We start from the raw sequence: 72,089 nt of genomic DNA, 5'->3' as shown, positions 1-72,089 counted from the left end.
AACAAAATCTATTTATAATTTAAACTTAAGCATTAAGTTGTTTTGAAAAAAACATGATGGTGATCATAGTGGCAAATTTTCCATCTCCTTCATTCAAAAACAACCAAATCCCCGCCATGTATGAATCTTTCAACAATACTCCATTTTACTTAGCTACTGTAATGTTTCTTAAGCCTTAAATCATTGAAAATATAATGCTAACACAACAACCTCAATTACAAACAATCAACACTAATCATTTAACCAATATACAACATGACCCTAGAACAATACATTAACTGAAAGCAGAATTTAAATTTCAAAACAAATTAAACAACACGGCAGAAAATAACGATGAACCAAACCGTAAACAACACAACCCAAACAACTTAGTTACGAATCTCTAACACCCCCGGAGACCCAATAGCATCCAGAAAATGAAAACAACACCAAAGGAAAGATGAAATTATTCAGCAGAACATGTAGAAGCTAGAACAATTTTCATGTAACAAACGAAACGGTAAAACAGCGGCGATTGAAACGAGGTCGATTACGTACCGTCTTGCGAAAACGAGATAGGGAATCGAAGATATGTGAGTCTAGAATCTCCGGGATCAAATGAAATTAATTTCGATCTAGAAACGAAAGAGAACGATAAAAAATATGGAGTTGCTGTTAATAAGCCAAATCTGAATTCAATGAATTAAGGAAACTTACCGAGGCAGCGACTTTGAAGGACGATAACAGCTTCAATTCTTAGGGAAAACAAATGCTAAAGACGGCTAGGGTTTATTTGGAGTGTGGAGATTGAATTAGGACTTGAGTTTGGTTTAAATACAGTTTCGAAAGAAGAGAAAACTTGGTCCAAAATGCGATCCTCGGAAGGGTATGGCTGGTCTCGAACGAGACCGGTAAAAAGAACCGGTGTCTCGTTCGAGAAATGGAATTCTCGAACGAGACACAGTATAAACGTTGGTGTCTTATTCGAGAATTCCATTTCTCGAACGAGAACCAAAGAATGAGTCAGGTCTCTTTCGAGACCTGATTCGATGCTGGTGGTTGGTTGAACCACAAAAACAAAGTGAGCAGACCCGAACCTAATAATTGAACCGCGATATATAAAATGACCTGAAAAATTACCGGGAAACTCATCGGAAAATTTAAAGAAAATTTATGGGGTATTACATTCTCCCTAACTTAATAAAAATTCGTCCTCGAATTTAAAATAAAACCATCGACGTACCATATAACATAAAGTTATACGTCTAGCGGAATAAAATGAACAAATCCGATAAGAAAACGCATCCACAAGATACCCAACGTAAACCAGGACAACAAAAACAATGAAACTAAAAACGACCTATGTCATTAAAGAACGGTTGTCAACCAAGAAACCAACCCAACTGTAGTCAAAGGTCTTCCATGTTCAAAGATATACGCACACGCGTAAGCAAAAACTCAACAGGTTGTCCCTCAAAGCAACTCAATACCTCCAATGGAAAAACCGAACACGTTCAAAGGTCACCAAATTATAGACACAACTCCCACCAGGCACAAACGATAACGCAACTCTAGGTGAAATCAACTAAGATAAAACAACTCTATTATACAACGCTCGGCTGATATATTTAGGATAATTAAGAACGAATCGCGAATCTCAAAATTGACACTATTTCGCAATATAAGCGATCACAACACGCATATGCACCAAATTCTGTTTCTAGCAATAGATGCCCCAACTAATAATAACATAATATTTCAACTGAGAGTAACAATTTCTCTATACCGGAGTGGCTTCCAAACCAGCTAGAAACTCATCTATTATAAAATCCTAAATATCAAAAATTTTAGATCAAGCACTAAGATCGACTATAGTTCTTACAATTCCAAACTCTTTTGCCTCAAACGAACAATAACACTGCAAACATAGCCGATAAAATCTAACGGTCTAAAATAATTTTTTATTTCCACTTATAACATCTCGACATCAAAATAACTGATAACAAAACCCAATAAACTTCAAATAATATTTTGATTCCACAACGGCACTATAATAATCATTCAATCCTGATGATTAATACCAACTCGTTAATACCATTAACTTGTGAATCATAAAACACAAGACACATACCGTTTTTCCCAAGAAAACGTGAACTTAACTCATAATAATAGAATCTCCAGATTAGCAATAAAGAATCTCAATTACAATGATTCCTTCAATCATTTAGAAACATAATGTCCCAACTAAGCTAAACACCAATTGCATCTCACTTAATTTCACAACCTAATTTTTGTCGCTCACACCAAGGGTTTAACCACTGACCTAAACATTACAATAATATCAATAATTAACAAAATCGATCAACCAATCATGATTGTCGAAACCTATTAACCCTGATTTCCGATTCTCAAATCAACTAACTCTTATATCCCAATCAAACTCAAATTCTCAAAATTATTTAATCAATTGACTATAACCTCATATACAACTAGAGATCACCATGACCAGTTTACTGCGACCGGATTGTTAGTTATGCTCAAAACCAACCTCCGTGGGTTTAAAATATTTTAATACAAAATATTTTATATACAAAATTTTCTACTTCAAAAGACTACGTCTTACACCTCCTTTTGCATTCAAAATCGAAATACCTTTACCGTTAAAAATTCATCGGTTTATACCCTTTGAAAATTTTCAAAATTTCCACAATTTGAATTCGATATTTTCCCTTACTTTTTAATACGTTTGCAAATTTATGAAACAATTCGACTGGAAAAATTTATGTTCTCTTTAAACCAAACTCGCTAATATCAATTTATACATTTTCTCGTAAAAGTAAAATCGTGGAAAAATTCTCCATATTCAAAATACATATAAACGTTTCAATACATTAAAATTTAAATCATTTCTAATTTAAATTATTTTATTTATTTATTTATTTTGTCAAAAATACAATTGAAGAAATCGCTCCAGTGAAAAATTTATTATCCCTTTAATTCAATTTTGACAAAATATCTATCTTTACTCAGCAAAGTAAAATTTGCAATATGAAATATCTTGTTTATAAAAAATACATTTATATCGATACACCAAAATACTTGGACATTTTCAAAACTGAGAAGATGAATTCTCGTTAAAAACGAAAATATAGTGTAACCAAACACATGGAGCATAACCAACATCCTTAATCCACAAAATCCTTAAATCTTAATTCGAAAATTATCCCGAAAGCTTTCTATTCTAAAAATTCTATACTGCTTTTAGCACAACTATATCTCGAGTGCAACCTTAAAATCATTCTTACTTAAAGCCACAAGATTCTGATACTAAAGACCAATCATTCACAACGTAAACGTCCAATATCCATCCCCATCATCATAGAGTATTTGTCTAGCTACCTTTCGGTAGCAGTTTCAAAATCCTTTGAAATCCGACAACTTTATAAATACATTTATCATAATGTGACTCGCGAGTTCGTTTCAAAATATATTTCTCAACACTTTATCGAACAAAATCCGTTTTACATAATTGTGCTCCAGGGTGATGACATCTTTCATCCCCTAAGAGTTGCATCCAATCCTAACCATTCTAATGCACGAGATGCATGTACTATTATGCATTTATCAATTTTTAATTTATCTTTTATTTAGTGAACATACCTAATTCTCAATGCCATCCTATTCGTGACATTCAAAATGCATGTTCATGATATGTCTGGGCACAATTACGTTTTAAAAATATTTCAAATATTTTAATAATTCAATCTTTAAAATCAACTTCTCAATAAAATATTTGCTAGACGTAACACTCTGTGAGATGTGCACTCGATAACCTCAAAATATTTCTCAAATTCTTTACTTGAAAACCTAGCAACATTTGATGCTATATAACAACTCATCCTAATAACTTCATTACAATTTTATCATATAAGATATCCAACTAACCTCGATTCAAACTGAGCCTATTCCCAAAGAATTAACACATCAATACGCTCTTATAAAATTTACTGCCAGCTCCTGCATCGCATCTTCAGACTTGATGAAAACACCGGTGTATTAATATACCGGTCTATCTTCTCGATTCAGAGTTTCCAATATCCTTTCTAGGATAATCATAAATCATCAAACAATTTAAGGGAATATTTTCCTCAATTTCCTCGATATCGAAATCCAAAGATTTCGATCCAAAATAACAAAATAGCAAACCCAGCTTATCCCCAGTATACTATATCAAAACGGGGTCTGGACAAAGTTCGATTCACACCCAAACCAAACATTAGGTATTTACCATAACTATATGAAATAAATCATCTCACGGGCTTCTTCGCACGAAGAGACAAAACAATACAATTAACTTAGTTCCAACAGACAAGCAAGTTATAAAACAAATTTATTACCAACAGATTACAAATTCTATGAACCGTAATTCACTCAAGCATGCCATTGAATACAATTAACCCTAACCATACTTAAAAGACAAAACAGGACATGCCACAACATTTTAAAAATCTTATTACATAATTACCATGTAATTATATAACAATTTAATAGTACAGTTCAAAATTCGTTTTTGAAATTTAAAGTCAAATACGAAAACTTCCAAGTTTTATTGAGGCCTTGGTTAAAACAAAATCATTGTCTGTAAAAGTCTCTTCTTATTTACCAATTTCTTTAAACCCAAGTATCTCAACCCATAAAATCATCGAGCTAGTCGATTCATTACAACTGCCAAGCTCAACTTCTAAATTTGGGTGACCCAAATCAAACCCAAAACAGCCGTTTATAAAACGTATTCAAAATATTTGTAAATTCGGAAAAATATTTTAATAACATTTTCATCCTTCCAAATTTGGGAGCTCAACATAAACCAACCGCTAAACGGTAATATAAAAATCAAGTGACAAATCTTTGATTTCAAACATCTATTCCGTAAATTTCAAATAATTTAAATGCTGTCATACTACAACATGATAAAATAACTTCAACGTTAAATTCTTAAAACTATGGCTCATCTCATAAAATATCATTTTGAAATCATTGCTTGTAAACACCAGCCCAGACATGATATTTCAAAATACAAGAATTTCTTTTTATTGGTAACTCAACCGAAATTCAAACTTTTTAAGAATTTTAAAACCAAACTTCTCTTATGATTCCGTGTCGAAACACAAATCGGATAAAACGATATTCTCTATGAAAATCTTTAAATCAACTTGTGATCAAATAATGTATGACCACCAAAACACGTTTTAAAATTTAACTCAAAATCATCTTTAAAAGAAAACAAGGCGAACGCCCAACATCAGATCACATTTAAAATCCACAGTCGAGGACAAAACCAAGATGTACTTTAGTAATAAGGAAAAAGCAGTTCAACACATCATATAAAATAATCGTAACCATACCATATATTCTAAATTGTATCAGGCATAGTCGCCAAATTTATCACACAACACCATACCCAAGTATGAGTTTAGAAATATTTACCGACCCATGATTTCCCGAGAAATCAAAAGCAATTATAATCACCCAAGTGAAATAATCTTAACATGATAAAACACAGCAATTAACATTCAAGTGAAATAAATTGTCAATCAAAGCATCAATACCAAATAAGGACAGACAGACATCACCTATAGGATGTAGGCTGAAGGTTTGAAAACAAATGATGACATTCTAAAAGACAAGACACGAATCCTAATTCCGCAGTAGTTCCTATGACACGACATCAACTTATCATGCCAAAACACATAACACATAACATGCATAAGGCCTTGGTTTGAAACCAAAGCTCTGATACCAAGTTTGTCACGACCCATTTTCATGAATAGTGACTGGCGCTAGGGTATGGGTAATGTAGTACCAAAACTCGTAGCTAGCCTTTCAGTTAACATACAATTATAATAAACCTGTAAGAAAACTAATGCTCGGGGGCAACCGAGACTTCAGCCTAATTCTAACTGTTATAATATTCAACATTTAATATTATAAATACTCGTTCAACTACGAGTTTCCAATATGGCATAAAAAGTACACAGAGTAAGCAGTATAAACATGCCAAAGCATTATATCCAGTCGGACCAATCCGACAAACAACTATAATAAAAATAAAGATGTCTAGTCAACTACTGCGGTCTAAGAATAAAACAATTTGATAGTTTTACTAAAATAAATGAAACCTCCGAGGAAAGTAAATACGGAGATCACCAGACTCTCTTAGATCATAACCCTGGGAAAAATTGGGAAAACAACGGGGTCAGATATACTGAGATGAGTTTATACCACTATTTACATTTATCAAGTGGAAGACCTTAAAAACCGTTTAAAACATTTAATAACGATATTACGAATAATAGTTGGAACCCTAATCCACAATTCTAAATAATAAACATAACCCAAGAGGCGTGGTCCCGAGAGCTGAGCTACACCGAGTTACCATTGACCACACGTTTACCATATCCAGAGTCCCGAGAGCTGTGCTACACCGAGTTACTCTATTTGGTCCCGAGAGCTATGCTCACACCGAGTTACCACATTTCCATAAATACCTTAGCCAGATCATTACCGGTGCGCACGCAGTCCTAATGATGCCCATTAGGTAGCATGTTCCAACTAAAAGCCATAATATAAAAATAGTTAGCAATACACGTACAATATATATATATTTAATATTAAAATAACAATTTGCTTAATAAAGCGGTAAATAGTAAGTACAAACTCATTGCTTGCTAATCCACGTGATAACCGGCAAGCAACTAATCCTGGTTTGCCTCTAAAGCACGAACAGTAGACGGGTCTAGACAAATAAATAATTATTAAAAACAGACCCTAACTCTAGAGAGTACCCGACACCACATAGGACTAGCACTAACAACACATCGGGATAAAACAATCCAGAACAACACTAAAAATACCCAATAGGTGATAAAGCCCAATTAATGCAAGTTTATTGAGTTCTCACTTAAAAATCCAATTTACAAATATTATTTAATAATCTTTAAATAATAATTAATTTCCAAATAGTGGGTTAGCCGAGTTACCAATAACTACCAAGCTAACCTCACTTGTCGGGTGACCCAAGTCTAACCCGACTTAAACGTTTATCAATTATAAACCCGAGTTTATATTTATGAAATAATTCGATAAAATAATAATCCATTTTAAAAGCAGAACTCAATAACTTCAGTTTCAAGTAACCCAAGTTACAACCCAAAAACCTAGCCATTTTAAGTTTATAAAAGTTTTAGGGACTAAATTGTACTTTAGCCTATTAGGGACTATTCTGTACTTTAGCCAATTTAATATTCGGAATCAAATTAATTACTTTTATTTATAATTAAAACAAAATATGAAGTTACTAACCAAAAACTTAATTAAATAAGTTATAAAATGATCAAGGGCTAAATTGGAATTTAGCCACTTTGGTAATCGAAAAAATATATAATTACCCGAGTAATTATATTAATTTAAATTGTAACACTTATTGTTTACAATTACAAATTTATAATCTATCAAAATTCGAAAGTTATTATTAAAACAAAATCCATTTATAATTTAAACTTAAGCATTGAGTTGTTTTGAGAAAAACATGATGGTGATCATAGTGGCAAATTTGCCATCTCCTTCATTCAAAAACAACCAAATCCCCGCCATGTATGAATCTTTCAACCATACTCCATTTTACTTAGCTACTGTAATGTTTCTTAAGCCTTAAATCATTGAAAATATAATGCTAACACAACAACCTCAATTACAAACAATCAACACTAATCATTTAACCAATGTACAACATGGCCCTAGAACAATAAATTAACTGAAAGCAGAATTTAAATTTCAAAACGAATTAAACAACACGGCAGAAAATAACGATGAACCAAACCGTAAACAACACAACCCAAACAACTTAGTTATGAATCTCTAACACTCCGGAGACCCAATAGCATCCAGAAAATAAAAACAACGCCAAAGGAAAGATGAAGTATTCGGCAGAACATGTAGAAGTTAGAACAGTTTTCATGTAACAAACGAAACGGTAAAACAGCGGCGATTGAAACGAGGTCGATTACGTACCGTCTTGCAAAAACGAGATAGGGAATCGAAGATATGTGAGTCTAGAATCTCCGGAATCAAACGAAATTAATTTCCATCTAGAAACGAAAGAGAACGATCAAAAATACGGAGTTGCCATTGATAAGACAAATCTGAATTTAATGAATTAAGGAAACTTACCGAGGCAGCGACTTTGAAGGACGATAACAGCTTCAATTCTCAGGGAAAACAAATGCTAAAGACGGCTAGGGTTTATTTGGAGTGTGGAGATTGAATTAGGGTTGGAGTTTGGTTTGAATATGGGTTCGAAAGAAGAGCAAACTTGGTCCAAAATGCCCTCCTCGGAAGGGTATGGCTGGTCTCGAACGAGACCAGCAAAAAGAACTGGTGTTTTGTTCGAGAAATGGAATTCTCGAACGAGACACAGCATAAACGCTGGTGTCACGTTCGAGAATTCCATTTCTCGAACGAGAACCAAAGAATGAGTAATGTCTCTTTCGAGACCTGATTCGATGCTAGTGGTTCAACCTTTTGGTTGAACCATAAAAACAAAGGGAGCAGACCCGAACCTAAAAATTGAACCGCGATATATAAAATGACCCGAAAAATTAACGGGAAACTCATCGGAAAATTTAAAGAAAATTTATGGGGTATTACAAAAAAGGTGAAACGTTTTGTTTTGTTTCGTAACGTTTGTAAATGTTTGGCTTATATCGCCAAAAAGGTGAAACGTTTGGATTTGTTTCGTAACGTTTTAAACGTTTAGATTTATTTCGTAACGTTTTTAAAGGTTTGGCTTAAATTGCTAATAATGTGAAACGTTTGGATTTGTTTCATAACGTTTGTAAACGTTTGACTTAAATCGCTAAAAAGGTGAAACTTTTGGATTTGTTTCGTAACTTGTGTAAATGTTTTGCTTAAATCGCGAAAAAGGTGAAACGCTTGGATTTGTTTCGTAACGTTTACAAACGTTTGGATTTGTTTCGTAACATTTTAACGTTTGGCTTAAATCGTTAAAAATGTAAATCATTTGGTTTTGTTTCATAACATTTGCAAACGTTTTGCTTAAATCTCTAAAAAGGTGAAATGTTTTATTTTGTTTTGTAACATTTGTAAATGTTTGGTTTAAATTTCTTAATAGATGAAATGCTTGGTTTTATTTCGTAATGTTTGTAAACGTTTGGATTGGTATTGTAACATTTTATATATTTGGCTTAAATAGCTAAAAGGTGAAACGTCTGGATTTGTTGCGTAGCGTTTGTAAACGTTTGGGTTCAATCGCTAAAAAGGGGAAATGTTTAGATTTGTTTTGTAATATTTGTAAACGTTTGGGTTAAATCGCTAAAAAGGTGAACGTTTGGATTTGTTTTGTAATGTTTTTACACATTTAACTTAAATCGCTAAAAAGGTGAAACATTTGGATTTGTTTCATAACGTTTTAAACGTTTGGATTGGTTTTGTAACGTATTAAACTTTTGGCTTAAATCGCTAAATATGTGAAACGTTTGGAATTGCTTCGTACTGTCTTTAAAAGTTTGGCTTAAATCGCAAAAAAAGTGAAATATTTGGTTTTGTTTCGTAACGTTTGTAAACGTTTGGCTTTGTTTCGTATCTTTTGTGAACATTTGGCTTAAATAGCTAAAAATGTGAAACGTTTGGATTAGTTTCGTAACGTTTGTAAATATTTGGCTTAAATAGCTAAAAATATGAAACAGTTGGATTTGTTTTGTAACATTTGTAAACGTTTTGCTTCAATCGCTAAAAAGGTGAAACGTTTGGATTTGTTTCGTAACGTTTCAAAAGTTTGGATTGGTTTCGTAAAGTTTCAAACGTTTGACTTAAATCGTTAAAAAGGTGAAATGTTTAGTTTTGTTTCGTAACTTTTGTAAACGTTTGGCTTAAATCTCTAAAAAGGTTAAACGTTTGGATTTGTTTCGTGATGTTTTAATCATTTGGATTTGTTTTTAGCATTTGTAAACGTTTGGCTTAATTGGCTAAAAATATGGAACGTTTGGATTTGTTTCGTAACATTTGTAAACGTTTGCCTTAAATCGCTAAAAAGGTGAAACGTTTGGTTTTGTTTCGTAACGTTTTGCTTAAATAGCTAAAAAGGCGAAACGTTTGGAATTGTTTCGTGACGTTTTAATCATTTGGATTTGTTTCGTAACGTTTGTAAACGTTTGGCATAAGTGGCTAAAAATGTGAAATGTTTGGATTTCTTTCGTATCTTTTTATACGTTTGGATTGGTTTCGTAATGTTTTAAACAATTGGCTTAAATCGCTGAAATGGTGAAACGTTTGGCTTTGTTTCGTAATGTTTTTTAACGTTTGGCTTTGTTTCGTAACGTTTGTAAATGTTTGGATTCAATCGCTAAATAGGTGAAACTTTTCAATTCGTTTGAAGTTTTGCTTAAATCGCTAAAAAGGTGAAACGTTTGGATTTGTTTCGTAACATTTTAAACGTTTGGATTTGTTTCATAACGTTTGTAAATGTTCAGCTTAAATCGCTGAAAATGTGAAACGTTTGGATTTGTTTAGTAACGTTTGTAAACGTTTGGCTTAAGTAACTAAAAAGGTGAAACGTTTAGTTTAGTTTCGCAACGTTTTTAAACGTTTGGCTTAAATCGCTAAAAAGGTGAAACGTTTGGATTTGTTTAGTAACGTTTTGAACGTTTGGAATTATTTCATAACGTTTCTAAAACGTTTGGCTTAAATCGCTAAAAATGTGAAACTTTTTGGATTTGCTTCGTAACGTTTTTAAACCTTTGGCTTAAATCGCTAAAAAGGTGAAACGTTTGGATTTGTTTCGTCATGTTTGTAAATATTTTGCGTAAATCGCTAAAAAGGTGAAACATTTGGATTTGTTTTGTAACGTTTCCAAACGCTTGGATTTGTTTCGAAACGTTTACAAACTTTTGGATTTGTTTCGTATCATTTTTAAATGTTTTCCTTAAATCGCTAAGAAGGTGAAACGTTTGGTTTTGTTTTGTAACATTTGTAAACGTTTGGTTTAAATTGCTAAATTAATGAAATGTTTGGTTTTGTTTCGTAACGTTTGTAAACGTTTGAATTGGTATTGTAACGTTTTAAATGTTTGGCTTAAATAGCTAAAAGGTGAAACGTCTGGATTTGTTGATTAGCGTTTGTAAATGTTTGGCTTCAATCGCTAAAAAGGGGAAACGTTTAGATTTGTTTTGTAATATTTGTAAACGTTTGGCTTAAATCGCTAAAAAGGTTCAAGTTTGGATTTGTTTTGTAATGTTTTTAAACATTTTACTTAAATCGCTAATATGGTGAAACATTTGGATTTGTTTCATAATGTTTTAAACGTTTGGATTGGTTTTGTAACGTATTAAACTTTTGGCTTAAATCGCTAAAAATATGAAACGTTTGGATTTGCTTCGTACTGTCTCTAAAAGTTTCGCTTAAATCGCTAAAAAAAGTGAAACATTTGGTTTTGTTTCGTTACGTTTGTAAACGTTTGGCTTTGTTTCGTATCTTTTGTGAACGTTTGTCTTAAATAGCTAAAAATGTGAAACGTTTGGATTAGTTTCGTAACGTTTGTAAATATTTGGCTTAAATCGCTAAAAATATGAAACGTTTGGATTTGTTTTGTAACATTTGTAAACGTTTTGCTTCAATCGCTAAAAAGGTGAAACATTTGGATTTGTTTCGCAACGTTTCAAAAGTTTGGATTGGTTTCGTAAAGTTTCACACGTTTGGCTTAAATCGTTAAAAAGGTGAAATGTTTAGTTTTGTTTCGTAACTTTTGTAAACGTTTGGCTTAAATCGTTAAAAAGGTTAAACGTTTGGATTTTTTTGTGATGTTTTAATCATTTGGATTTGTTTCGTAACGTTTGTAAACGTTTGGCTTAACTCGCTAAAAATATGGAACATTTGGATTTGTTTCGTAACATTTGTAAACGTTTAGCTTAAATCTCTAAAAAGGTGAAACATTTGGTTTTGTTTCGTAATGTTTGGCTTAAATCGCTAAAAAGGCGTAACGTTTGGAATTGTTTCGTAACGTTTTAATCGTTTGGATTTGTTTCATAACGTTTGTAAATGTTTGTCATAAATCGGTGAAAAGGTGAAACGTTTGGCTTTGTTTCGTAACGTTTGTTAACGTTTGGCTTTGTTTCGTAATGTTTGTAAACATTTGGATTCAATCGCTAAATAGGTGAAACGTTTCGATTCGTTTTAAGTTTTGCATAAATCGGTAAAAAGGTGAAACGTTTGGATTTGTTTCGGAACATTTTAAACGTATAGATTTGCTTCGTAACGTTTGTAAACATTCGGCTTAAATCGCTGAAAATGTGAAACGTTTCGATTTGTTTAACAACATTTGTAAACGTTTGGCTTAAGTAACTAAAAAGGTGAAATGTTTGGTTTTGTTTCGCAACGTTTTTAGACGTTTGGCTTAAATCGCTAAAAAGGTGAAATGTTTGGATTTGTTTAGTAACGTTTTAAACGTTTGGATTTATTTCGTAACGTTTCTGAACGTTTGGCTTAAATCGCTAAAAATGTGAAACTTTTTGGATTTGCTTCGCAACGTTTCTAAACCTTTGGCTTAAATCGCTAAAAAGGTGAAACGTTTGGATTTGTTTCGTAATGTTTGTAAATATTTTGCGTAAATCGCTAAAAAGGTGAAACATTTGGATTTGTTTCGTATTGTTTCCAAACGTTTGGATTTGTTTCGAAACGTTTACAAACGTTTGGATTTGTTTCGTAACATTTTTTAACGTTTGCCTTAAATCGCCAAGAAGGTGAAACGTTTGGTTTTTTTTCGTATCATTTGTAAACGTTTGGTTTAAATCGCTAAAAAGGTGAAATGTTTTATTTTATTTTGTAACATTTGTAAACGTTTGTCTTAAATTGTTAAATAGGTGAAACATTTGGTTTTGTTTCGTTACGTTTGTAAACGTTTGGATTGGTATTGTAGCGTTTTAAATGTTTGGCTTATATCGCTAAAAAGAGGAAACGTTTGGAGTTGTTTCGTAGCGTTTGTAAATGTTTGGCTTCAATCGCTAAAAAGGAGAAACATTTAGATTTTTTTTGTAACATTTGCATACGTTTAGCTTAAATCGCTAAAAAGGTGAACGTTTGGATTTGTTTTGTAATGTTTGTAAATCTTTGACTTAAATCACTAAAAAGGTGAAACATTTGAATTTGTTTAGTAACTTTTTAAACGTTTGGATAGGTTTTGTAACGTTTTAAAATTTTAGCTTAAATTGCTAAAAATGGGAATCGTTTGGATTTGCTTCATACATTATTAAAAAGGTGAAACGTTTGGGTTTGTTTCCTAACGTTCGTAAACGTTTGCTTTTGTTTCGTATCGTTTGTAAACGTTTGACTTAAATAGCTAAAAATGTGAAACGTTTGGATTTGCTTCGTAACGTTTGTAAAGGTTTGGCTTAAATCGCTAAAAATATGAAACGTTTGGATTTGTTTTGTAATATTTGTAAACGTTTTGCTTAAATCGCTAAAAAGGTGAAACCTTTGGATTTGTTTTGTAACATTTCAAAAGTTTGGATTGGTTTCGTAACGTTTCAAACGTTTGGCTTAAATCGCTAAAAAGGTGAAATGTTTAGTTTTGTTTCGTAAGGTGGGGAAACGTTTGGCTTAAATTGCTAAAAAGGGGAAACGTTTGGATTTGTTTCGTGACGTTTTAAACATTTGGATTTGTTTCGTGACGTTTTAAACGTTTGGCTTAACTCGCTAAAAATATGAAACATTTGAATTAGTTTCGTAAGGTTTGTAAACGTTTGGCTTAAATCCCTAAAAAGGGAAACGTTTTGATTTGTTTCGTAACGTTTTAAACTTTACGCTTAAATCGCTAAAAATGGGAAACATTTGGATTTATTTCGTAATGTTTGTAAACGTTTGGCTTAAATCTCCAAAAATGTGAAACGTTTGGATCTGTTTCGTAACGTTTTTAAACGTTTGGCTTCAATAACTTAAAAGGTGAAACGTTTGGCTTTGTTTCGTCACTTTTGTAAAGGTTTGGCTTATATCGCTAAAAAGGAGAAACATTTGGATTTGTTTCGTAACGTTTGTAAACGTTTGGCTTAAATAGCTAAAAATGTGAAACGTTTAGATTTGTTTCGTAACATTTTAAATGTTTTGCTTAAATTGCTGAAAAGGTAAAACGTCTGGATTTGTTTCGTAACGTTTGTAAACGTTTGGTTTAAATTGCTAAAAAGGTGAAACGTTTGAATTTGTTTCGTAATGTTTGTAAACATTTGGCTTAAATCAATAAAAAGGTGAAACGTTCCGATTTGTTTTCAAAGTTTGTAAACGTTTGGCTTAAATTGCTAAAAAGGTGAAACCTTTTGATTTCTTTCGTAATATTTCTAAATGTTTGCCTTAAATCGCTAAAAAGGTGCAACGCTAGGTTTTTTTTCTCGTAATGTTTGTAAACGTTTGGCTTAAATTGCTGAAAAGGTGAAACTTTGGTTTTCTTTCGTAACGTTTGTAAATGTTTAGTTTTGTTTCGTATCGTTTGTAAATGTTTGGCTTAAATCGCTAAAAAGGTGTAACGTTTGTATTTGTTTCGTAACATTTGTAAACGTTTGGCTTAAATAGTTAAAAATGTGAAACGTTTGGATTTGTTTTCGTAAATCGCTAAAAAGTTAAAACGTTTAGATTTGTTTCGTAATGTTTGTAAACGTTTTGCTTTAATCGTTAAAAAGGGTAAACGTTTGGATTTGTTTCCTAACATTTTAAACGTTTGTATTAGTTTCGTAACATTTTTTAAATTGCTAAAAAAGGTAAAACGGTAAAATTTGTTTCGTAACTTTTTTAAATGTTTGAGTTAAATGACTAAAAAGGTGAAACATTTGGATTTCTTTGGTAACGTTTGTAAACGTTTGGTTTAAATTTCTAAAAAGGTGAAGCGTGAAACGTTTGGATTGGTTTCGTAACGTTTTAAACGTTTGGATTAGTTTTGTAACGTTTTAAACTTTTGGTTCAAACCGCATCAAATGTGAAACATTAGGATTTGTTTCGTAATGTTTCTAAACGTTTGGCTTATATCGCTAAAAAGGTGAAACGTTTGGTTTTGTTTCGTAATGTTTGTAAACGTTTGTCTTAAATTGCTAAAAAGGTGAAACGTTTGGTTTTGTTTCGTAACGTTTGTAAACGTTTGGTTTTGTTTCGTATCGTTTGTAAACGTTTCGCTTAATTCACTAAAAAGTTGAAATGTTTGTATTTGTTTCGTAACGTTTGTAAACGTTTGGCTTAAGTCCGTAAAAATGTAAAACATTTGGATTTGTTTTGTATCGTTTGTAAACGTTTGGCTTCAATCGTTAAAAATGTGAATTATTTGGATTTGTTTTGTAACGTTAGGATTGGTTTCATAACGTTTTAAACGTTTGACTTAAATCGCTAAAAAGATGAATTGTTTGGTTTTGTTTCGTAACGTTTGTAAACGTTTGGCTTAAATCGCTATAAAGGGAAAAAGTTTGGATTTTTTTATAACGTTTTTAAACGTTTGGCTTAAATAACTTAAAAGGTGAAACATTTGGCTTTGTTTCGTAACGTTCGTAAACGTTTGGCATAAATCGCTAAAAGGTTAAATGTTTGGATTTGTTTTGTAACGTTTTAAACGTTTGGATTTGTTTCGTAACGTTTTAAACGTTTGGATTTATTTCGTAACGTTTGTTAACGTTTGGCTTAAATACCTAAAAAGGGGAAACTTTTGCTTTTGTTTCGTAACATTTTAAACTTTTGGATTGGTTTTGTAACGTTTTAAATGCTTGGCTTAAATAGCTATAGAGGTGAGACGCTTGGATTTGTTTTGTAAAGTTTGTAAACGTTTGGATTGGTTTTGTCACGTTTTAAAATATTGGTTAAATCGATAAAAAAGGAAACGTTTGGATTTGTTTCGTAATGTTTTAAACTTTTCGCTTAAATCGCTATAAAGGTGAAACATTTGGATTTGTTTCGTAACATTTGTAAACGTTTGGGTTAATTTGCTTAAAAGATGAAACATTTGGTTCTGTTTCGTAACGTTTTTAAACGTTTGGCTTCAATCACTTAAAAGGTTAAACGTTTGGCTTTGTTTCGTAACGTTTGTAAACGTTTGGCTTATATCGATAAAAAGGTGAAATATTTGGATTTGTTTCGTAACGTTTGTAAACATTTGGCTTAAATCACTAAAAATGTGAAACGTTTGGATTTGTATCGCAATGTTTTAAATGTTTTGCTTAAATCGTTGAAAAGGTGAAATGTTTGGATTTGTTTCGTAACGTTTGTAAACGTTTGGTTTAAATTTCTAAAAAGGTGAAACGTTTGGATTTGTATCGTAACGTTTGTAAATGTTTGGTTTAAATCGCTAAAAAGGTGAAACGTTTCGATTTGTTTTGAAACGTTTGTAAACGTTTGACTTAAATCGCCAAAAAGGTGAAACGTTTGGATTTGATTCGTAATGTTTCTAAATGTTTGCCTTATATCGCTAAAAAGGTGAAACGCTTGGTTTTGTTTCATAATGTTTGTAAACGTTTGGCTTAAATTGCTGAAAAGGGGAAACTTTGGTTTTCTTTCGTAACATTTATAAAGGTTTGGTTTTTTTTCGTATCGTTTTAAACGTTTGGCTTAAATCGCCAAAAAGGTGAAACATTTGTATTTGTTTCGTAACGTTTGTAAAAGTTTGGCTTCAATCACTAAAAAGGTGAATATTATGATTTGATTTGCAACGTTTGGATTGGTTTCATAACGTTTTAAACGTTTGGCTTAAATCACTAAAAAGGTGAATTGTTTGGTTTTATTTCGTTACGTTTGTAAACGTTATGCTTAAATCGCTATAAAGAGGAAAAGTTTGGATTTGTTTAGTTACGTTTTTAAACGTTTGGCTTAAATAACTAAAAAGGTGAAACATTTGGCTTCGTTTTGTAACGTTCTTAAACGTTTGGCTTAAATCGCTAAAAGGTGAATGTTTGGATTTGTTTTGTAATGTTCTAAACGTTTGGATTTGTTTCGTAACGTTTTAAACGTTTGGATTTATTTCGTAACGTTTCTGAACGTTTGGCTTAAATTGCTAAAAAGTTGAATTGTTTGGATTTGTTTTGTAACGTTTGGATTGGTTTCATAACGTTTTAAACGTTTGGCTTAAATCGCTAAAAAGGTGAATTGTTTGGTTTTGTTTCGCAACGTTTGTAAACATTTGGCTTAAATCTCTATAAAGGGGAAACGTTTGGATTTGTTTAGTAACGTTTTTAAACGTTTGTCTTAAATAACTAAAAAAGTGAAACATTTGGTTTTGTTTCGTAACGTTCGTAAACGTTTGGCTTAAATCGCTAAAAGGTGAAATGTTTGGATTTGTTTCGAAACGTTTTAAACGTTTGGATTTGTTTCGTAACATTTTAACCGTTTGGATTTATTTCGTAACTTTTTTAAACGTTTGGCTTAAATCGCTAAAAAGATGAATTGTTTGGATTTGCTTCGTAACGTTTGTTAACGTTTGGCTTAAATCCCTAAACAGGGGAAACTTTTGCTTTTGTTTCGTAACATTTTAAACTTTTGGATTGGTTTCGTAACGTTTTAAATGTTTGGTTTAAATCGCTATAGAGGTGATACGTTTGGATTTGTTTTGTAACGTTTGTAAACGTTTGGATTGGTTTTGTAACATTTTAAAATATTGGTTAAATCGATAAAAAGGGAAACGTTTGGATTTGTTTCGTAATTTTTAAACTTTTCGCTTAAATCGCTACAAAGGTGAAACATTTGGATTTGTTTCGTAACATTTGTAAACGTTTGGCTTAATTTGCTTAAAAGATGAAACATTTGATTCTGTTTCGTAACGTTTTTAAACGTTTGGCTTCAATCACTTAAAATGTGAAACGTTTGGCTTTGTTTCGTAACGTTTGTAAACGTTTGGCTTATATCGCTAAAAAGGGGAAATGTTTGGATTTGTTTCGTAGCGTTTGTAAACGTTCGGCTTAAATCACTATAAATTTAAAACGTTTGGATTTGTTTCGCAATGTTTTAATTGTTTTGCTTAAATCGCTGGAAAGGTGAAACGTTTGGATTTGTTTCGTAACGTTTGTAAACGTTTGGTTTAAATTTCTAAAAAGGTGAAACGTTTGGATTTGTATCGTAACGTTTGTAAATGTTTAGTTTAAATCGCTAAAAAGGTGACATGTTTCGATTTGTTTTGAAACGTTTGTAAACGTTTGGCTTAAATCGACAAAAAGGTGAAACGTTTGGATTTGATTCGTAATATTTCTAAATGTTTGCCTTATATCGCTAAAAAGGTGAAACGCTTGGTTTTGTTTCGTAATATTTGTAAACGTTTCTCTTAAATTATTGAATAGGTGAAACTTTAGTTTTCTTTCGTAACATCTGTAAAGGTTTGGTTTTGTTTCGTATCGTTTGTAAACGTTTGGCTTAAATCGCCCAAAAGGTGAAACATTTGTATTTGTTTCGTAACATTTGTAAACGTTTGGCTTCAATCGCTAAAAAGGTGAATTATTATGATTTGTTTTGCAACGTTTGGATTGGTTTCATAACGTTTTAAACGTTTGGCTTAAATCACTAAAAAGGTGAATTGTTTGGTTTTATTTCGTTACGTTTGTAAACGTTATGCTTAAATCGCTATAAAGAGGAAAAGTTTGGATTTGTTTAGTTACGTTTTTATACATTTGGCTTAAATAACTAAAAAGGTGATACATTTGGCTTCGTTTTGTAACGTTCTTAAACGTTTGGCTTAAATCGCTAAAAGGTGAATGTTTGGATTTGTTTTGTAATGTTTTAAACGTTTGGATTTGTTTCGTAACGTTTTAAACGTTTGGATTTATTTCGTAACGTTTCTAAACGTTTGGCTTAAATCGCTAAAAAGTTGAATTGTTTGGATTTGTTTTGTAACGTTTGGATTGGTTTCATAACGTTTTAAACGTTTGGCTTAAATTGCTAAAAAGGTGAATTGTTTGGTTTTGTTTCGTAACGTTTGTAAACATTTGGCTTAAATCTCTATAAAGGGGAAACGTTTGGATTTGTTTAGTAACGTTTTTAAACGTTTGTCTTAAATAACTAAAAAAGTGAAACATTTGGTTTTGTTTCGTAACGTTCGTAAACGTTTGGCTTAAATCGCTAAAAGGTGAAATGTTTGGATTTGTTTCGTAACGTTTTAAACGTTTGGATTTGTTTCGTAACATTTTAACCGTTTGGATTTATTTCGTAACGTTTTTAAACGTTTGGCTTAAATCGCTAAAAAGATGAATTGTTTGGATTTGCTTCGTAACGTTTGTTAACGTTTGGCTTAAATCCCTAAACAGGGGAAACTTTTGCTTTTGTTTCGTAACATTTTAAACTTTTGGATTGGTTTTGTAACGTTTTAAATGTTTGGTTTAAATCGCTATAGAGGTGATACGTTTGGATTTGTTTTGTAACGTTTGTAAACGTTTGGATTGGTTTTGTAACATTTTAAAATATTGGTTAAATCGATAAAAAGGGAAACGTTTGGATTTGTTTCGTAATTTTTAAACTTTTCGCTTAAATCGCTACAAAGGTGAAACATTTGGATTTGTTTCGTAACATTTGTAAACGTTTGGCTTAATTTGCTTAAAAGATGAAACATTTGATTCTGTTTCGTAACGTTTTTAAACGTTTGGCTTCAATCACTTAAAAGGTGAAACGTTTGGCTTTGTTTCGTAACGTTTGTAAACGTTTGGCTTATATCGCTAAAAAGGGGAAATGTTTGGATTTGTTTCGTAGCGTTTGTAAACGTTCGGCTTAAATCACTATAAATGTAAAACGTTTGGATTTGTTTCGCAATGTTTTAATTGTTTTGCTTAAATCGCTGGAAAGGTGAAACGTTTGGATTTGTTTCGTAACGTTTGTAAACGTTTGGTTTAAATTTCTAAAAAGGTGAAACGTTTGGATTTGTATCGTAACGTTTGTAAATGTTTAGTTTAAATCGCTAAAAAGGTGACATGTTTCGATTTGTTTTGAAACGTTTGTAAACGTTTGGCTTAAATCGACAAAAAGGTGAAACGTTTGGATTTGATTCGTAATATTTCTAAATGTTTGCCTTATATCGCTAAAAAGGTGAAACGCTTGGTTTTGTTTCGTAATATTTGTAAACGTTTCTCTTAAATTATTGAATAGGTGAAACTTTAGTTTTCTTTCGTAACATCTGTAAAGGTTTGGTTTTGTTTCGTATCGTTTGTAAACGTTTGGCTTAAATCGCCCAAAAGGTGAAACATTTGTATTTGTTTCGTAACGTTTGTAAACGTTTGGCTTCAATCGCTAAAAAGGTGAATTATTATGATTTGTTTTGCAACGTTTGGATTGGTTTCATAACGTTTTAAACGTTTGGCTTAAATCACTAAAAAGGTGAATTGTTTGGTTTTATTTCGTTACGTTTGTAAACGTTATGCTTAAATCGCTATAAAGAGGAAAAGTTTGGTTTTGTTTAGTTACGTTTTTAAACGTTTGGCTTAAATAACTAAAAAGGTGATACATTTGGCTTCGTTTTGTAACGTTCTTAAACGTTTGGCTTAAATCGCTAAAAGGTGAATGTTTGGATTTGTTTTGTAATGTTTTAAACGTTTGGATTTGTTTCGTAACGTTTTAAACGTTTGGATTTATTTCGTAACGTTTCTAAACGTTTGGCTTAAATCGCTAAAAAGTTGAATTGTTTGGATTTGTTTTGTAACGTTTGGATTGGTTTCATAACGTTTTAAACGTTTGGCTTAAATTGCTAAAAAGGTGAATTGTTTGGTTTTGTTTCGTAACGTTTGTAAACATTTGGCTTAAATCTCTATAAAGGGGAAACGTTTGGATTTGTTTAGTAACGTTTTTAAACGTTTGGCTTAAATAACTAAAAAAGTGAAACATTTGGCTTTGTTTCGTAACGTTCGTAAACGTTTGGCTTAAATCGCTAAAAGGTGAAATGTTTGGATTTGTTTCGTAACGTTTTAAACGTTTGGATTTGTTTCGTAACATTTAACCGTTTGGATTTATTTCGTAACGTTTTTAAACGTTTGGCTTAAATCGCTAAAAAGATGAATTGTTTGGATTTGCTTCATAACGTTTGTTAACGTTTGGCTTAAATCCCTAAACAGGGGAAACTTTTGCTTTTGTTTCGTAACATTTTAAACTTTTGGATTGGTTTTGTAACGTTTTAAATGTTTGGCTTAAATCGCTATAGAGGTGAGACATTTGGATTTGTTTTGTAACGTTTGTAAACGTTTGGATTGGTTTTGTAACGTTTTAAAATATTGGTTAAATCGATAAAAAGGGAAATGTTTGGATTTGTTTCGTAATGTTTTAAACTTTTCGCTTAAATAGCTACAAAGGTGAAACATTTGGATTTGTTTCGTAATATTTGTAAATGTTTGGCTTAATTTGCTTAAAAGATGAAACATTTGGTTCTGTTTCGTAACGTTTTTAAACGTTTGGCTTCAATCACTTAAAAGGTGAAACGTTTGGTTTTGTTTTTTAACGTTTGTAAACGTTTGGCTTATATCGCTAAAAAGGGGAAATATTTGGATTTATTTCGTAACGTTTGTAAACGTTTGGCTTCAATCACTAAAAATGTGAAACGTTTGGATTTGTTTCGCAATGTTTTATATGTTTTGCTTCAATCGCTAAAAAGGTGAAACGTTTGGATTTGTTTCGTAACGTTTGTAAACGTTTGGTTTATATTTCTAAAAAGGTGAAACGTTTGGATTAGTTTCGTAACGTTTGTAAATGTTTGGTTTAAATCGCTAAAAAGGTGAAACGTTTCGATTTGTTTTGAAACGTTTGTAAACGTTTTGCTTAAATCGCCAAAAAGGTGAAACGTTTGGATTTGATTCGTAATATTTCTAAATGTTTGCCTTATATCGCTAAAAAGGTGAAACGCTGGGTTTTGTTTCGTAATGTTTGTAAACGTTTGGCTTAAATTGCTGAAAAGGTGAAACTTTGGTTTTCTTTCGTAACATTGGTAAAGGTTTGGTTTTGTTTCGTATCGTTTGTAAACGTTTGGCTTAAATCGCCAAAAAGGTGAAACATTTGTATTTGTTTCGTAACGTTTGTAAACATTTGGCTTCAATCGCTAAAAAGGTGAATTATTATGATTTGTTTTGTAGCGTTTGGATTGGTTTCATATAAATTTAAACGTTTGGGTTAAATCACTAAAAAGGTGAATTGTTTGGTTTTATTTCGTTATGTTTGTAAACGTTAGACTTAAATCGCTATAAAGAGGAAAAGTTTGGATTTGTTTAGTAACGTTTTTAAACGTTTGGCTTAAATAACTAAAAAGGTGAAACATTTGGCTTTGTTTCGTAACGTTCTTAAACGTTTGGCTTAAATCGCTAAAAGGTGAATGTTTGGATTTGTTTCGTAACGTTTTAAACGTTTGGATTTGTTTCGTAACGTTTTAAACGTTTGGATTTATTTCGTAACGTTTCAAAACGTTTGGCTTAAATCGCTAAAAAGTTGAATTGTTTGGATTTGTTTCGTAACGTTAGTAAACGTTTGCTTAAATCCCTAAAAAGGGGAAACGTTTGCTTTTGTTTCGTAACATTTTAAACTTTTGTATTGGTTTCGTAACGTTTTAAATGTTTGGTTTAAATCGCTATAGAGGTGATACGTTTGGATTTGTTTTGTAACGTTTGTAAATGTTTGGATTGGTTTTGTAACATTTTAAAATATTGGTTAAATCGATAAAAAAAGAAATGTTTGGATTTGTTTCGTAATGTTTTAAACTTTTCGCTAAAATCGCTACAAAGGTGAAACATTTGGATTTGTTTCGTAACATTTGTAAACGTTTGACTTAATTTGCTTAAAAGATGAAACGTTTGGTTCTATTTCGAAACGTTTTTAAACGTTTGGCTTCAATCACTTAAAAGGTGAAACGTTTGGCTTTGTTTCGTAACGTTTGTAAATGTTTGGCTTATATCGCTAAAAAGGGGAAACATTTGGATTTTTTTCGTAACGTTTGTAAACGTTTGGCTTAAATCGCTAAAAATTCGTAACGTTTGGATTTGTTTCGCAACATTTTAAATGTTTTGCTTAAATCGCTGAAAAGGTGAAACGTTTGGATTTGTTTCGTAACGTTTGTAAACGTTTGGTTTAAATTGCTAAAAAGGTGAAACGTTTGGATTTGTATCGTAATGTTTGTAAACGTTTGGTTTAAATCGCTAAAAAGGTGAAACATTTCGATTTGTTTTGAAACGTTTGTAAACGTTCGGCTTAAATCGCCAAGAGATGAAACGTTTGGATTTGTTACGTAATATTTCTAAATGTTTACCTTAAATCGCTAAAAAGGTCAAACGCTTGGTTTTGTTTCGTAATGTTTGTAAACGTTTGGCTTAAATTGCTGAAAAGGTGAAACTTTGGTTTTCTTTCGTAACGTTTGTAAAGGTTTGGTTTTGTTTTGGATGGTTTGTAAACGTTTGGCTTAAATCGCATAAAAGGTGAAACGTTTGTATTTGTTTCGTAACTTTTGTAAACATTTTTATTAAATCGCTAAAATGTGAAATGTTTGGATTTGTTTTGGTAACTTTTTAAACGTTTGGCTTAAATCGCTAAAAAGGGGAAACGTTTAGATTTATTTCGTAATGTTTGTAAACGTTTGGCTTTAATCGTTAAAAGGTGAAACGTTTGGATTTTTTTCCTATCGTTTTAAACGTTAGGATTAGTTTCGTAACATTTTAAACCTTTGGCTTAAATTGCTAAAAAGGTGAAACGGTAGGATTTGTTTCGTAACTTTTGTAACGTTTGAGTTAAATCACTAAAAAGGTGAAACATTTGGATTTCTTTGGTAACGTTTGTAAACGTTTGGCTTAAATTTCTAAAAAGGTGAATCGTGAAACGTTTGGATTTGTTTCGTAACGTATTAAACATTTGGATTAGTTTTGTAACGTTTTAAACTTTTGCCCTAAATCGCAACAAATATGAAACGTTAGGATTTGTTTCGTAATGTTTCTAAAAACATTTGGCTTAAATCGCTAAAAAGATGAAACGTTTGGTTTTGTTTCGTAATATTTGTAAACGTTTGGTTTAAATAGTTAAAAAGGTGAAACGTTTGGTTTTGTTTCTTAACGTTTGTAAACGTTTGGTTTTGTTTCGTATCGTTTGTAAACGTTTGGCTTAATTCACTAAAAAGTTGAAACGTTTGTATTTGTTTCGTAATGTTTGTAAACGTTTGGCTTAAGTCCCTAAAAATGTGAAATATTTGGATTTGTTTCGTAACGTTTGTAAATATTTGGCTTCAATCGCTAAAAAGATGAATTGTTTGGATTTGTTTCGTAACGTTTGAATTGGTTTCATAATGTTTTAAGCGTTTGGCTTAAATCGCTAAAAAGGTGAAACGTTTGGATTAAATCGCTAAAAAGCTAAAACGTTTCACCTTTTTAGCGATTTAAGTCAAAACGCTTACAAACGTTACGAAACAAATCCAAACGTTTCACCTTTTTAGCCATTGAAGCCAAACGTTTACAAACGTTACGAAACAAAACCAAACGTTTCACATTTTTAGCGATTTAAGCCAAACGTTTCACATTTTTATCGATTGAATCCAAACGTTTATAAACGTTACGAAACAAATCCAAATGTTTCATATTTTTTGCGATTTTAGCCAAACGTTTACAAACAGTACGAAACATATCCAAACATTTCACCTTTTTTGCAATTTAAACCAAACGTTTAAAGCGTTACGAAATCAATCCAAATGTTTCAAACGTTACGAAAAAAATCCAAATGTTTCACTTTTTTTGCGATTTAAGCCAAACGTTTAAAAAGTTTCGAAACAAAACCAAACGTTTCATATTTTTAGAGATTTAAGGAAAATATTTACAAACGTTACGAAACAAATCCAAACGTTTCCCCTATTTTAGCAATTTAAGCCAAACGTTTACAAACGTTGCAAAACAAAACCAAACGTTTCACATTTTTCGAGATTTAAGACATACGTTTACAAAATTTACGAAACAAATCGAAACGTTTCACATTTTTAGCGATTTAAGCTAAACGTTTACAAACGTTAAGAAACAAATCCAAACGTTTCCCCTTTTTAGCAAACTAAGCCAAACGTTTACAAACGTTACGAAAAAAACCAAACGTTTTAACTTTTTAGCGATTTAAGCCGTTCATTAAAAATATTATGAAACCAATCCAAACGTTTAAAACGTTAGGAAACAAATCCAAACATTTGACCTTTATAGCGATTTAAGCCAAACGTTTAAAACGTTACGAAACAAACCCAAACGTTTAAAACGTTACGAAACCAATCCAAACGTTTACAACGTTACGAAACAAATCAAAACTTTCACCTTTTAGCGATTTAAGCCAAATGATTAAAACGTTACGAAACTACTCTAAACGTTTAAAACTTTACGAAACAAATCCAAACATTTCCCATATTTTAGCGATTTAAGCCAAACGTATACAAACATTACGAAACAAAAACCAAACGTTTCACCATTTTGTGATTTAAGAAAAAACAAATTCAAATGTTTCACATTTTTATGCAAACGTTTACAAACATTAGGAAACAAATCCAAACGTTTCACCTTTTTAGGGATTTAAGCCAAACGTTACGAAATAAAACCAAACGTTTCGCCTTTTTAGCGATTTAAGCCATACATTTAAAACGTTACAAGCGTTACGAAACAAAACCAAACGTTTAACGTTTTTTGCGATTTAAGCCAAACGTTTACAAACGTTACGAAACAAATCCAAACATTTTACCTTTTTAGCGATTTAAACCAAACGTTTACAAACATAACGAAACAAATCCAAATGTTTTCCCTTTCTAGCTATTTAAGCGAAATTTTTAAAACATTACGAAACCAACCCAAACGTTTAAAACATTAGGAAACAATTCCAAACGTTTCCCCTTTTTTGAGATTTTAGCCAAACTTTTACAAATGTTAAGAAACGAATCCTAACGTTTTACCTTTTTATAAATTTAAGCCAAACGTTTACAAACAATACGAAACAAATCCAAACATTTCACCTTTTTAGCAACTTAAGCAAAACGTTTACAAACGTCACGAAACAAATCCAAAGGTTTCACATTTTTAGTGATTTAAGCCAAACGTTTAAAACGTTACGAAACCAATCCAGACGTTTAAAACGTCACGAAACAAATCCAAAAGTTTTACATTTTTAGCGATTTAAGCCAAACGTTTGCAAACGTTACGAAAAAAATCCAAATGTTTCACCTTTTTAGCGATTTAAGCAAAACGTTACGAAATAAAACCAAACGTTTCACCTTTTTAGAGATTTAAGCCAAACATTTAAAACGTTACAAAACCAATCCAAACGTTTGACGTTACGAAACCTATCCAAATGTTTCACCTTTTTAGAGATTTAACCTTTTGAGCGATTTAAGCCAAATATTTACAATCGTTACGAAAAAAAATCCAAACGTTTCCCCTTTCTAGCAATTTAAGCGAAACGTTTAAAACGTTATGAAACTAACCAAAACGTTTAAAACATTAGGAAACAAATCCAAACGTTTCCCTTTTTTTGAGATTTAAGCCAAACTTTTACAAAACAAATCCAAACGTTTTACCTTTTTATAAATTTAAGCCAAACATTTACAAACGTTACGAAACAAATCCAAACATTTCACCTTTTTAGCGATTTAAGACAAACGTTACGAAACCTATCCAAACAGTACGAAACAAATCTAAACATTTCACCTTTTTAGTGATTTAAGCTAAACGTTTAAAACGTTACGAAACCAATCCAAACGTTTAAAACGTTACGAAACAAATCCAAAAGTTTTACATTTTTAGCGATTTAAGCCAAACGTTTACAAATGTTGTGAATCAAATCCAAACGTTTCACCTTTTTAGCGATTTAAGCGAAACGTTTGCAAACATTACGAAATAAATCCGAACGTCTCAATCACGAAAAACGTTACGAAACAAAACCAAACGAAACTAATCCAAACGTTTAAAACGTTACGAAACAAAACCAAATGTTTACAAACGTTACGAAACAAATTCAAACGTTTCACCATTTTAGCGATTCAAGCAAAAAGTTTGTATTAAATCACTAAAAAGATGAAATGTTTAGATTTGTTTCATAAACTTTGTAAACGTATTAGCAATTGAAGCCAAACGGTTCCAAATGTTACGAATCAAAACGTTTACAAACGTTACAAAACAACTCCAAATGTTTCAGACTTTTAGCGATTTAAGCCAAACGCTTATAATGTTAAGAAACCAGTTCAAACGTTGAAAAAAATCATCTAAAACGGTGAAACATTTGGATTAGTTTTGTAACGTTTGGATTTGTTTTGTAACGTTTGTAAATGTTTTGCTTAAAACGTAAAACGTTTGGCTTAAATCGTAAAACTTTTGGCTTAAATCGCTTAAAAGGATTGGTTTCGTAACGTTTGTAAATGTTTGGGTTAAATCGCTAAAAAGGTGAAACGTTTGGGTTAAATCGCTAAAAAGGTAAAATCGCTAAAAAAGTGAAACGTCTGAATTTGTTTCATAACGTTTGGAAACGTTGGCTTCAATCGTTAAAAGGTGAAACGTTTGGCTTAATTTGCTAAAAAAGTGAAACGTCTGGATTAGTTTCATAACGTTTGTAAACGTTGGCTTCAATCGTTAAAAGGTAAACGTTTGGTTTTATTTCGTTCCGTTTGTAAACGTTTGGCTCAAATCGCTAACGTTTGGACTAGTTTCGTAACGTTTGTAACGTTTGGCTTAAATCGCTAAAAAGGTGAAATGCTAAAAAGATGAAACATTTGGTTTTGTTTAGTAACGTTTGTAAACGTTTGGCTTCAATGGATATAAAGGGGAAACGTAGCAATTTAAGCCAAAAGTTTCCAAGCGTTTCGCCTTTTCACAATTTAAGCCAAACGTTACGAAACAAATCCAATTGTTTCCACCTTTTTTAGCAATTAAAGCCAAACATTTACAAAAGTTACGAAACAAATTCAAATGTTTCGCCTTTTTAGCGATTTAAGCGAAACGTTTACAAACGGTACGAAACAAATCAAAACGTTTCACCTTTTTAGCGATTTAAACAAAACGTTTACAAACGTTACGAAACAAATCCAAACGTTTCAACTTTTTAGCAATTGAAGCCAAATGTTTACAAACGTTACGAAACAAATCCAAATATTTCACGTTTTTAGCAATTTAAGCCAAACGTTTACAAACATTCACAAATCCAAATCCAAACGTTTACAAATCAAATTTATGCCAAACGTTTACAAACGTTACGAAATAAATCCAAACGTTTCACCTTTTTAGCGATTGAAGCGAAACGTTACGAAACAAATCCAAACGTTTCACATAGCAATTTAAGCCAAACGTTTAAAAACGTTACGAAACAACAACCAAGCGTTTCACCCTTTTAGCAATTTTAGCTAAACGTTTATAAACGTAACGAAACAAATCCAAGCGTTTCACCTTTTTAGCAATTTAAGCCAAACGTTTACAAACGTTGCGAAACAAATCCAAGCGTTTCACATTTTTAGCAATTTAAGCTAAACGTTTACAAAACAAATCAAAATGTTTCACCTTTTTCGCGATTTAAACCAAACGTTTACAAACATTACGAAACAAATTCAAACGTTTCACATTTTTAGCAATTGAAGCCAAACGTTTACAAATGTTACGAAACAAATCCATACGTTTCTCATTTTTAGCTATGTAAGCCAAACGTTTACAAACGTTACAAAACAAAATCAAGTGTTTCACCTTTTTTGCAATTTAAGCCAAACGTTACGAAACAAATCCAAGCATTATCACATTTTTTGTAATTGAAGCCAAACGTTTACAAACATTGCGAAACAAATCCAAACGTTTCACCTTTTTAGCGATTTAAGTGAAACGTTTACAACCGGTACGAAATAAATCCAAACGTTATACCTTTTTAGCGATTTAAGCCAAACGTTTAGAAATGGTACGAAACAAATCCAAATGTTTCATCTTTTTAGCAATTTTAGCCGAACGTTTACAAACGTTAAGAAGAAAATCCAAGCGTTTCTCCTTTTTAGCAATTTAAGCCAAAGGTACACAAACGTTACGAAATAAATCAAAGCGTTTCACCTTTTTAGTAATATAAGCCGAACGTTTATAGACGTTACGAAACAAATTCAAATGTTTCCCCATTTTTGCGATTTAAGCCAAACGTTAAATCGTTACGAAACAAATTTCTCTCTGCCATTGCAACAAGGAACATGCCAAAGAAGGATTTGAAATTAACAATAACAAGTTACAGCAACATCACGAACACAAAATAGCCAAGAACAAAACCGAATCATCAAGCCCCATATTATCAAATCCTCATAACTTCTTAAAATCCCAATTAACACAATGATTCAAGGACAACAATCAGGAATCGAAGAATTATACCGCATCTCCAAACCAATGAAGATTCTAATAACTAAAACCAAAACCGAGAAAATTAATAATAATTGAAACCGAGAAACAAGTCACAACATAGATTAATTAAATAACCACAGATATTCCCAGAGATTTATAAACACTAAACTATCAAAATCAAAGTTAAAAGGAGGTAAGAACTCGGCAGTTTACAATTTGTAATATTCATAGTTAATAACAATATAAAGCGGTGAGACAACAGCGACTCTAGCGAATAGATTTACGTACCGTTTGACGAAATACGAAAAGCAAAGTAGTAGAGGAATTGAGTCTACTTTCATGGGAACGAGACGGATTTGAATTCGATCTCCAAACGGCTACGAACGGATCAAAAACCGAAAGTATCGTTTTAGAATTCAAAACAGAATATAACTTAAAAACGGTAAAACGGCGGCGGCTATAACGGAAAAGATAACATAACGTTTTACGAAACAAAAGTTGGGATTTGTAGAGACGTGAGTCTACTTCGACTAGGACGAATCGGAACTGAATTTGGATCTGAAACGGTTGCAAACGGATTAAAATACGGAGAGGTCGTTTGTAAGCAAAACTGAAAACCAAGAACTGAAAATTTATCGATGACACCAAGGTTTTTGATTGATGATTAGTTCAAGAATTCTCAGTGAATTTGAGTAGGGAAAGCGGCTAGGATTTTTATGAAGTGTGGTAATGAATTAGGGTTAAAAAAATAGGTATTTGTATGGAGCTATTACGTGCTAAAACGGGAGAGAAAACATGCCCCCATCAGCAGCAAACAGGTCTTGACCGAGACCTGCCTAAAAATTGCAGGTCTCATTCAAGACAAAACGAGACCAAGTCTCGTTTGAGTCCAATGGTCCAAACGAGACATGGTTCAACCCAAAGGTTGAGCCACAACCCAAACCTCAAATCGAACCACAAATTACTTAAATTACTACTAGAAACTCATCGGGAAATGATAAATAAAATACGGGGTATTACATTTTCCTCAACTTATTAAAAATTCATCCTCAAATTTAACATAAAAACATATATAAGAAAAATAATACAAAACACAAGTAAAACCCATAAAATCGCATAACAAACGATTCGCGTACCTCAAGGAAAAAGAAAAGGATAACGATTACGCATATCGGACTCGGTCTCCCAAGTGCACTACTCAACAGAATGGTTCCGCCAAAGAACCTTGACCATCGGAATATCCCCGTTCCGTAACTTACGAACCTGCGTATCAACAATCTCGACAGGCAGCTCCTCGTAAGATAACTCATGGTCAATATCAACACTATGTGGTACAATCACGTGAGAAGGATCGGAAATACACTTCCGCAACATGGAAATGTGAAGCATTGGGTGAACCAACGACATATCTGGTGGCAACGCAAACTTGTACGCCACTACTTTCATACGTTCAATGATCTCATACGGACCATACATCGGTGCTAACTTTCCATTAACACCAAAACGCACAATGCCTTTCATAGGCAAAACCCAGAGAAACATATCCAAACGTTTCACATTTTTAGCAAATAAGCCAAATGTTTACAAACGTTACGAAACCAAACCAAGCGTTTCACCTTTTTAGCAATTTAAGCCAAATGTTTACATACGTAACGAAACAAATCCATGCGATTCACCTTTTTAGCAATTTAAGCCAAACGTTTACAAACGTTACGAAACAAATCCAAGCGTTTCACCTATTTAGCAATTTGAGCCAAACGTTAAGAAACAAATCCAAACGTTTAGAAACGTTACGAAAAAAATCCAAACATTTCACCTTTTTAGTGATTTAAGCCAAACGTTTATAAAGGCTACGAAACAAATCCAAACGTTTCACCTTTTTAGCAATTTAAGTCAAACGTTAACAAAAGTTACGAAATAAATCCAAACATTTCACCTTTTTAGCGATTTAAGCCAAAACTTTACAAACGTTATGAAACAAATCCAAATGTTCACCTTTTTAGCGATATTAGCCAAACGTTTACAAACGTTACGAAACAAATCCAAACGTTTCACCTTTTTAGCGATTTAAGCCAAAAGTTTACAAACGTTACGAAACAAAACCAAATGTTTCACCTTTTTAGCGATATAAGCCAAACGTGTACAAATGTTACGAAACAAATCCAAGCATTTCACCTCTTTAGCGATTTAAGCCAAAAGTTTACAAACGTAACGAAACAAAATCAAACATTTAAAACATTGCGAAACAAACCTAAACGGTTTGCATTTTTAGCGATTTAAGCCAAACGTTTACAAACGTTTACGAAACAAATCCAAACTTTTCGCCTTTTTTGCAATTTAAGCCAAACGTTTACAAATGTTTTGAAAAAAATCCAAGTGTTTGACCGTTTTAGCAATTTAAGCAAAACGTTTACAAACTCTACAAAACAAAACCAAGTGTTTCACCTTTCTAGCAATTTAAACCAATCGTTTACATACGTAACGAAAAAAATCCATGTGATTAACCTTTTTAGCAATTTAAGCCAAACGTTACAGACGCTACGAAACAAATCCAAGCATTTCACCTTTTTAGCAATATAAGCCAAACGTTTACAAACATTACGAAATAAATCCAAATGTTTCACCTTTATAGCGATTTAAGCCAAACGTTTACAAACGGTACGAAACAAATCCAAATATTTCATATTTTTAGTTATTTAAGCCAAACGTTTATAAAGTCTTGGAAACAAATCAAAACGTTTCCCCTTTTAAGCAATTAAAGCCAAACATTTACAAACGTTATGAAACAAATCCAAGCGTTTCTCCTTTTTAGCAATTTAAATCAAACGTTTACAAACGTTACCAAACAAATCAAAGCGTTTCATATTTTTAGCAATTTAAGCCAAACGTTTACAAAGGTTTCGAAACAAATGCAAATGTTTCACCTTTTTAGCGATTTAAGCCAAATGTATACAAACGATACGAAACAAATCCAAACATTTTCCTTTTTAGCGATCTAAGCCAAACGTTTACAAACGTTACGAAATAAATCCAAATGTTTTCACCTTTTTAGCGATTTTAAGCTAAACATTTACAAACGGTACGAAACAAATCCAAACGTTTCATCTTGTTAGCGATATAAGCCAAACATTTGCAAACGTTACGAAACAAATCCTAAAGTTTCATCTTTTTAGCGATATAAGCCAAACGTTTGCAAACTATACGAAACAAATCAAAACGTTTCACCTTTTTAGCAATTTAAGCCAAAAATTTACAAACGTTACGAAACAAATCCAAATGTTCACCTTTTTAGCGATATAAACCAAACGTTTACAAACGTTACGAAACAAATCCAAACGTTTTACCTTTTTAGCGATTTGAGCCGAATGTTTACAAATGTTACGAAACAAAACCAAATGTTTCACCTTTTTAGCGATATAAGCCGAACGTCTAAAAATGTTATGAAAGAAATCCAAACATTTCACCTTTTTGGCGATTTAAGCCAAAAGTTTACAAACCTTACGAAACAAAATCAAACATTTAAAATATTACGAAACAAATCCAAACGGTTCGCATTTTTAGCGATTTAAGTCAAACGTTTACAAACTTTACGAAACAAATCCAAATGTTTCACCTTTTTAGCAATTTAAGCCAAATGTTTAAAAACGTTACGAAACAAATCCAAACGTTTCACATTTTTAGCGATTTAAGCCAAATGTTTACAAAGGTTACGAAACAAATCCAAATGTTTCACCTTTTTAGCAATTTAAGTCAAACGTTTACAAACATTACAAAACAAAACCAAGCGTTTCACCTTTTTAGCAATTTAAGCCAATCGTTTACATACGTAACGAAACAAATTCATGTGATTAACCTTTTAAGCAATTTAAGCCAAACGTTTACAAACGTGACGAAACAAATCCAATCGTTTCACCTTTTTAGCAAGTTAAGCCAAACGTTTACAAACATTACGAAATAAATCCAAATGTTTCACGTATATAGCGATTTAAGCCAAACATTTACAAACGGTACGAAATAAATGCAAAGGTTTCCCCTTTTTAGCTATTTAAGCAAAACGTTTATAAAGGTTTGGAACAAATCAAAACATTTCACCTTTTAAGCAATTTAAGCCAAACGTTTACAAACGTTACGAAACAAATCCAAGCGTTTCTCCTTTTTAGCAATTTAAACCAAACGGTTACAAACGTTACCAAACAAATCCAAACGTTTCTCCTTTTTGGCGATATATGCCAAACGTTTGCAAACGTTACGAAACAAATCCAAACGTTTCATCTTTTTAGCGATTTAAGGCAAAAATTTACAAACGTTACGAAACAAATCCAAATGTTCACCTTTTTAGCCATATATGCCAAACGTTTATAAACTTTACGAAACAAATCCAAATGTTTCATCTTTTAAGCGATTTAAGCTGAACGTTTACAAACGTTACGAAACAAAGCCAATTATTTCACCTTCTTAGCGATATAAGCCGAACGTGTACAAACGTTACGAAACAAATCCAAACGTTTCACCTTTTTAGCGATTTAAGCCAAAAGATTACAAACTTTATGAAATAAAATCAAACTCTAAAACCGTTACGAAACAAATCCAAATGGTTCGCATTTTAGCGATTTAAGCCAAACGTTTACAAAGTATACGAAACAAATCCAAACGTTTCACCTTTTTAGCGATTTAAGTCAAACGTTTACAAACGTTACGAAACAAATCCAAGAGTTTCACCGTTTTAGCAATTTAAGCCAAACGTTTACAAACATTACGAAACAAAACCAAGAGTTTCACCTTTTTAGCAATTTAAGCCAAACTTTATGAAACAAATCAAAGCGTTTCGCCTTTTTTGCGATTTAAGCCAAACGTTTATAAAGGCTACGAAACAAATCCAAACGTTTCACCTATTTAGCAATTTAAGCCAAACGTTTACAAACGTTACGAAACAAATCCAAGCGTTTGCCCTTTTTAATAATTTAAATCAAACGTTTACAAACATTACCAAACAAATCAAAGTGTTTCGCCTTTTTAGCAATTTAAGCCAAAACGTTTACAAAGGTTACAAAAGAAATCCAAATGTTTTACCTTTTTAGTAATTTAAGCCAAACGTTTATAAACGTTACGAAACAAAACCAAACGTTTCCCCTTTTTAGCGGTTTAAGCCAAATGATTACAAACGTTATGAAACATATACAAACATTTAGAACGTTACGAAAAAAATCCAAATGTTTACAAACGTTACAAAATAACACCAAAGCTTTCCCCATTTTAGCGATTTAAGCCAAACGTTTATAAATGTTACGAAACAAAACCAAACATTTGTAAATGTTACGAAACAAATCCAAACGTTTCATATTTTTAGTGATTTAAGCCAAACGTTTAAAACGTAACGAAACAAATCCAAATGTTTCACCTTTTTAGTGATTGAAGCCAAACGTTTACAAATGTTACGAAACAAACGTTTCGAAACAAATCCAAACGTTTCACCTTTTGGCAATTTAAATCGGACGTTTACAAAGGTTACGAAAAAAAACCAAATGTTTCACCTTTAGCTATTTAAGCCAAACGTTTACAACCGTTACGAAACAAATCTAAACGTTTTACCTTTTTTGCAATTTAAGCCAAACGTTTAAAACTATACGAAACAAATCAAAAACGTTTCCCATTTTTGCAATTTAAGCCACACATTTGCAAACTTTACGAAACAAATCCACATGTTTCACCTTTTTAGCGATTCAAGCCAAACGTTTACAAATGTTACAAAACAAATTCAAACGTTTCACCTTTTTTGCAATTTAAACTAAATGTTTATAATTTTACAAAACAAATCCAAACATTTCACATTTTTGGCGATTTAAGCCAAACGTTTACAAACGTTACGAAACAAATCCAATCATTTCACCTTTTTAATGATTTAAGCCTAACGTTTACGAACGTTACGAAACAAATCCAAGCGTTTCAACTTTTTAGAAATTTAAGCCAAACGTTTACAAACGTAACAAATCGAATCCAAGCGTTTCACCTTTTTAGCAATTTAAACCAAACGCTTATATTTTTATAAAACAAATTCAAACTTTTCACATTTTTAGCAGTTTAAGCCAAACGTTTACAAATGTTAGGGAACAAATCCATATGTTTCCCCTTTTTAGCGATTTAAGCCAAACATTTGCAAACTTTACGAAATAAATCCAAACGTTTCACCTTTTTTAGCGATTAAAGCTAAAAATTTACAAACGTTACGAAACAAATCCAAACGTTTCACCTTTTAAGCGATATATGCCAAACATTTGCAAAAGCTACGAAACAAACCTAAACGTTTCACTTTTTTAGTGATTTAAGCCAAACTTTTACAAACGTTACGAAAAAAAACCAAATGTTTAACCTTTTTAGCGATATAAGTCGAACGTGTACAAACGTTATGAAACAAATCCAAACACTTCACCTTTTTAGTGATTTAAGCCAAACGTTTACAAAGGTTACGAAAAAAACCAAACATTTAAAACGTTACGAAACAAATACAAACAGTTCGCATTTTTAGCGATTTAAGCCAAACGTTTACAAACATTACGAAACAAATCCAAACGTTTCCTCTTTTTTTTCAATTTAAGCCAAACGTTAACAAACTTTACGAAACAAATCCAAGCGTTTCACCTTATGAAAAATATAAGCCAAACGTTTACAATCGTTACGAAACAAATCCAAGAGTTTAACCTTTTTAGACATTTTTTCCAAACGTTTACAAACGTTATAAAACAAATTCAAGCGTTTCACCATTTTAGAGATTTAAGCCAAACGTTTACAAAAGTTAGGAAACAAATCCAAGCGTTTCACCTTTTTAGCAATTTAAGCCAAACGTTAACAAACGTTACGAAACAAATCCAAACGTTTCCCCTTTTTAGCGATTTAAGCCAAACGTTTACAAACGTATGAAACAAACCCAAACATTTCACCTGTTTAGCGATTTAAGCCAAACGTTTACAAAGATTATGAAATAAATCCAAATTTTTCACCTTTTTTGCATTTCAAGCTAAACGTTTACAAACGTTACGAAACAAATCCATGCGTTTCACCATTTTAGCATTTTAAGCCAAACATTTACAAACGTTACGAAACAAATCGAACTGTTTCACCTTTTTAGCGATTTAAGCCAAACATTTACAAACGTTACGAAAAAATACGAACGTTTCACCTTTTTAGCAATTTTAGCCAAACCTTTACAAACATTACGATACAAATCTAAACGTTTCCTCATTTTAGCGACTTAAGCCAAACGTTTACAAACGTTACCAAACAAATCCAAACATTTCACCTTTTTAGCTATTTAAGCCAAACGTTTACAAACATTACGAAACAAATCCAAACGTTACGAAACAAATCCAAGAGTTTCATCTTTTTAGCAATTTAAGCCAAATGTTTATAAACTTTGCAAAACAAATCCAAGCGTTTCACCTTTTTAGCAATTTAAACCAAAAGTTTAAAACTTTACGATCAAATACAAACATTTCACATTTTTAGCAAATTAAGCCAAACGTTTACAAATGTTAGGAAAAAAATCAAAGCATTTCCCCTTTTTAGCAATTTAACACAAAAGTTTACAAACGTTACCAAACAAATCCAAACGTATTACCTTTTTAGCTATTTAAGCCGAACGTTTACAAACGTTCCGAGACAAATCCAAGCATTTCAACTTTTTAGTAATTTAGACCAAACCTTTACAAACTTTACGAAACAAATACAAGCGTTCACCTTTTTAGCAATTTAAGCCAAACATTTACAAACGTGACGAAAGAAATCCAAACGTTTCACCTTTTTAGCGTTTTAAGTCGAACATTTACAAACGTTACGAAACAAAACCTTTTTAGCAATTTAAACCAAACGTTTACAAACATTACGAAACAAATCCAAACTTTTCCCCATTTTAGCGATTTAAGTCAAACGTTTAAAACGTTATGCAAACGTTTACAAACATTACGAAACAAATCCAAACGCTTCAATTTTTTAGCGCTTGGATTTGTTTCGTAATGTTTGTAAACGTTTGGCTTAAATTGCTAAAAAAGAGAAACGGTTGGATTTGTTTCCTAATGCTTGTAAACGTTTGACTTAAATTGCTATAAAGATGAAACGTTTGGAATTATTTCGTGACGTTTGTAAACATTTGGTTTTGTTTCTTAATGTTTATAAACGTTTGGCTTTAATCGCCAAAAGGTGAAATGCTTGGATTTGTTTCGTAACGTTTGTAAACGTTTGGCAAATTGCTAAAAAATTGAAACGCTTGGATTTGTTTCGTAACGTCTGTAAACATTTGGTTTAATTTCCTAAAAATGTTAAACGTTTGGATTTGTTTCATAATATTGGTAAACATTTTGCTTAAATCATCAAAAAGGTGAAACGTTTGGTTTTGTTTTGTAACCTTTGTAACTTTCGGCTTAAATTGCTAAAAAAGTGAAACGATTGGATTTATTTTGTAATGTTATAAACATTTCTATTTGTTTCGTGACGTTAATAAAATTTTGGCTTAAATCACTAAAAATGTGAAACGTTTTGTATTGTTTCGTAACGTTTACAAACGTTTGGTTTTGTTTCGTAATGTTTATAAACGTTTGGCTTAAATTGCTAAAATGGGGAAACGTTTGGTGTTGTTTTGTAACGTTTGGAAACGTTTGGATTTATTTCATAACGTTTTAAACGTTTTGTTTTGTTTCGTAACTTTTGGAAACGTCTGGCTTAAATGGCTAAAAAGGTGAAACATTTGGTTTTGTTTCGTAACGTTTGTAAACGTTTGGCTTAAATCGCTAAAAAGGTGAAACGTTTGGATTTGTTTAGTAACGTTTGTAAACGTTTATCTTAAATTGCCAAAAAGGTAAAACATTTGGATTTGTTTCCTAAAGTTTGTTAATGTTTGGCTTAAATCTCTAAAAAGGTGAAACGTTTGGTTTTGTTTCGTAATGTTTGTAAACGTTTGGCTTAAATGGCTAAAAAGGGGAAACGTTTGGTTTTGTTTCCTAACATTTGGTTTTATTTCGTAACGTTTGGATTTGTTTCGTAACGTTTGTTTCGTGACATTTTAAACGTTTGGTTTTCTTTCGTAACGTTAGTAAACGTTTGGCTTAAATCGCTAAATAGGCGAAACGTTTGGTTTTGTTTCTTAATGTTTGTAAACGTTAGGCTTAAATCGCTAAAAAGGTGAAATGTTTGGTTTTGTTTCTAAACGTTTGTAAACATTTATATTTGTTTCATAACGTTTGTTTCGTCACGTTTTAAACGTTTGGTTTTTTTTCGTAACGTTTGTAAACGTTTGGCTTAAATCGCTAAAAAGGTGAAACATTAGGTTTTGTTTCGAAACGTTTGCAAACGTTTGGCTTAAATCGCTAAAAGGGTGAAACGTTTGGATTTGTTTCATAACGTTTGTAAACGTTTGGTTCAATCGCTAAAAAGATGAAATGTTTGGATTTGTTTCGTGACTTTGTACACGTATGGCTTTAATCGCTAAAAATGTGAAACATTTGATTTAGTTCTGTAACGTTAGTAAACGTTTGGCTTAAATTGCTAAAAAGGTGAAACGCTTGGATTTGTTTCGTAGCGTTTGTAAACGTTTGTCCTAAATTGCAATAAAGGTGAAACGTTTGGTTTTGTTTCGTAACGTTTGTAAACGTTTGGCTTAAATTGCTATAAAGGTGAAACGCTTGGATTTGTTTCGTAACGTTTGTAAACGTTAGGCTTTGTTTCATAACGTTTGTAAACGTTTTGGCTTCAATCGCTAAAAAGGTAAAACGTTTGGATTTGCTTCGTAACATTTTAAACGTTTGAATTTGCTTCGAAATGTTTGAATTTGTTTCGTAATATTTGTAAACGTTTGGCTTCAATCATTAAAACAGTGAAACGTTTGGATTTGTTTCGTAACGTTGGTAAACGTTTGGCTTAAATTGCTAAAAATGTGAAACGCTTGAACTTGTTTATTAACGTTTGTAAATGTTTGGATTAATTTCATAACCTTTGTAAACGTTTGGTATAAATTGCTAAAAAGGTGAAACGTTTGGATTTTTCGTGACGTTTGTAAACATTTGGTTTAAATAGCTAAAAAGGTGAAATGTTTGGATGTGTTTTGTATCGTTTGTAAACATGTATCTTAAATTACTTAAAAGGTGAAACCATTGGTTTTTTTTCGTAACGTTTGTAAACGTTTGGCTTAAATTGCTAAAAATGTGAAACTCTTGCATTTTTTCGTAACTTTTCTAAACGTTTGGCTTAAATGTCTAAAAAGGTGAAACGCTTGGTTTTGTTTCGTAACGTTCGTAAACGTTTTGCTTAAATCGCTAAAAATGTGACACGTTTGGATTTGTTTCGTAACATTTGTAAACGTTTGGCTTAAATCGCTAAAAAGTTGAAACGTTTGGATTTGTTTTGTAACATTTGTAAACGTTTGGCTTATATCGCTAAAAAGGGGAAACGTTTTGATTTGTTTCGTGACATTTGTAACGTTTGGCTTAAATTGCTAAATGGGTGAAACGTTTGGTTTTGTTTTATAACGTTTGTAAACGTTTGGCTTAAATAGCTAAAAAGGAGAAACGTTTGGATTTTTTTCGTAACGTTTGTAAACGTTTGGGTTCAATCGCTAAAAAGGTGAAACGTTTCATTTTATTTCGTAGCGTTTGTAAACGTTTGGCTTAAATCGCTAAAAATGTAAAACACTTGGTTTTCTTCCGTCACGTTAGTAAATGCTTGGCTTAAATTGCTAAAAAGGTAAAACGCTTGGATTTGTTTCGTAGCATTTGTAAACATTTGGCTTAAATCGCTAAAATGGTGAAACATTTGGTTTTGTTTCGTAACATTTGTAAACGATTGGCTTAAATTGCTATAAAGGTGAAACGCTTGGATTTGTTTCCTAATGTTTGGAAACGTTTAGCTTTGTTTCGTAACGTTTGTAAACGTTTTGGCTTAAATCGCTAAAAAGGTGAAACATTTGGATTTGCTTCGTAACTTTTTAAACGTTTGGATTTATTTCGAAACGTTTGGATTTGTTTCATATCATTTGTAAACGTTTGGCTTCAATCACTAAAAAGGTGAAACGTCTGGATTTGTTTCGTAACGTTTGTAAACGTTTTGCTTAAATTGCTAAAAAGGTTAAACTCTTGGATTTGTTTCCTAACGTTTGTAAATCTTTGGCTTAAATTACTAAAAAGGTGAAACATTTGGATTTGTTTCGTAACGTTTGTAAATGTTTGGCTTAAATTGCTAAAAAGGTGAAACATTTGGATTTGTTTCATAACCTTTGTAAACGTTTGGATTAAATTCCTAAAAAGGTGAAACGTTTGGATTTTTTTCTTATCGTTTGTAAACGCTTGGCTTAAGTAGCTAAGAAGGTGAAATGTTTGAATTTGTTTTATAACGTTTGTAAACGTTTGTTTTAAATTTCTAAAAAGGTGAAACGCTTGGTTTTGTTTCGTAACGTTTGTAAACGTTTGGCTTAAATTGCTAAAAAGGTGATACTCTTGGATTTTTTTGTAACGTTTGTAAACGTTTGGCTTAAATTTCTAAAAAGCTCAGAACGCTTGATTTTGTTTCGTAACGTTTGTAAACCTTTTGCTTAAATCGCTAATAATGTGAAACGTTTGGATTTGTTTCGTAACGTTTCAAACGTTTGATTTTGTTTCTTAACGTTTGTGAACGTTTGGCTTAAATCGCTAAAAAGTTGTAACGTTCGGATTTTTTTGTAACATTTGTAAACGTTTGGCTTAAATTGCTAAAAATGGGAAACATTTAGATTTGTTTCGGAACGTTGGTAAACGTTTAGCTTAAATCGCTAAAAAGGTGAAATGTTAGGATTTGTTTCGTAACGTTTGTAAACGTTTGGCATAAATTTCTACAAAGGTGAAATGGTAGGTTTTCTTTTGTAACATCTGTAAAAGTTTGGCTTAAATTGCTAAAAAGGTGAAACTCTTGGATTTTTTTTGTAACGTTTGTAAACGTTTTGCTTAAATTTCTAAAAAGTTCAAAACGCTTGATTTTGTTTCGTAACGTTTGTAAACCTTTTACTTAAATCGCTAATAATGTGAAACGTTTGGATTTGTTTCGTAACTTTTGTAAACGTTTGGCTTAAATTGCTAAAAAGGGGAAACATTTGGATTTGTTTCGTAATGTTTGTAAACGTTTGGCTTAAATTGCTAAAAAGGTGAAACACTTAGATTTATTTCGTAACGTTTGTAAACGTTTGGCTTAAAACGCTAAAAAGGGAAAACGCTTGGATTTGTTTCTTATAAACAGAGATAGAGAATAAGTTGTTGTGTATTATCTTCAACAATTACAAGGCTATTTATACAAGTATAGAATCTCTATTCTAGGAAGGAAATCCTACTCTAGGAAATAATCAATCACAATCAATCATAATCAATTAGCCTATAATTTAGCTACTAATTAATATACTAATTGATTCTAATATATCCACATTCCGAATATACTTTAACACTCCCCCTCAAGTTGGAGCATAGATGTTAATCATGCCCAGCTTGTTACAAAGATAATCAACCCGAACTCCATTAAGGGCTTTTGTGAAAATATCTCCCAGTTGTTCTCCAGTCTTCACATAACCTGTAGAAACTAAACCTTGCTGAATCTTTTCACGAATAAAGTGACAGTCAATCTCAATATGCTTGGTCCGCTCATGGAACACTAATTGGATGCAATATGAAGTGCAGCTTGGTTGTCACACCACAACTTAGCTGGCTTAGAAGCTTGCAAACCCAATTCATCAAGGAGTTGGTATATCCACATTATCTCACAAATAGACTTTGCCATAGCCCTATACTCTGATTCTGCACTTGATCGCGAAACTACATTTTGTTTCTTGCTTTTCCGAAAAATCAAATTACCTCCAACAAAAACACAATATCCTGTGGTGGATCTTCGATCTTCTTTCGATCCAGCCCAATCAGCATCCGAAAAACATTCAATCCTAATGTGACCATGATCACCATGCAAGATTCCACAACCAGGTGCCCCTTTTAGATAGCACAAAATCGTCTCTACTGCCTTCCAATGATCAATAGTAGGAGATGCCATATACTGACTGACTACACTGACTGAATAAGCAATGTCCGGACGAGTCACAGTAAGATAATTTAGTTTACCCACCAATCGTCTATATCTCTCTGGATCTTCAAATAGTTCTCCATCTTTCGTAAGTTGCAGACCAGGAATCATTGGAGCACTACATGGCTTAGCTCCCAATTTTCCTGTTTCAGATAATAAGTCAAGCACATACTTCCTCTGAGATAAGAAGATACCTTTCTTGCTTCTGATCACTTCGACTCCCAAGAAATATTTCAACACTCCCAAATCTTTAGTATGAAACTATGTATGCAGAAAAGACTTGAGAGATGAAATTCCAATGGAATCGCTGCCAGTGATTACAATATCATCCACATACACAACTAATAGTATAATGCCACAATTAGATTGTTTATAGAAAACAGAGTGATCAGATTTACTCTTCTTCATCCCAAACTTCTCAATAGCATCACTGAACTTGCCAAACCAAGCACGATGACTCTGTTTCAAGCCATATAAGGATTTGCGAAGATGACATACTTTCCCATACTCCCCCTGAGCAATAAAACCAGGTGGTTGCTCCATATAGACTTCCTCCTGAAGGTCTCCGTGAAGAAATGCATTCTTGATATCTAATTGATGTAAAGGCCAATGATGAGTATCCGCCATTGAAATAAATAGCCTCACAGAAGTAAGCTTAGCAACAGGAGAAAAGGTTTCAAAGTAATCCACTCCATATGTCTGAGCATAACCATTAGCAATAAGGCGAGCTTTTAACCTAGCAACAGAGCCATCAGGATTAACTTTAACAGAAAAGACCCATTTACATCCAATAGTTCGTTTCCCTGCAGGTAAATCAACTAAGGTCCAGGTACCATTAGTATCCAAAGCATTCATCTCCTCAATCATAGCTTTACGCCATCCAGCATGGGATAAAGCCTCTTTTACAGACTTAGGAACAGAAACAGAATCAAGAGACGCAATAAAAGAACAAGATGATGACGACAAATGGTCATACGAAACAAAAGAAGACACAGGATAAGTACAAGTACGCTTACCTTTACGAAGAGCAATGGGAAGATCATCGCTCGGAGGTGGATCCGATGACGAAGATGCTGGTTCAGGACATGGAACTGGAGGATCTGAAGTAGGTGTAGTTACATGATTAGACGGTTGTGTTCGACGAGAATATGTTTGAATTATTGGAGGCTTAGCCGGAGCACGAGGAGGAGGTACAGAGCGTGATGTAACAGTATATATTAGCAGATCGTCCTCCTCCCCCTGACTAGTAGGACCTGAAGATAAGAAAATGGAACATTTTCCAAGAAGGTGACATCAGCTGATACAAGGTACCTGCTAAGAGTAGGACTATAGCACCTATATCCTTTTTGAACACGAGAATATCCAAGGAAAATACACTTTAAAGATTTTGGATCAAGTTTCGTTATCTGAGGACGGACATCTCTAACAAAACAAGTACAACCAAATATCATAGGTTCAATAGAAAACAAAGTTTTATTAGGAAAGAGAACTTGATAAGGAGTCTCACCAGATAGTACCGTGGAAGGCATTCTATTGATTAGAAAACAAGCTGTAGAAACAGCATCAGACCAAAAATATTTAGAAACCTGCATTTGAAATAACAAAGCTCTAGCAGTTTCAAGAAGATGTCTATTTTTTCTTTTAGCAACACCATTTTGGGATGGTGTGTCCACACAAGAAGTTTGGTGAAGAATACCATGATTCACCATATAATTTTGAAAGGTGTTTGACAAATACTCTTTAGCATTATCACTTCTTAAAATTTGCACAGGCTTACTAAATTGAGTTTGGATTTCAGCACGGAAATTAGTAAAATTAGAAAATAATTCTAAACGATTTTTCATCAAGTATAACCATGTCGTTCTAGAGTAATCATCCACAAAAGTAACAAAGTATCTGAATACAGTTTTAGCTGTAACTGGACAAGGACCCCAAACATGAGAGTGTACTAACTCAAAAGGTGCACTAGCTCGTTTATTGATTCTTGGACTAGAACTAAGACGATGATGTTTTGCAAACTGACAAGACTCACAATCTAGAGATGACATGCTAGAAAATTGAGGAAAAAGTTTCTTTAATAAAGGAAGAGAAGGGTGACCAAACCGACAATGTGCTTCAAAAGGAGTTACAATTCCAGTGCAAGCTATAGATTTTGGTATTTCTGGATCAAGTATGTAGAGGCCTCCGGATTCATGTCCCTTACCAATAATCTTCTTCGTCATAAGATCCTGAAACAAACAATAATCGGGAAAGAAAGTGACAGAACAATTCAAAGTACGAGTAAGTTTACTAACAGACATCAAATTGAAAGATAATTGAGGTAAACTAAGAACAGATGACAAAGGTAATGATGACGTGGGTTTTATAGTTCCAGAACCAACAACACAAGATTGCGACCCATCTGCTAAAGTAACAGAAGAGCTAGACTGATTTGACTGAAATTTAGAGAACAAACTAGGATTACCTGTCATATGATCTGTAGCACCTGAATCAATGACCCATTTTGAAGATGAAGAAACAAGACATGTACTAGATTTACCTGATTCAGCAACGTCATTTACTGAACTAGATTGAATGAGCCTGGCATACTCATCTGCAGAAATATTAACCGTTTTTACAGAAGTTTTAACCCTAGATGCAATACGGAATAACTGAGATCTCTTAGCCTGCAACTTCTTGCAATCTCGCTTCATATGACCCGCTCTATGACAGTAGTGACAAATCACAATTTTATTTTCCGTCATAATTTCCACCAAAGTTGCAACTGACTGCTTCGTTAGGCAGTAACACAACACTGCTGCAAATACTACTACACTACTTCTTTAGGCAGAAGAAAAAAAATCCTATTCTTTAGAGTAATGCTCTGATACCATGTTATAAACAGAGATAGAGAATAAGTTGTTGTGTATTATGTTCAACAATTACAAGGCTATTTATACAAGTATAGAATCTCTATTCTAGGAAGGAAATCCTACTCTAGGAAATAATCAATCACAATCAATCATAATCAATTAGCCTATAATTTAGCTACTAATTAATAGACTAATTGATTCTAATATATCCACATTCCAAATATACTTTAACGGTAACGTTTGTAAACGTTTGGCTTTAATCGCTAAAAAGGTGAAACACTTGGATTTGTTTCGTAACATTTATAAACGTTTGGCTTAAATTTCTAAAAAGGTGAAACTCTTAGATTTGTTTCTCAAAGTTTGTATACGTTTGGCTTAAATTGCTAAAAAGGTGAAACTCTTGGATTTGTTTTGTAACGTTTTTAAACGTTTCGCTTAAATTGCTAAAAAGGTGAAACGCTTGGATTTGTTTAGGAACGTTTGTAAACGTTTTGCTTAAATTGCTAATAAGGTGAAACGATTTGATTTGTTTCGTAACGTTTGTAAACGTTTGGCTTAAATTGCTAAAAAGGAAAACGCTTGGATTTGTTTCGTAACGTTTGTAAACGTTTGGCTTAAATTGCTGAAAAGGTGAAACGTTGGGATTTATTTCGTAACGTTTGTAAACGTTTGGCTTAAATCGCTAAAAAGGTTAAACTTTTGGATTTATTTCATAACGTTGGTAAATGTTTGGCTTAAATCGCTAAAAAGGTGAAACATTTTTATTAGTTTCGTATCTTTTGTAAACGTTTGGCTTAAATCGCTAAAAAGTTGAAACGTTTGGATTTGTTTCGTAGCCGTTGTAAACATTTGGCTTAAATTTCTAAAAAGGAGGAACGCTTGGATTTGTTTCGTAACGTTTGTAAACGTCTGGATTAAATTGCTAAAAAGGGGAAACGTTTGGATTTGTTTCGTAGCATTTCTAAACGTTTGGCTTAAATCGCTAAAAAGGTGAAGCGTTTGGATTTGTTTCGTACCGTTATTCGTACCGTTTGTAAACATTTGGTTTAAAATTGCTAATTGTTTGTATTTGTTTCGTAACGTTTGTAAACGTTTGGTTAAAATTGCTAAAAAGGTGAAACGCTTCGATTTGTTTCGTATCGTTTGTAAATATTTGGCTTAAATTGTCAAAAAGGTGAAACGCTTGGATTTGTTTCGATACGTTTGTAAACATTTGGCTTAAATTGTCAAAAGGTGAAACGCTTGATTTGTTTCATAACGTTTGTAAACATTTGGCCTAAATTGCTAAAACTGTGAAACGTTTGGATTTGTTTCGTAATGTTGGTAAATGTTTGGCTTAAATCGCTAAAAAGGTGCAACGTTTGGATTTGTTCCGTAAAGTTTTAAAGGTTTGGCTTAAATCGCTAAAATGGGTAAACATTTGAATTTTTTTCGTAACGTTTGTAAATGTTTGGCTAAAATCGCTAAAAAGGTGAAACAATTGGTTTTGTTTTGTAACGTTTGTAAACGCTCGCCTTAAATCGCTAAAAAGGTGAAACGCTCAGATTTGTTTCGTAGCATTTGTAAACGTTTGGCTTCAATTGCTAGCAAGGTGAAACACTTGGATTTGTTTCGTAACATTTGTAAACTTTTGGATTAAATTGCTAAAAAGGTGAAACGCTTGGATTTGTTTCGTAACGTTTGTAAACGTTTGGCTTAAATTGCTAAAATGGTGAAACAATTGCATTTGTTTCCTAACCTCTGTAAACGTTTGGCTTAAATCGCTAAAAAGGGGAAACGTTTGGATTTTTTTCGTAAAATTTCTAAATGTTTGGCTTAAATTGCTAAACATGTGAAACTCTTGGATTTGTTTCGTAACGTTTGTAAACATTGGCTTAAATTGCTAAAAAGGTGAAACGCTTGGATTTGTTTCGTAACATTTGTAAATGTTTGGCTTAAACTGGTAAAAGGTGAAATGCTTGGATTTGTTTCGTTACGTTTGTAAACATTTGGCTTAAATTGCTAAAATGGTGAAATGCTTGGTTTTTGTTTCGTAACGTTTGTAAACGTTTGGTTTAAATTGCTAAAAATGTGAAACATTTGGATTTGTTTTGTAACGTGTGTAAACGTTTGGCTTCAATCGCTAATAAGGGGATACGTTTGGATATGTTTCGTAATGTTCGTAAACATTAGGCATAACGTTTGTAAATGTTTGGCTTTAATCACTAAAAAGGTAAAACGTTTGGATTTGTTTCTTAACATTTTAAACGTTCTACTTAAATCATTAAAAATGTGAAACCTTTGCATTTGTTTCGTAACGTTTACAAACTTTTGTTTTTGATTCGTAACATTTACAAACGTTTGGCTTATATCGCTAAAATGGGGAAACGTTTGGTATTGTTTTGTAACATTCGTAAACGTTTAGATTTGTTTTGTAATGTTTTGAACGTTTGGTTATGTTTTGTATCGTTTGTAAACCTTTGGCTTAAATCGCTAAAAAGGTAAAACATATTTTTTTTCGTAATGTTTGAAAATGTTTGGCTTAAATTGCTAAAAAGGCGAAACGTTTGGATTTGTTTCGTAACTGTCACGACCCAAATCTCATGGGGCGAGACCGGCGCTACGGAATGGGAATGGTTGCTCCGAAACCCGTAGCAAGCCTCAAACGTAAAACAATTTTTTTCGCAAATCAAAAACTTCATGCATGACAGACATAAATACGTGTCATTAATAACGCGGCAAGCGTATAACATTAATAACTTTTAAACGTTAAAGTTATGTTTACAGAAAACAATTTAATATAAACTGACATACAAACATCTATTTGTTGGCGCAGCGGGAGGCGCGGGTCCGAATCGTATATTTCAATTCAAAATCGAAATTCCAACAATCCGGATCCTAAAGTTGATCATATCAACAACAAATGGATCGTCGTATCATTTATTAATTAAAGCACGCATCTAGGAATCGTAAGAAGAATACCTATGTCGATTCTCCAACGATTCTTGTAGTCCCGAAAGTACGGCGACCTCAAGCTCGTCCACACGAGTATGCGTCCGATTGAATCCTCGCCTTGAAGTAATCCTGCAAGAGTTCCTCTTGCCGAGCAGCCCTAAGCTCAAACTCTCGCCGCGATCACTACCTTGCTCGGATGTATGAAAAACGTCGCCAAGTTTTTCCCGTGATTGATGACTACTTGAACTCCTTCAAGTGCTTTCTCTCTCTACAACTTTGTAGTGAGATGTGAGTTGTGTATTAAATGAGCAAAGACAACCTCTATTTATAGGGTAGAGCTTTGCTTAAGAATGCAACACCTCACATGCTAGGTGTCACACACCAAGCAAAGGTGTTGCCACCATTCGACACCTCACATGCTAGGTGTCACACACCAAGCATAGGTGTTACCACCATCTGACACATCACATGCTAGGTGTCATACATCAAGCATAGGTGTTGCCACCTTCTGACACGTTGGATGCTAGGTGTCACACACAGAGACATACATGACATCATCACATGACATCATCGTGACATCATCACATGACATCATCGTGACATCATCACATGACATCATCGTGACATCATCACATGACATCATCACGTGACATCATCATATGACATCATCGTGACATCATCACATGACATCATCACATTAACTTGGTTAAAATACAATTAGGTGCCTACTAATTTATAACTCTTACAAATTAGTCCCTAATTTATACTTGTTTTTCATCTTAGATTAATTTCCGAGATATGCTAGTATCTATATGAAATCGATCTCTCGTAAACTCAATCGGTTGCACAACCTATTGTGTGCGACTAACTAGGTTCACATCTATATGGCAACGAGAGTCATAAGAAACGCCTTTCTTATATTAAATAATTAAATCCCATTAATTATTAATTCTCGTAGATCGTGAGTGACGTCTAGCAACATATCACGACCCCCAAATAGATATGAATGTTTCGATGCATTCTTTATGAACCAATGTTCATAATTACCGTACACTCAAAATTCCCTTCATCTAAGATTCCGATCTCGACTAGTGTCACGGTTAAGTCAAACACTGTTTGTCTTAATCATATGACCTCATCTCAGTTCTTATTCTTGATAAATATGACTTCCACTAGAAACAACTTTCTAAGTAAGTCATATACACCCGCGCAGGTTTTATCATCCATCAAGAACAATTTGAGATAGCATAGAATCTTTTCTCCGTTCATCCGGAGTGATAAATCCTCTCTTGGTTAAACCCCTATCTCTATATACAACTAACTAGAGCCAACACATCCCGCGACCCTAGCTCATGAAAGATCTAGGGATAAGGAGTATCAAACTCTAATCACCTATATACAAGATAGTGTCACCGCAAGTCAAAGAACATATGTACAATTATGAACTAGATGACATTAAATTGACTTTGATGAAATACCATGTATAAGTCATCTAGCGTCACTTGTTCGACCCACTCAACATCTTGAGTGTCCACATGTTTATCCTGATCTCCATCAAGTAGTATGAGACTCACTACTTCCTATAATTAGTAACTCCTTACTAATCAGGAGAATAAACAGAGGTGACAATCTTTCCGGGATAATACGATGCCCTTATTCGTAGGACCCCATCGATCATGAACTGTTATTTAGATCACATGTATAATAAAATCTGTAACTCATATTCTTAACACCTTAAGAATAGATTCTATCACAATGTGATAAGGACAATATGTAATAAATGAACACTTAGTTGATGAGACACTTAGTTCAATTAGAACATATATATCTTTGCCATTGGGATTAGTTCTATAAATATACATGATCAAATGGCCCTAGGGCACATACTACTAACAATCTCCCACTTGCACTAGTGCCATTGGCAACTATATCTAAGCCCCATCTTTACAAGATGTAAATCTTAATGACTCTATGTCATGTAAACCTTAATGACTCTAAGTCATGGGCTTTGTCAGTGGGTCAGCCGTGTTATCGGCTGATACTATCTTTTGGAGAAACAATTTTCTCTTTCCAACAATTTCTTTAGATAATATGATAATGCCTTTCCTTATGTTCGGATAAGTTGTGAGACCCAGTTTCCTTTGCTATGGCAGTAGCACCATTGTGGTCGCAGAAAAGAGGAACTGTCGACTTAATGGAAGAAACCGTACTTGGTTCTATTAAGAACTATTTTATCCAAACACCTTCTATTACAACATCTCATGCCATAATATACTCGGCTTCTATAATGGAATATGGAGTTTATTCTTGCTTATAACACTTCTAGCTCACTACTCCTTCATTATAGATAAATATGAATCTGGAGATAGACTCTCTATTATCCATATCTGATTATTAATCAAAATCTGTAAAACGGTCTACTTAAAAATCTCGTTCTCCATTTGTTAATACCATATCTTTAGTTCTATAAAAGTACTTAAAGATACCTTTAACATCCATCTAATGTTCTCAACATAGATTGGATTAAAACCGATTAGTCCCACTAACCGCATAGACAATTTCTAGCTTTGTATGTGGCAACACATACCTCACACTACCAATTGCCGAAGCTTATGGTATCTTTGCTAGATTATTTCTTTCTTCAGAAGTCTCAGAAGACATTCCTATTCAAAGAAGTATTTTATGCCTAACTAGTATCAATCCTCTCTTAGAACTTCCATATTGAACTACTTCAATATCTTTTCTAAGAAGAGCCTTTAGGAGAAACCAATTATTCTCTTAGATCTATCTCTATAGAGTCTAATATTGAGAATTTAGGCTACCTCTCCGAGGTCTTTGATGGAGTACGTATTAGATAAACCAAAGTTTTACAAAAGTTAACATTCCGATATTATTATTTATTAGTAATAAGTTATCTACATACAAGATCATGAAAGTGAGTCTGCTCCCACTAACCTTCTTGTAAACATTGGGTTTATCATCGTTTTTAATAAATTCGTAACTCCTTACGGCTTTATCAAGACGACGAATCTCGAAGATTTGTTTCCATCCACTAGGGATCATTTTAGCTTACACGCCTCGGAACCTTCTTCGGATTCAAAATCCTTAGCTTGTTCCATATAGATATACTCCTTAATTTAACTATTAAGGAATATGGTTCTTACATCAACACGTCCAACCATAGAATCTACATATGTAGCTATGGCAAGAAGAATCTGGATGGACTTAAGCATGGCTACCAGCGAGAAAGTGTATTCACAATACAACTTCTTGCCTCTAGCAAAAATCTTTTGCAACAAGCCTAGCTTTAAAGGTCGCCACCTTTCCATTACTACAAATTTTACACATGAAGATCCATTTAATCCTTATCGGTATAATACCTTCGGATGGATCGACTAGCTCCCAAAATTTGGTTACTATAAATGGAATCCATTTCAGATTTTATTGCTTCAAACCATTTTTTTTTAAAATCTATATCATACATAGTTTCCAAATAAGTAGAGGGATCAACATTTGATCTTTTTCTCCATGACTAAACAACTCTTGTTTATCATGTGGGAAAACCATCTCTCTCCAGTGGACGGGATACTCTACTTAATCTTCGAGTTGTTAATGTAGATACATCTTTTACTAACTCCGGCTTTTAGTGGGTTTGATCAATCTTCATTGATTCATTATTTTGTTGGTAACTAGATGACTCCTCATCTAATTCTATATTCCTTTCTTAGCGTCCCTCTTGAATAAACGCTTTATTAAGAAAGACTACCACCGATAAACAACGATTGTTTGTTCGGTTCGAATATAGAAACAATATCCTAAACTGTCTTTAGGATATCCAACATAATCTTTCCATGATTGATTTTGATTCCAAACTTATCGGATATCAGTTACATGATATGTTCCGAACACCCTCAAATATTAACATCCTTAAGACTTGATTCCATACCATATCTCATATGGTATCTATGGTGCAAATTTAGTTGGAATTTAATTTAGAATTTTATTTGCGGTAAGAAGTGCTTGACCCTATAACGAGATGGATAAGTCAGTATATAGCTCATTATTGATCGTATCATTTCCCACAATGTACGATACGTCCTTCTTGACAGACGCACCATTCAACCATGGTGTTTCCAAAGAGTAAGTTGAAAAATAATACCACATTCCTTTTAGGAACATACCAAATTATGTACTCAAGTATTCTTCCCTTTTCGATCACATCGTAAAGTATTAATACCTTTTCCAATTTGGTTTTCTACTTCATTCTTGAAGTCATTTGAACATTTCAAAATCTTCATGTTTGTTCTTCATAAGACAAACTAAACTATATCGTGATAAATCATCGATGTAGAAAATGAAGTATAAGTATCTACCTTGGTCCGTTTCTTTAAACGTACCATATACATCACTATGTATGATCTCTTAAACGGCTTTGGCTCTACCACTTTGTCCCACAAAGAATGACCAGGTCATTTTGCCTTTAAGATACGACTCACAAATCGGAAGCGATGCAAAATCTTGATTGCTCAAGATTCCCATCCTATCTGACTTGTTATGTCTATCTTTTGCAATATGCCCTAATCATAAGTACCAAAGTTGTTTAAAAGTTTGATAACTTATGGTATTAATTTTCAAAACATCTTTTGCATTAAACATCTTTATTCAAGTCATAAAGAACATTTTGTACATCCATACCCAACTCCGTATTATCAAACATAATACTACAAACATCCTTTGTTAATAGAAAATCAACTACCAAATTTGTCATACAAATTCGGACATGATATTCCTATGTATATTGGGTAAGTACAAAAATCTTGTTTAAGTACAACTTATGTTTATTTAAGAAAATTGAAGTTGAACCTATAGCTCTTGTCACAACGCTTGCGTCATTCCCGAGATTTAAGATTACTTCATCTTTTTCCTTTCTTTCTCACTTTTACTAAATCCATAAAAGATAAACAAATGTGAGAATGAGCATCGGTATTCAATACCCAAACTTTTAAATGAGCAATTGACATTGGAACATGAGATAGACACATGTTCTTGATGGAGTTGTTCCTCCAGTCATTGCCCTTTAAGTATTCACAATACTTAATGCAATTTCCATTTCAATGTCTTTCGGTTTGACAAAAGAAACACTTTCTTTTATTGACCGAACCGCCTTTCAAATATTCCAAATATTTCCGGCAATGACTTATATTGTCCTACATCTTAACAAATGAAAACATTTTTCTTTGTTAACCGATGTGCATTTCTTTTTCGCAATAGCCTTAGAGGCATCTAAATATCTTAATCAAACAAAAATGATTTTAAACCACTAGCGGATTACTATCGTGATTGTCACTTTAAAGAATTCTATTTAATCTTATTATCCCTTAGATAGCAAAGATCTCTAATTAATATTCGTGTTATTTTGTATATTTAAACCATAATGATTTGGTCTTTATCAAAATGGCCTCCCACTATCTTTTTCGAATCCTAAACTTCCAAAATAGGAAACGTGAATCATTGTTGGAAAAAGATTCAAGCGGGTGATTGAATTCTTATACTCATTTATCTTTCCCTCAAGTACTTAATGCTATTCTTGGGATCAAAATGATATATAAGTGAACAACTACTTGTTCATCATATCTCATATGAGGTTCAATCATTTCCGGCTCCTAATGCTTTCACCCTCAAGTACTTAATGCTATTCTTGGGTTTCCACATTAGTTAAGTTTAACCCATTGAATCAACTAAGATGTATCGATTTGAATAATATACGACTTAGGTACGCCTAATTGCCTTTCTCGCCGTATATTATATCGACTACACCCGCAACATCGCATGCTTAATAATAAACTCGACAACATCTCTTGACGATATCATCTCACCCCTATGTATCCATAGCCGACAAGATGATAACTCAAAGCGTGTTAGTTTATTGCTCCAATGGAGAGCCATTGATAAATCAATTTAATGATTAATCAATATAAACTTAATCCTTTTACTTTTAGGAAGATTTCTTAGGGTTTTAAGTTATTCCGGTCTCACTAAGCCCACAACACATTTTAGCATGCATCTCATACATATTAAAGCTAAAATGAATCATGCAATCATACATGTATGATCATGGACGTCCTAGGTCTCATTCTTTAGCCACAAAAGAATGAGCAAACTATTATTTGTTACGCATGTTTTGTTGACGACAACATAATGCACAAGCGAGTCACGTATTGTGTTAAATAATCACATTAGAAAAATTCCCAGGATAGATTGGAGGGTCACGAGCGGACCACTTAAGTACCAATCTCCTAGACAGAATTTAATCAAATGTAATTAATGTCACAATACCGTTTCTTCGTTTTTGCAAACAAGACCTAAGCCCTCGGAATTATAAATTACATGCCAATTAATAATTCCTAAGTCCATGATTATTAATACATGCATTCAATCGTAAAGCTTTAATACTTGCTGACACGGTGGCTCCGATACCACTTTTGGTTCCCAGCCAATAGTGAGGTTGTGGACCAATATGGACTCGATCCTATCTCATAGGGTGACATCCATATGTACCTACCAAAGCACGCATCACATACGCTCGAGGGTGGAGAGCCTCACTTCGTCACACGATCATGAGTGAGAGTTCCCTAGAATCGGATAATCGACACATCTCCATGTGTTCAATCTCCATGCACATTATCCTTTGCTCCGATACCACTGTTGGCGCAGCGGGAGGCGCGGGTCCGAATCGTATATTTCAATTCAAAATCGAAATTCCAACAATCCGGATCCTAAAGTTGATCATATCAACAACAAATGGATCGTCGTATCATTTATTAATTAAAGCACGCATCTAGGAATCATAAGAAGAATACCTATGTCGATTCTCCAACGATTCTTGTAGTCCCGAAAGTACGGCGACCTCAAGCTCGTCCACACGAGTATGCGTCCGATTGAATCCTCGCCTTGAAGTAATCCTGCAAGAGTTCCTCTTGCCGAGCAGCCCTAAGCTCAAACTCTCGCCGCGATCACTACCTTGCTCGGATGTATGAAAAACGTCGCCAAGTTTTTCCCGTGATTGATGACTACTTGAACTCCTTCAAGTGCTTTCTCTCTCTACAACTTTGTAGTGAGATGTGAGTTGTGTATTAAATGAGCAAAGACAACCTCTATTTATAGGGTAGAGCTTTGCTTAAGAATGCAACACCTCACATGCTAGGTGTCACACACCAAGCAAAGGTGTTGCCACCATTCGACACCTCACATGCTAGGTGTCACACACCAAGCATAGGTGTTACCACCATCTGACACATCACATGCTAGGTGTCACACATCAAGCATAGGTGTTGCCACCTTCTGACACGTTGGATGCTAGGTGTCACACACAGAGACATACATGACATCATCACATGACATCATCGTGACATCATCACATGACATCATCACATGACATCATCGTGACATCATCACATGACATCATCACGTGACATCATCACATGACATCATCGTGACATCATCACATGACATCATCACATTAACTTGGTTAAAATACAATTAGGTGCCTACTAATTTATAACTCTTACAAATTAGTCCCTAATTTATACTTGTTTTTCATCTTAGATTAATTTCCGAGATATGCTAGTATCTATATGAAATCGATCTCTCGTAAACTCAATCGGTTGCACACCCTATTGTGTGTGACTAACTAGGTTCACATCTATATGGCAACGAGAGTCATAAGAAACGCCTTTCTTATATTAAATAATTAAATCCCATTAATTATTAATTCTCGTAGATCGTGAGTGACGTCTAGCAACATATCACGACCCCCAAATAGATATGAATGTTTCGATGCATTCTTTATGAACCAATGTTCATAATTATCGTACACTCAAAATTCCCTTCATCTAAGATTCCGATCTCGACTAGTGTCACGGTTAAGTCAAACACTGTTTGTCTTAATCATATGACCTCATCTCAGTTCTTATTCTTGATAAATATGACTTCCACTAGAAACAACTTTCTAAGTAAGTCATATACACCCGCGCAGGTTTTATCATCCATCAAGAACAATTTGAGATAGCATAGAATCTTTTCTCCGTTCATCCGGAGTGATAAATCCTCTCTTGGTTAAACCCCTATCTCTATATACAACTAACTAGAGCCAACACATCCCGCGACCCTAGCTCATGAAAGATCTAGGGATAAGGAGTATCAAACTCTAATCACCTATATACAAGATAGTGTCACCGCAAGTCAAAGAACATATGTACAATTATGAACTAGATGACATTAAATTGACTTTGATGAAATACCATGTATAAGTCATCTAGCGTCACTTGTTCGACCCACTCAACATCTTGAGTGTCCACATGTTTATCCTGATCTCCATCAAGTAGTATGAGACTCACTACTTCCTATAATTAGTAACTCCTTACTAATCAGGAGAATAAACAGAGGTGACAATCTTTCCGGGATAATACGATGCCCTTATTCGTAGGACCCCATCGATCATGAACTGTTATTTAGATCACATGTATAATAAAATCTGTAACTCATATTCTTAACACCTTAAGAATAGATTCTATCACAATGTGATAAGGACAATACGTAATAAATGAACACTTAGTTGATGAGACACTTAGTTCAATTAGAACATATATATCTTTTCCATTGGGATTAGTTCTATAAATATACATGATCAAATGGCCCTAGGGCACATACTACTAACACTATTTACTACACCTCTAAGAGTAAAGTACTGTTTCTTTACATACTTTCAAAAATACATACTTCTGGAAGTAGGATAGAAGTCTGTTGCTTCAAAAGCGTCTTTCACCTGAAAGGAAATCTGTGAAGGCTCAATATATGGGAATATACTAAGTGAGTTCATACATTTACTAATAACTATTCAAATAAAAAGTAAAACAATGCAATAGCATTCAAATCATATGCAGCCAAGTACAAGATCCGATTGAAACCCTAATCCTCGAACATATCATTCGTATATATATAATCAAATCAAATCGATCCAAATGGTCTTACCCGGGATTGTTCACACTCTGCCTCGTCGATCGCGACCAGACTCTTAATCCCATAGTGTGAGTCCAACTCACTAGATACGGGGACTCCAGGTTACACCGTAGCCGAGTGCTCACTCGTATCGAATTCATTATCCAACTTCGAAATTCATATTCATAAAAATATTCATATTCGTAATCAAATTTACAGCTGTATCAAATCAAAACTGGTGATCACACAGTCCTATTGTCGCCCAATAGGTAGCCCGTTCCATCGAATCAATACCAGTTTCAAATCAAACATATATGCAATTCAAATAAAGAATTCGCATTGCAACAGTCAAATCAAACGTAAAGCAATATAAAATATTTTCTTGTATAAATACTTTAAAATTAAATCGTATAAACTCACTGAAATCGCTTATCCAAAAAAACGTCGGGGCTTAGAAACGTCAAGCTTCCCGAGCTCCCGGACCAGCTGCTTCTTGCCTCGCCGGATCTAAAACAAGTTTTAAAACAGTCGACTTACATCAGAATCTTATTCTAAGATTGACTCTAAACTCGAGACACGACACATGACACTCATTAATCGTCGTGCTTCTCACGTGTTTATCCCGATAAACGGTATCTAACTCGTTTACGGATCGAATGTCATCTTTAGATCGATTCTCGTTTAACCTCGTTAGGTTAACGTCTCAAACTAATCGATAATTAATCAAATACTAATTGATTTTAAATCTCGATATGCGTGTACGACAAATTTTTCGAAAACGGGTCGATCGGCGGATTCACTGTGCGTGCGCGCATCTGCGTGTGCGGCTGCACAGGGGACTGTGCGCCCGCATAGTGTGACTGTGCGTTCGCACAGTCCGCAGACTGTGGGGTCGCACAGTCTAGCTGTGCGCGGGCACAGCTCGGCTGTCCGATGCACAGCCACGGGCTTTCGCCCGGGGGTCGATTCTGACGTGCTTTCAATACGAAAATGCTCCTATCACACGTATAACACATAATCGAAGTTTAAAACGTTATAATTAAATCCTATAATCGTTAAAACAATAAAATCGTTTCGTGGCTTAAAACTTTAACTTGATATATTAAGAAATTTATCCATCCAAACGATAAAAAGTCAAGTTTAACGTGATTCACCGTCAAAATATGATCGTTTCGAGCTATAGAATGTCAGAAACGGACGAGAAACAGAGATCGAGCGATGAAACCGATAGATTTTCGACGAAGAAAAGAAAAAGATCTAATAATGGTTCTGGACTATCCCTTCTCATTTCATTCTTATTTATATATTGGCTAATTTGCACTTTGGTCCTTGAAACTTTTCAAAAGTTTCAATTTAGTCCAAAACCTATTCGCGTCCAAATTTTAAATGGTCTCCTATTGACTCGAAACTTTTATCATAAATACTATAAAATATTTCGCGGACTTTATCAAAATAAATTCCATCACGGGATTTATAATTTATTTTATATTAATTTTCGAAGCTATTTCTCTAAATCCCGCTAAATTACTTAATAAAAATTATTCTAAATTCCCGATATAATTAAACTAAATTCTCCTTAATTTAATTAATCGGAAATCTCGACACGTGGCACGACTTAATTATCTTAAATATTTGGGGTATTACATTCACCCCCCTTAAAATAAATTCCTCTTCGAATTTAAAATTTAGCCATGTACCTTGAGCGAATAAATAAGGGTACTTCTGCCTCATATCCTCTTCTGTCTCCCACGTGCATTCTTCTATAGACTGACTGCGCCAAAGAACTTTCACCATCGGAATCCTCTTCGTTCGCAACTGTCGTATCTGTGTGTCGACAATCAACACTGGTTGTTCCTCGTATGTTAGTTCTTCACTCACGTCCACTACTTGTGGTTGAATTATTCGAGTATGATCCGATACATATTTCCGAAGCATGGAAATATGAAAGACTGGATGGACTTGTGACATCTCCGGTGGTAAGTCTAACTTATAGGCAACTGAGCCTATGCGTTCTACGATCTGATAAGGTCTGCAATATCTCAGAGCCAATTTACCCTTCTTTCCGAAACAAATCACTCCTTTCATCGGTGATACTTTGAGAAAAACATATTCTCCGATCTGAAACTCGATATCTTTTCTCTTAATATCTGCGTAACTCTTCTGTCGACTGAACGCTGTGTTTAAACGTTGCTTTATCAACGGTACTTTCTCTGACGTATTCTGGATGATCTTTGCTCCAGATAACTTCCGTTCACCGACTTCATCCCAAAAAATAGGGGATCTACACTTGAGACCGTATAGTGCTTCGTAAGGAGCCATCTCGATGCTCGAGTGGTAGCTGGAGTCTAATACGCATAATCGAAGCATATCTTCTAACGTTTGAATAGTTCGCTCAGACTGGCCGTCTGTCTGAGGATGGAACGCAATACTGAATTTTAATCGCGTTCCTAATGCTTCTTGTAAGCTCTTCCAGAAGTCAGAGGTAAATACGGAACCTCTATCGTAAACGATTGACACGGGGACTCTGTGTAGGCTCACGATCTTGTTGATATTTTCTTGAGCTAACTTTGCTGCCGAATATGTCGTCTTGATATGTAATATCCCGTGTTTTTCCGTCATGGTTTCCCGACTTAGTTTTGGATTGTTAATGGTGGACTTAGCAAGTGTGACACTTTGTTTGGGGTTTGAGTTGTATCTTGTATGTGTCGCATGTGTCGTGTGAGTTTTCGATGGCGATTTGATTTGTTTTCGGTTTATAATCGATGATGTATTCGTATACCTTCTTAATCTGACATGTTTTGAGAAAACATGCATATCTCCCAATTTAACCGTTAGATCGGGCTCATTTTTGGATATGTTGTGCCCAAGACAAAGTTGACTGTTGGATCAAAAATTGAGGCGCGTTGGAGGGCGCGATTCCCATATGTTTTCTGCGCCTGGTGAAGGCGCGATGAGACGAACGCGCCTCGCATCGCGCCTCCCATCGCGCCTCACCTGTAATTTTGTGTCTTGGTCTTTAAATAGACCACTTATTTGACCCATATCAGCCCCCACTTATTTTATAAACCCTAGGCACTTAAAAGACTCTGTAAAATAAGAATTCCCTTGCTATCTCTCACATTCTTGGATTCGGTAAGTGATTTTAACACTCCGTTCTTTGTTAAATCAATTCCTTATCGCGTATATCGATTGTTAACTTATTCGAACATTTTCCAGCATGTTGTGGGTGTTGATTCATTATTTTCATTCGGTTCTTTCGATGATCTTGCTTCTTAACGGTATGTGTTGCTATCCCTTGATTTATGAGTAGGGCTTCATGTGTTAGGTTGCTAGATTGTGTTCTAATATGATTTACCCATGTTATGGCTGATTCGATCTCTGAATTTTCATGTCAATTCTGTAATAGGGTGCTTAGCATTAGATTGACTTGATTTAATCATTAGAACTCATGTCAATTGTTGTGTTTAAGTGCTAGTTGATTTCGTATGATAATGTGTTGTTAAATTGCTGTTTTAGCATTGTTATAGAAGGCTGGAAATTCATGTTTTGGGACTGATCTTATGTGTTTGAATGAATGGTATATTTTTGACATGCTTGGTAAATCATAGGTTCATTGTATGGATTATAATGCATGATTTCACCTTGTTGTTGTGTTGATTACTTTTCAATGATCTAGTTGCTGCCCACTATTGTGTTGGAGCCGTTTTGTATCGTTCTTGACATGTTGGCATCGCTTTGTTTGTGTTATACTCATTCGTGTTGATTATGCTTGTAGACAAGTTATTGCCATGATTTGATTATCGTTTCAAATATGAGTTTAACGTTTAAATGGATGATTTAATCCTTTTTGGTTCATTTAAAACAAGTTTAACATACTTGTGTTAGTATGAAGTGATTTGCCAATTGTCGGCTAAACAATGGATCGCGTTCTTGTTTTTAAAAGACTATTCTTTTCATTCAAGTTATTCAGAATGTAAACTTGGGTTTTCTTTTGGTTTAACTTTGGGTTGGGTTTGACTATGGTCGCCCAACAAGTGGGAAGAAGCTTGGTAGTTTTGATAACTCGGCTGACTCACCGGTATGGATTTAAACTTGGGTTATTTATGTCACGACCCATTTTCATGAATCGCGACCGGCGCTAGGGTATGGGTATAGTTGTACCAAAACCCGTAGCTAGCCTTGCGGATAACCAACAATTACATAAACCGGCAAGAAATCAATGCTCGGGGGCAACCGAGACTTCAGCCTAGTTCTAGTAGTTCATAAAATACAACATTTATATAATAATTGTTCGATCAATTCCGAGTCATAACATAAATATTTAATAACCCAAGTTATTATATTAAAGCCAAAACAATTAAATCAGTAGAACCATTATTGATAACAAGTATTAGACAATTACGACTTCTAATTACTACTGCGGTCTAAGAATAAAATCAGTTTAATAAACTTTATTAAATAAAGTAAACCTCCGAGGAAATAAAGAATCGGAGAGTACCTGACTCGCTCAAATCATAACCCTGAAAAAATTGGGAAAACAACGGGGTCAGATATACTGAGATGAGTTCATACCACTATTTACATTTATCAAGTGGAAAACCTTTAAAACCGTTTAAAACATTTAATATAAACATTACGTATAATAGTTGGAACCCTAATCCACAATACTAAATATAACCATAATTCGATAGGCCTGGTCCCGAGAGCTGAGCTACACCGAGTTACCACCGACCATTCTTAATCCATAACCAGAATCCCGAGAGCTGAGCTACACCGAGTTACTCTACTGGTCCCGAGAGCTATGCTCACACCGAGTTACCACCACATATCACATACCTTTTCTAGATCAATACCGGTGCGCACGCAGTCCTAATGATGCCCATTAGGTAGCATGTTCCAATAAAGATCAATAATGGAAAAACAGTTCGCAATTGTTCGTATACAATATATATAGATATTAAAATAACAATTTACTTAATAAAGCGGTAATAGTAAGTACAAACTCACTGCTTGCTAATGCACGTGAAAACTCTTGACAAGCAACCTAGACTCAGTTCGCCTCAAAAGCACGAACAGTCGACGAGTCTAAACACAAATAAATAATTATTAAAACGACTCTAACTCAACAGAGTACTAGAAACCACATAGGACTAGCACAAACAACAAGTCAAGGTAAAACCAACCAGATCAACCACAATATCCAAATAATTTATAATGCCCAATTAAGACAAGTATATTAAGTTCTCGCTTCAAAATCCATTTCATAAAATATTATTTAAACCAAGTAATTTCCAAATAGTGGGTTAGCCGAGTTACCGATAACTACCAAGCTAACATCACATATCGGGTGACCCAAGTCCAACCCAACCCAATCATTTTATCAAAATATAAACCATAGTTTAGAATCCCAAGATATGATTTGATAAAATAATAATTGCAAGCGGAACTCAATATCCATAAACAAAAGTAACCTTTAGTTACCGACAAAACTTAACTAAATTAAGTTTAATGAAACGTCCTAAAGTCGAAACATAACTTTAGCCAACTTGGCACCTTAAACCAATAATTCCCAAACAACAATTACCCTAGTAATTATTCGATTTAAAGACTATAAAACAATTAACGTTTTGAAATATAACATTCAAAACGATTCAATCAAAGTCCACACAACTTTATTCCAAATTGAAAAACGTTAACAATGGGTAGTTTAGAAATCAAAACGATAGTTAATCCGCTAAACATAACTCATTATCAAATTCCATATAATATGATAATGAAGTATGGAATACCAAAGGTCACAACAAGGAAACCCCATGTTGACAGTAAACCCATAACCAAACCAATAATAAGATCATTAAACCAATATCAAACACAAGAGGAAGCACGGTTTATACATGGCAGCAACTAATCAAGAACAAAGGTAACCACAATATGAATATCCATGTTTACACTAAACACCCAACAATGGCAGCCATGAAACCTATGCTGAAATGGCGAAACCGAAAATCATAGAACTGTAACAACGTATTTAATCTCAACATAATTGTGATTCAAATAACAAACAACCATATGATTATGACCTTAGGAAATCACCAACAACATTAGTAACACCAACAAAGAAAACGACACCAGTAAAATAGAAGAACGACAGCTAACAAATCAATCGACAATATAAGAGATCGACGTACCGTTTGAAGTAACAAAGCTAAACGATTCAGAGATGATATGGTTCGGATTGGACGTGAGTTTTAGGGCCTAAGCACAACAACAATAATGCCCAAACAGATTATGATTCGGCAGCCACAACACACAACAACGATAAACAAAACGACGTAAAACTAGGAAAATTATACGTACCGAATTGAATTCCAACGCCTTATGATCGTTGAGAAAGAGATTAACAGACGTAATGAAGAAACCAACTCAGAACGATACTAAAACAAAGGAGGACAAGCCATATGATGATAGTGACATTATCAAATAAACAAAGGAGTCGACGATAGAACTTACCGAATCTAAGAGTGATGGAATGGAATGGATGATATGATATCTCGGAGTGTTAGAATGATAGTGAGTCGGCTAGGGTTTTAAGTAAACGAAAGAAAAAGAGTTTGGTCGAGTTATGGGGTCTATTTAAAGGCCCCGATACAAAATTACAGCTTAGGCGCGATGGGAGGCGCGATGCGAGGCGCGTTCGTCCCATCGCGCCTACACTAGGAGCAGAAACATAATGGGCGCGTTGCATGCCGCGATGGCCCATCGCGCCTTCCAACGCGCCTCAATTTTTGATCCAACAGTTAACATTGTCTTGGGCACAACATATCCAAAAATGAGCCAGATCCGACAGTGTAATTGGGAGATATGCATGTTTTCTCAAAACATGTCAGATTCAGAAGGTACACGAATACATTATCGATTATAAACCGAATACAAATCAAATCGCCATCAAACACTCACATGACACATGCGACACATACAAGATACAACTCAAACCTCAAATAAAGTGTCACACTTGCTAATTCCACCATTAACAATCCAAACTAAGTCAGAAACACAACAAAACCATGACGGAAAAACACGGGATATTACAATTTAAAACCGTCTTTTGAATTATTCAAATTGTGTTTTGAAATGGAAACTTATATGGTTTGTATTCTATAACTTGGGTTATGGTTTGGATGCGTATGAACCTTATGTGTTCGGTTATACGTTGGCTTGTTATTACGTGTGCTAGTCTTACATGGTGTCTAGTACTCCCTAGATTTAGGGTATGTTTTTAATTATTATTTATACCTTGTCTAGACTCATCGATCGTTCGTGCTTCGGAGACGAACCGGGATTACATTGCTTGCCAAGTTATCACGTGGATTAGCAAGCAGTGAGTTTATATCGCTATTTACCGTCTTATTAAGTAAATTGTATTTTTGCATATATATATATATATATATATATATATATATATATATATATATATATATATATATATATACTGTATATACAGCTTTCGAACTGTTTTTGACATTATAGATTTGAATTGGAACGGGCTACTCGATGGGCATCATCGAGACTGGGTGCGCACCGGTATATGATCATATGGTATTGAGGTAGATTCGAGATACGTCTCGCCTTAGTGAGGGCGCCGGTGGAAGATACGTCTCCTAGGACTCACGTGTTTATTTGAGTGACAATCGGGGATCGGTTGTGGAGATACGTCTCACCGACACGACAACTGGGTTTTGATTATTTGTGGTTTAGGGTTTCAATGCTTATCTATAACGATAAATTGCTTTACAAATGTTTTAAGGTTTTTAAAGGTTTTCACTTAATAAATGTAAATAGTTGTATGAACTCATCTCAGTATATCTGACCCCGTTGTTTTCCCAATTTTTCCAGGGTTATGATTTGGGCGAGTCAACTAGTCTCCGATTCTTTATTTCCTAGGAGGTCTTACTTTATTTTATTAAAGTTATTGAAGTGATTTTACTCTTAGACCGCAGTAGTAATTAGAAGTCTTACTTGTTGTAGTACTTGTTGTCAGATTAACTAAATTGGATTATTTGTCGATCAGTATTATTATATTAACTTTGGTTATTTAATGTTTATGTCGTGTTAGAGACTCGGAGTTGACCGAGCATTTATTATTTATATGTTGTAAATATAATCTGCTATACTAGGTATGAGTCTCGGTTGCCCCCGAGCATGTGGGTTTATGCAGGTACAATGTTGTTAATGATAAAGGTTTGTTATCTGCAAGGCTAGCTGCGGGTTTCGGTACAACCATACCCATACCCTAGCGCCGGTCGCGATTCATGAAATTGGGTCCTGACAAAGTTGGTATCACAGCTTTGGTTTCAAACCAAGGCCTTATGCATGTTATGTGTTTATTAGTTTGGCATGATAAGTTGATGTCGTGTCTTAGGAACTACTGCAGAATTAGGATTCATATCTTGTCTTTTGAAACGTCATCTTTTATTTTCAAACTTTCAGCCTACATCCTATAGGTGATGTGTGTCAGTCATTATTTAGTGTTGCTGCTATGATTGATAATTAATTTCACTTGGATGTTATTTGCTGTGTTCTATCATGTTGAGGTTATTTCACTTGGGTGATTATAATTGCTTTCGATTTCTCGGGAAATCTTAGGTTTGTAAATTTTTCTAAATTCATACTCGGGTATGATGATGTTGTTTGATTAATTTTGGCGCTTATACCTGATACAATTTTGAGTATATGGTATGGTTACAACTATTTTACATGATGCGTTGAATTGCTTTTGACTTTTTAATAAAGTACATTTTGGCTTTGGCATCGATTGTTGATTTTAAATGTGGCGTATGTTTGGCGTTAGCATTATTTTTTTATTTAAAAAGATTTTGGGTTTAACTTTAAAACGGGTTTTGGTGGTCATACATTGTTTGATCACATGTTGTTTTAAAGATTTTCATTCAGAGTATTGTTTTATCCGATTTGTGTTTCAACACAAAATCATAAGAGAAGTTTGACTTTTAATTCTTTAAGGGTTTGATTTTATTAAGTGGCCAGTAAAAAGAAATTTCTTGTGTTTTGAAATATAATGTTTGGTTTAGTGTTAACAAATGATGATTTCGAAAAGATATTTTTAAGAGATGTCATTGATTTGAGAATTTAACGTTGAAGTTATTTGACCATGATGTAGTATGTCAATATTTTGATTTTTTGGGATTTACGAAGTGGTTGTTTGAGATTAAAAATTTCTCACTTGAGTTTTTGAATTGCTGTTTAACGGTTGGATTATGTAGAGCTCCTAATTTTGAAAGAATGGAAATTTTATTTGAGTGCATTTTCTCGAACTTACAAATGTTTTGTTTTATAAACGGTTGTTTTGGGTTCGACTGGGTCACCCAAATTTAGGAGTTGAGCTTGGTAGTTGTAATGACTCAGCTAACTCGATGGTTTCATGGACTGAGATACTTGGGTATTCTTTTCAAAGCAATTAATTTATAAGAAGAGACTTTTACAAATATTGATTTTGTTTTAACCGTGGGGCTCAACAAAATTTGGAAGTTTTGTGGTTGACTTTAAATTTCAAAATGAATTAGAAGCGTACTCTTGAAAGATGAATTATTACAGGGTGAGTTCGTTATGAAATTCAAAGTTTGTTGTATCATGTCTTGTTAATTGTCTTTAAGAATGAGTGAGTTGTTTTGCCGAATGGCATGCTTACGTTGTTTATGGTTTGCAGAACTAGTAATCTTGTTGAAATAATTTGCTCTCTGTAACTTGCATGTCTGCTGAACTAAGTTGATTGTTCTTGATTTGCCTCTTCGTGCGGAGCAACAGGTAAGATGACTTCTTCACGTGGTCATGGTTAGCTTACCTTGATGTTGATTTGATTGTGAGACGAACTTTTGTTTAGACCTTGTTTTGATCTAGTTCAGCTTTGGGTTAAGCCGGGTTTGCTATATGGTTTTTTAATGAATCGAGATCTTTGGGTTTCGATATCGAGGAAGATAAGGGATGTACTCCCTTGGAATGGAAGATAGTTTCTAATTATCCTGAAAAGGATATTGAAAATTCCGAACCGAGAAGATAGATCAGTGTATTAATATACTGGTGTTCTCATCATGTTAATGATGTGATGCGAGAACTGGCGGTAGGTTTCGTAGGAACGAATTTGATGTGTTATTTCCGCTAGGTATAAGTTCATTTTGGTTGTAGCTAGTTGGATACTTCTTTATACGTAGAGTTTTTAACAAAGATATCAGGTTGAGTTGTTATAATCGAATGTTGTTAGATTTCAAGTATGGAGTTTGAGAAATATTTTGAGGTTATCGAATGCACATCTCACAGAGTGTAACGTCTAGCAAATATTTTTGAGAAATTGATTTCAGAGGTTGATTTTTTTAAAACATTTGAAATATTTTAAATACGTAATTGTGCCCAGACATATCATAAACATGCATTTTGAATGTCACGAATACGATTCCATGGATCACTAAGTATGTTCACTAAATAAAAGATAAAACAATAATAAATACATGCATAATAGTACATGCATCACGTGCATAGAAATGATTAGTGTTGGATGCAACTCTTTGAAGATGAGAGATGTCATCACCCTGACGCACAATTATGTAAAATGGATTTTATTGATAAAGTATTTTGAGAATGATGTTTTGAAACGAACTCGCGAGTCACATTGTGATAAACTTATTTATAAAGTTGTTGGATTTCAAATGATTTTGAAACTGTTATAGAAAGGTAGCTAGACAAATTATTTGTGATGATGGTGATGGATTTTGGAGGATTACGTTGTTAGATATCAGTTTTTATTGTCAGAATCATGTGTTTCATAAGAAGTGAAAATGAATTTGAGGTTGCGCTCGAGATATAGTTGTGCCATGTGCGGTGTATGGTTAGATTCAAATTAGGAAGTGTTCGTGATAATTTCCGATTTGTGATTTAAGGAATTGTGGATTAAGGATGTTGGTTATGCTCCATGTGTGTGTATACATTATATTTTTGTTTTAACGAGACTTTATCTTTCAGATTAGATTTTGTCCAATTACTTTGGGTAAATGGATGTAAAATTATTTTCATAAATAAAGAGATTTGCGTTGTTAAACTTTTACCCTTCTGAGGAAAGAAATAAATTTTGCCAAATTTGATTCAAAAGGAATAATAAATTTTTCGGTTGAACGATTCTTCAAATTGTGTTTTTGTTTGAAAAAATTTAGAAGCGAATTAAATTTTGGATGTTTGAAACATCAATGTGTATTTTAATACAAAGGATTTTTCCACGGTTTGTGTATTTTTGAGAAAAAGATAAATTTATTTTCTAGTAAGTTTGGTTTAAAGATAACATAAATTTTGTCAGTTGAACTGTTTCAAAAAAATTTGCAAACTTATTTTAGAGTAAGAAAAATCTGTGAATTTAAAATGCGAATATTTTGAAAATTTTCAAGGGTTCACAAAACTTATGGTTTTTCGACGGTAAAGCATTTTGACTATTGAATATAAAAAGGAAGTGTAAGACATATAGTCTTTTAAAGAAAAGTAAATTTTTTTTGAATATAAAATGTTAGAGCATAACTAACAATCTGGTCGAGGTGAATTAATCGTAGTGATCTCTCGTTGTATACGAGGTTATAGTCATTTGATTGAATAATTATGGTTTAGGATAGTGTCTCTAACGCGTCGTTATGATTATCTAAGCATGGTTAGGTTAGATTACGCAGAGTGTGCGTGAAAATTGAAGCTAGATTAGTATGTCGTGTCTCAAGTCTCTTTAACGTGTCGTTCCGATTACCTAAGCATGGTTAGGTTATATTACGCAAAGTGTGTGTGACAAGTGACGCTAGATTAGTATGTCACGTCTTAAATCTCTTTAACGCGTGTTCCGAATACCTAAGCATGGTTAGGTTATACTCCCTCCGTCCCAATAGAGTTGTCCACTTTGCCTTTATCACATAGTTTAAGAAAAGTAATTATTATTTATGGAGTTTGTAAACTTTTCCTTACTTTCTTGTCATGCCCCTATTTAATATAGGGTCCACTTATAATTTACTTTCAATTTACTCATTAGTGGATTTTAAATAAGAGTAATATAGAAAATTGAGGGTAAAAGTTAGTTACTTTTTGAAAGTGGACAAGAGTTTTGGGACAAAAAAATTTCTCAAAGTGGACAACTCTATTGGGACGGAGGGAGTATTACACAAAGTGTGCGTGAAAAGAGACACTAGATTAGTATGTCGCGTCTGAAGTCTCTTTAACGCGTGGTTCCGATTACCCAAGCATTGTTAGGTTATATTACGCAAAGTCTGCGTGAAAAGTGATGCTAGATTAGTGTGTCGCGTCTCAAGTCTCTTTAACACGTCGTTCCGATTATCTAAGCATGGTTAGGTAGTGTCCGTGAAAAGTGACGCTAGATTAGTATGTCATGTCTCAAGTCTCTTTGTGTCGTTCCGATTACCTATGCATGGTTAGGTTATATTACATGTGTGCGTGAAAACTGTCGCTTGATTAGTATGTCGCGTCTCAAGCCTCTTTAACGTGTCGTTCCGATTACCTAAGCATGGAGATTATATTACGCAAAGTGTGCGTGAAAAATTACGGTAGATTAGTACGTTACGTCTCAAGTCTCTTGACACGTCGTTCCGATTACCTAAGCACGGTTACGATATATTACGCAAAGAGTGCGTAAAAAGTGACACCAGATTAGTATGGCGCGTTTTAAGTTTCTTTAACGCGTTGTTTTGCTTACCATGCTTATGTCGCGTCACAAGTGTCTCTATCGCGTCGTTCCGATTATCTAAGCTTGGTTAGGTTAGATTAACCAAAGTGTGCTTGAAAAGTGACGCTAGATTAGTATATCGCGTCTCAGGTCTCTTTAACGTTCCAATTATCTAAGCATGGTTAGGTCAAAGTGTGCGTGAAAAGTGACGCTAGATTAGTATATCACGTGAAAAGTCTCTCTAACACGTGGTTGTGATTTCCTAAGTATGGTTAGGTATGTGTCGTTTCGATTACCATGCTTATGTCGCGTCACAAGTCTCTCTAACGCGTCGTTCCGATTACCTAAGCATGGTTATGTTATATTGCACAGAGTGTACGTGAAAAGTGACGCTAGATTAGTATATCGCTTCTCAAGGCTCTCTAACACGTCGTTCTGATTACCTAAGCATGGTTAGGTTATACTACGCAAAGTGTGCGTGAAAAGTGACGCTAGATTAGTATGTCGCGTCTCAATTCTCTTTATCGCGTTGTTCTAATTACCTAAGCATGGTTTGGTTATATTACACAAAGCGTGCATGAAAAGTAACGCTAGATTGGTATGTCGCATATCAAGTCTCTTTAATGCGTCGTTTCGATTACCTTGCTTATGTAGCATTACAAGTCTCTGTAACGCGTCGTTCCGATTACCTAAGCATGGTTACATTATATTACACAAATTGTGCATGAAAAGTGAAAATAAATTAGTATGTCACTTCTCAAGTCTCTTTAACGCGTCGTTCCTATTTCCTAAACATGGTTAGGTTATATTACGCAAAGTGTGCGTGAATAATGACAATAGATTAGTATGTCGCGTCTCAAGTCTATTTAACGCGTTGTTCCTATTACCTAAGCATGGTATGGTTATATTACGCAAGGTGTGCGTGAAAAGTGACGCTAGATTAGTATGTCGTGTCTCAAGTTAATTTAAGGCGTCTTTCCGATAACCTAAGCATGGTTAGGCTATATTACACAAAGTGCGAGTACAAAGTGACGCTAAATTAGTATGGCGCGTCTCAAGTGACTTTAACGCGTCGTTCTGATTACCTAAACATGGTTAGGTTATATTATGCAAAGTTTGCGTAAAAAGTGACGCTAGATTAGTATGTCACATCACAAGTCTCTCTAACGCGTTGTTCCAATTACCTAAGCATGGTTATATTATATTACGCAAAGTGTGCATGAAAAGTGACGCTAGTTTATTATGTCGCGTCTCAAGTCTCTTTAATGCGTCGTTTGGATTACCTAAGCATGGCTAGATTATATTATGCAAAGTGTGCGTGAAAAGTGACAGTAGATTAGTATGTCGCGTCATAAGTCTCTTTAACGCGTTGTTTCAATTACCATGCTCATGTCGCTACACATGTCTCTTTAACACGTCGTTACGGTTACCAAAGTACAGTTAAGTTGTATTACGCAATGTGTGCGTAAAAAGTGACGCTGGATTAGTATGACACGTCTCAAGTCTCTTTAACGCGTCGTTTCGATTACCATGCTTATGTCACGTTACAAGTCTCTTTAACACGTCATTCTGATTACCAAAGAATGGTTAGGTTATATTACGCAAAGTGTGCGTGAAAAGTTACAATGGATTAGTATGTCGCGTATCAAGTCTTTATAACGCCTTGTTCCGATTACCTAAGCAGGTTAGGTCCGATTACCAAAGCATGGTTAGGTAATATTACGCAATGTGTGCGTAAAAAGTGACGCTAGATTAGTATGGCGCGTCTCAAGTCTCTTTAACGCGTCGTTTAGATTACCATGCTTATGTCACGTTACACGTCTCTTTAACATGTCGTTTCAATTACCAAATCATGGTTAGGTTATATTACGCAAAGTGTGCGTGAAAAGTGATATTAGTATGTCGCGTCTCAAGTCTCTATAACGCTTCGTTTCAATTACCTAAGCATGGTTAGGTTATTTTACGCAGAGTGTGCGTGAAAAGTGATGCTAGATTAATATGTCGCGCGTCTCAAGTCTCTTTAATGCGTCGTTCTGATTACCTAAGTAGACTTTGCTTATAACCTAACCATGTTCAGGTAATCGAAACGGCGAGTTAAAGAGACTTGAGATGCGACATACTAATCTAGCGTCACTTTTCACGCAAACTTTGCGTAATATAACCAAACCATGCTTACGAATTCGGAACGTCGCGTTGAAGAGACTTGAGTAGAGACAT

The sequence above is a fragment of the Mercurialis annua genome, linkage group LG8 (genome assembly GCF_937616625.2).
Source record: "Mercurialis annua linkage group LG8, ddMerAnnu1.2, whole genome shotgun sequence".
Taxonomy (NCBI): domain Eukaryota; kingdom Viridiplantae; phylum Streptophyta; class Magnoliopsida; order Malpighiales; family Euphorbiaceae; genus Mercurialis; species Mercurialis annua.
The sequence above is the reverse complement of the archived record's forward strand: the minus strand, read 5'-3'. Positions refer to the sequence as shown.